This window comes from Varroa jacobsoni, unplaced genomic scaffold (assembly GCF_002532875.2).
Source record: "Varroa jacobsoni isolate VJ856 unplaced genomic scaffold, vjacob_1.0 contig02040, whole genome shotgun sequence".
NCBI classification, from domain to species: domain Eukaryota; kingdom Metazoa; phylum Arthropoda; class Arachnida; order Mesostigmata; family Varroidae; genus Varroa; species Varroa jacobsoni.
In genome coordinates, this window is record NW_019214743.1 from 1 (window position 1) to 64,022 (window position 64,022).

At 40.9% G+C, this 64,022-nt stretch overlaps 3 protein-coding genes across 7 annotated transcripts; 2 read left to right on the forward strand and 1 right to left on the reverse strand.

Moving 5' to 3' along the window:
• Window positions 1-91: 91 nt before the first annotated feature.
• Window positions 92-9,336, forward strand: tank (EI24 domain-containing protein tank). Of its 5 annotated transcripts, none has more exons than XM_022853732.2 (6): window positions 92-476; window positions 1,830-2,025; window positions 4,055-4,240; window positions 4,455-4,661; window positions 4,817-4,992; window positions 5,559-9,336. In XM_022853732.2, exons 2-6 carry the CDS (start codon window positions 1,891-1,893, stop codon window positions 5,965-5,967), a joined length of 1,113 nt encoding a protein of 370 aa, XP_022709467.1. In that variant the 5' UTR covers window positions 92-476; window positions 1,830-1,890; the 3' UTR covers window positions 5,968-9,336. The 5 variants fall into 5 exon arrangements, with proteins under 5 accessions (XP_022709467.1, XP_022709470.1, XP_022709468.1 ...); XM_022853735.2 differs by having other exon boundaries at window positions 1,838-2,025; XM_022853733.2 differs by lacking the exon at window positions 92-476 and adding an exon at window positions 488-1,321.
• Window positions 9,337-15,742: 6,406 nt separating this feature from the next.
• On the reverse strand, window positions 15,743-26,612 carry LOC111272332 (protein HID1). Its single transcript, XM_022853737.2, has 13 exons — window positions 26,277-26,612; window positions 25,168-25,263; window positions 24,770-24,893; window positions 24,295-24,515; window positions 23,691-23,971; window positions 23,119-23,297; window positions 22,470-22,615; window positions 21,991-22,138; window positions 20,052-20,282; window positions 19,673-19,837; window positions 18,914-19,339; window positions 18,359-18,719; window positions 15,743-18,101 (listed from the first exon to the last, which is right to left on the reverse strand). The coding sequence occupies exons 1-13, from the start codon at window positions 26,340-26,342 to the stop codon at window positions 17,879-17,881; spliced, it is 2,667 nt and encodes an 888-aa protein (XP_022709472.1). The 5' UTR covers window positions 26,343-26,612; the 3' UTR covers window positions 15,743-17,878.
• A 12,491-nt stretch (window positions 26,613-39,103) lies between these two features.
• On the forward strand, window positions 39,104-63,721 carry Pkc98E (Protein kinase C). Its single transcript, XM_022853729.2, has 6 exons — window positions 39,104-43,143; window positions 57,728-57,926; window positions 60,468-61,219; window positions 61,460-61,850; window positions 62,105-62,517; window positions 62,830-63,721. The coding sequence occupies exons 1-6, from the start codon at window positions 42,940-42,942 to the stop codon at window positions 63,001-63,003; spliced, it is 2,133 nt and encodes a 710-aa protein (XP_022709464.1). The 5' UTR covers window positions 39,104-42,939; the 3' UTR covers window positions 63,004-63,721.
• The last annotated feature ends 301 nt before the right edge of the window (window positions 63,722-64,022 follow it).

Here is a 64,022-nt window from a genome sequence, read left to right on the forward strand (position 1 = left end):
TTACTCCTTGTACTTTCTAAATCAGCGCGCCACAGTCGGCCAGGAACTACTACCGCAGCGCCCTCTTTCATTGTTAGACAAACACCACTTGATAACAATAAACAACAACTGAATAGCTAGCTGTTCCCGTTCCAGTTATATGTTCCAATTATACTCGATCATACGGACGTCGGTGTATTGAGATTATTTTGATTAAGAAATACGACATCAAACGATCACCACGATCGATACTTGCATTGCTTGCCGGACATTGATCGATGAATGCCGCTGATTGTGTAGATTATATGCACATTATTGAAGTTGACAGGGTGATAATTGTGTGGAATGAACATCAAGTATCTGGTGAACCTTTAAGCTACTGAAGAAATACTACACTAAATATTAGTGAAGGGTCGGGTGATAAGCAGCTGTGGTCAGATATGTTAACGCTGTATTCCATGCGAGTGTCTGATCCAACTGTACGAGGAAGAAGCGAGGTACGCTTATAACAAATCTATTTTTTTCACACAGTAAATACGTACCAAAAGCTGCCGTTGACCTCGTTGCGTTATTTCATGTCATGAAGTGTTCGAATTGTATCAAATAGCCGCTTAATGTCGATGTAGCGTGAATGTGTTTTTGTGTTTTCCTGTCTGTCCTGTGTCTTCAATTGGGAATTTGTGCCACTATCGGCGTTTGAAGAACGACACGACAGAGCCTGCATCGCCACCGTCTGATGTCGCTGTGATACGCATTGGCAGCAGAGGCAATAGCAGCACCAAAACAAACGAACAGACACAAAAGGGCAACGCGTATAAGCAATAACGATAACAGCTGTACGACTAGGAACGCCGAAGTAAAATTAACATAGGTGTTTTTCGATTTTCTGCCGCTTGGTCAGGGCGTCGGTCACCGGATAGGTCTGTCTATGTGTTCACGTATCACATCTTCCTTCAAATATCTTTTGGAACATTCACTTTCTCTACGTTTCCGTCTCCCAGCGTTGCACAACATTGTGGAAATAGTGCTGTTATGCAGTATAGTGCAATTGTGCGTATCTACCTACCCTTGAAATTCGTCGGTAACTTCATCGTAAAATTGATTTTTTAAAACAAAAACCCCTCCTATGAAAGTGGTGTACTCTGCATTAATAGCAGTAGCAGCAGCACAAGCAGTAAATCATTGCTAACCGCCCGGTCAGTTTTCACGGGTGCATGAAGCTGACCTGCATAGAAGCAGGGGATCGTCGAACAACCTTTAAAACACCTTCGAATAGATTAAAAAAGCCTGTTCGATCCCGGTTAGCATTAGTTACGAGACCGCTGAACGGAACTTGCCCAAGGTAACTGGTGAAAGCGATGTATGTCAGCCTGTTGAAACAGTTCAAAAGTCTTCATATCATACTATTGGCATCCAATGAAAGCGTGACGTCTTGACGAAACTTCCGTTGTTGTCTCCCTAGCCTGGTAACATAGAGTGCTGCTCAAAATTGACCGTGAAGCTTCACCCACAAGTGAAGTTGCTCACTCATATCGAGGCCTAATTCGCCGACATATTGCCGAAATCACTGGTCGACGTGGATGTAAAGCTAAACGGTTTCAAAAGCTCGTATGAACTTCAGGAAAATATGGAATCGATCATTTTAATAGAATTGATGTTAGAAACGGCCAGAACTGAGTAGTGACCTGAGTAGTGACTGCGCATCAGCAGCTGATCAGAGAGAGGAACACAGAACAGCAAACTTGGCAGAAAGTTTTCCGGAAATGCTTAAAGGCAACCCTCTACTACCATTATTCGTATATCTCTATTCTATTCTATTCTATTGTTTTATTGTCAAACTATTTGATTAGTGTTGCAGGGCGTGTTGCTTGATGTTCGCATCCTGACGCGTCTAGTTGGGTTAACTTCGAAATGACAACTATGGCTTCAATGGTTACTGTGCGGGAGATCGTCAGGCTTTTCATACACGGTATGAACGACCTGTTCGTTGGGGTAGCTAGCATCGTCAGGCTCGATTCCTATCGGACTGCTGAAGTTTCCCAAATGGTAAGTGTTTGTTTTACAGGTAATGAGAATATTTCATTGTGTCAATAGCTCTAATATCGATTTTCACGTTCACTGCGTACAGATAAAAAGTCATTTTACTTGTATTCTTCAATGCAATTATTACATTTAATATTAAGTGGCAATTAAATGTAGTGGACGTTTTTTTAGTCAGAAATGGCCGCCAATTACAATGATACTCAATTATTTTATGAGTATTTAATTTGCAAACTACTTTATATATCTACATGGTGTTTGGGGTTTTCGCTAACAACAACATGATACGAATGTCTCAAATATGGCATGAGACAAGAAAAAGCTGAACAAGTTGTTTCTGCATATGACGCTTCTCTTAGATAATTGACATAATTCAATTATAATGAAACCACAACATAGGAATTGTAAACGGTGCAAAAGTAAGATATTGTAACCGTATTCTGTCTGTTAACTTGTCGTTCTTCGATTTTGTCCATAAATTTGATACACTTGACTCGTTGTAAAATTATTTGCTATTGTTTAAACTGCCTAAATTTTACCATAGATAAGATACAGGGAAGAACAGATATGAACGCAGAAGTGGGTGTCCTTCACTTCGGGGAGTCAATATAGTTGTGCCATCACTACCGGCCCATTTGTTTGTAATTCTGACACGCCTTCTTGTGATCTTTGTCTCGTGAAAGACAAGCGGATCCGTACGTGTTAATTCATAGCGATTGAATTTAATCGCATGCACGCAAACGAATTCTGCCGAAACGTCGAAATTAACTATTAATTAAAATATCTCTCCTATCGCCCTGTAATATTAGAACATTTTAGTTGCAATTTACCTAAACTGGAATGTAACAATCGTAGTTGATAGTATTTTGTACACTGTGTATGAACTATGAAGAAATTAGAGCATGAATATCTATTATCGAAATACAGATGATGAAACCATTACATTAAGAGAGCCTTATTAGAGGATGTGCTCATGATTACTTGCGATTGTTCCCGCATTTATAGTGCATTTATATTAACACAAGAAAATAGCAAATTATTGTGCCGTTTCTAGCAAAATGAACCAGGTTTCGCAGGGCCGATAGGAAATGGCTGTTCATTTACGGCAGACAGATTCTTGTTGGCTCATTTTTTATTTTTATTTCTTGCAAACGCTGACTGTATTTTGAACTGGTGTTGAACTGAAGATTTAGTACAGTTTTTTTTTCTATTATTTATATACATATATATATATATATATTACAGTTTCTATAGTATACAATACAATTATAATGTTTATTTAGTCGCGAAGATGGGAATTAGGATCATACGGAAACACCACTAGACACCACACGAGCCGTAGCAGTTTTACTCATAAAAATGTTTGATCATTTTTCGGTGTCACTTCAAAAATATTTTTTAACACGACTGAACCGTGCTTATGCTTATCAGTTTCCTGTTATTATTCTAACTCGATAAAGCAGTCGTACTTGATTGATTTTGTTATTATAGAACATTGCCCTATAAGCTTTTGTAGTAAAACGTTTTCATCAGAATATATGCGTTCAACTTTTAACGTTCATTGGCAACTGTATGGATCGAGGGTAACGTTGTAGTTTTCCATGAATTTTAATACAACACACTGATGGTATCAGCTTGGAATTGCTTATCCTTTTTCCAGTTGCGCCTGTATATAGTATATCGAGTGAATATTTTTAACAACTATGGATTAAATAGAAGTTGCAGCGATTAGTCAGGGAATCTGCCATCTGAATTGCAAACAATCCGCCGTCACGAACACAATAGTCCATTATCAGAGAAAACATTAAGCCAGATATCTTTCTTAATAAAGCGTGGCCTTTCAATTAACTGTTCTACATAGTAGTCGTGCTCTATAATGAACATGCGCGTTATGGAACCTGTTTATAAACCATACCTTTAGAATCAGATGCTATTCTACAAATATTAAAACTCTATAACTAAAAATATTGTTATCATTATATTATTAATTCGTAAAACATGTTCCATCTTCTGTATCATCGTAATTTTTCGGTAGGTCGTAAATGACATCCAAAATTTTACCGTTCTTGCTTTACGCCGAGAGAAGCAGCGGCAAGCCAAAAAGAAAGCGTCCGCAGAGGCGAGCAGCAGTAGTGGAAATCGGCCGAAGATAGTTCAGCGTCTTATTCAGTGTGTCCTACTCAACGGAGGCGTTTGCCTCCTATCGTTGCTTCTCTTCCAGGTGAGAAAATTTCACAAAAAGTTAATGATTTTTTTCAAATTCTACATGGCACATAAGCTACTCATGCTAATCAGTTTCGACAGTTACGTAGGATGCAAATTATAACTGACTCTTTTTAAGCAATGTTGGTCTGGTAGGTTCCTGTTTTATTGATTTTTTTGTTACAGCTTTAATAATCAAAGAGCTAATGGATTGATTATAACGCCTGTTACAGCACGTCTTACTGCCAGGTTTACAATGGGCACTTTCTTTGGTGTTTGCGGACCATGCGCGGTCTATTTGGGCTTGGCTACAGCCGCTTCTTCACTATACTTTTGGCCTTTTCTGGGTCATGCCATTGCTGCTACTGTCCAGAGTTGTCAACTGTTTTTGGTTTCAAGACATCGCTGACCAAGCGTTTCGGCTTCTCGGACTAAAACCGGTAATGAAATGCTCTCCTGAATAAATCTACTTGTTCAGTTTGTTTCAGTCATTCTGCATTGATAATCGAAAAATGTTTTTTAACAGTGGCTTGTGACAAGGCTCGTCTAATATCAATCGGCAATCAATTTGTTCCAATCTCGGTTATCTTTCTAGGCACAATCAATGTTCAGCAATGTCCTGGGAGACATAATTTTCTCTACGATAGTTCAGACCATTTTTCTGGTTCAGTCGCAAGCGATTTTTAAATTACCGATCTACCCGCTCGGCGACATTTTAGGATTGCTTCACCTGTCGCTGCTCAACAGTTATTATACGTTCGAATACAAATGGTAAAGTTTTAGCTTATTATGTAACTCCAGTTAGCTTAATATACTGGTTTTGTCTTTTGATTATCAGTCCGGCACGGCATTCGTGGCAAAGCATTTATGTTTAGTTTAATGTAAAGACATATAGGTTTCTTTATAACTGACTATCGTTTCTTGTCTCAGATATTATTCATACTATACTCAGATATTTTATGAACTAAAAATAAATTTTCATTGAATACAAATGTGTTTTGTTATGTGAATACAAATGTTGCATTGCCTTTAATGGAAACGTTTATATAAGGAGTTACAGGCAATTTATTTCGATATACGAAAAATATGCTTCGATTAGCAGAAAAGGCCTAAATCATACAAAGATTATCCCTTCTTGATTACAATATTATTCAAGTTTTTATTTAAAATATTCAACTTTTTTAACGTCTCTGCTAATATAATCAAAATCTCAATTTTTCTCATTACGAATTTTAACAAGCTGTTTTTTTATTAGCAAGATTTTTCGTGTTCAATGCAACATTTTTCGCAGCAACTAAAGAAGTACCTTATTTGTATACACTTTTTTTTCTGAGCAGGTATAGCATGGGATACTCCCTCTATAAAAGGCTGGACTGGTCGGAATTTAATTGGGCGTACCACGCTGGTTTCGGATTGCCTCTGGCTGTTATCACATGGCTTCCCGAGTCGCGTCTGGTTGGCGGCTGTTTGTTCGCTATCTTGTTTCCCTTGGTCATTGTTGCTGGTCATGTTGCGAATCCGCCAACGGCCAGAACAACCTATCGGATACCCTTCTTTCGGCCGTCCGTGTATATCGCGAACACGATCTTTCTTCGATTCCTCAGTCGGCTTGTTAACTCTAATCATCAGCCCCACGAGCAACAACAGAAGCAACAACAACAACATCAGCAGAAAAGACACGCCACGACGGTAAACAAAAGTGTTAGCGAACGATCCCAAAGGAAAGATATAATAAAGAGCTGGTAAGATTAATTAGTTGGATTTAATTGAGCGGCGTTTGAGGAGCTCGATTTTTAAAATGGTCGCAAAGGATCAGTGCGGGGGCTGGGTAAATTCCTTCGACTTGTTTCGAAAAAATCGTTTGGTGCCATTTGGCAGAAAATCAGCTTTTTATTTGAACGCCAATTGCACTGTTCTTTAGAGCTGACTGTTAGGCTACGGTATGGGATCAGTTACACTAAAAAAATTTCAGCTTTATGGAATTAGAGAACTGCCTATAAATTTCAATAACTTCAGCTATGTCGACACGTAGCAGCAAGGTGAACTTCGTCCTGTCCCATTTTCAATAATTTGATTACCACTCATGTACCTAATATTTACAGAGCAAGCTTTAAATGGCACTGCTGCTGAGGAAGTCCGCTAACAGTTACAAAGAGTACACATTAGCAGTTGTCAGCCTATATTTTTCGCAGCGGTCTAGCGATTTCAAAAGTGATTTGTACATACAAGATAATGAAGGGCTGTCCCCCAAATAGTGAGCTTAAATTAATTCATGTATAACCGAAATGCACATTAATAAAAATTTTGACAACATCTGCGTTGAGGACAAGCTAGGTAGTTAGATTTTCCCATCAAGCTCAGAGATAGCACGCTGTTAAGATTACAACTTGGTTAAAAGTAGTCCATGTATTATCCTGTCGGTACTTCGCATGGATTGGCTTAAATTTAGTCTGTATCGTCTACGTTCTCAAAATGAAACCGACATTTGAATAATCTTACTGAGAAAAGCATCCCTCTTAATATTTTTATGAGGGCCTGAAGTAGACGTGACACTTAATGTAATATATATATATATATATATGTTTAAAGTGCGCGAAAAAAAAGACCTTTGGGAAGCGAAACAACGTGGAGCCATCAATGAAGTAGGGTTAAGTTTTCTCTCTTTGTATATACATATTTAGTCTGAGCCACAGACAAAGCTTTTATATCGTCACTTCGTGTTACACTAATGGCGTCCTCAGACAGTTGTAACTCAGTGCAGCCGACCTTTACAGGAATAATGTTGCAAAGTTGACTAGTCAAATACGGTTGAAGGGCGTAGCATAGTGTCGTCTTTAGATGATCCTCATCAGCTGATTGCCATTATTACGATGACGGTAATTGCATTCATTTACGTTATGGTAGTCAATTTGAGTCTATTCTTTGTATTAACGTTTAAAAAGCTTAACAGCTTTTGTCATACATGTGTCAATTCGAGTGTATTTTGTATCGTGCCGACTGTTCAGCGTCAAAGAATGATTCAACGTAAAAAAATTAGGCAAATGGTAACAGAATTTATATGAACCTTTGTTTAACCTGACCATCTGGTATAACTGCCCACGTTTACGGCCGTTAGTTCATAATTGTAATAAATTTTTTTTTCAATTTTTTTCTCAAACCTTAGCTATATCTAAATAATTGAACCCCAACAAAAGACCAAGGATGCTATTAATTAAACTGACGTTATTGAAATGGACTTCAGCGACAAGGTCTTTAAGGTTGTTGAGTGGAAATGGGAATGGAATGAAAAGGGAGAACCCCTCGATGTTGTTTTGCCAGCTACATATATCAAAAGTTCGTATGTATGTATGTCAAAATAGGGGTTGCGTGTGTGAGTACCAGCGACAGGTGACATTATACAGTGTGGTCATCTAGAATGTTAGTTATGTACCAGCGTGTCCTGTCACGTCGTTTAAAAAAGTTCAGATGATACTATGCACAAATTCTGTCTTGAACTGATTTGAATAAGGAACCAGATGGAATCATTGTCGATGCGTATATTCATTAATGAAATGAAATCACCTCGGTATGCCTTGGTGCTTACCAGGCTGCTGAATTTTCTGCTTGTCATATTGTAAAAACTGTCTATATTTAAGACCGATGTATGCTAGGAGATCTGTGTTGTCTGTTAAACTGATCCACAGAGAAGCTAGATTTCAAGTTTTAATTGCCAGGTAAAAGCTGTCTTAGGACAACAATAATAATACGAGGTCAATCCTATAGCTGGAATCTACATCTACAGCTTTAAGTTTCGCTGAGATAATTCAAATTTTGCTATATCAGAAAAGCTTTATATCTATATAATAATAATAATAATAATAATGGTAATCGAATTAATGCTGTAATTAGTGATTTGATTGTTTTCGTGCTCAACTCAAGAGGCGCACAAAGGATCCAGCTGGCTTGTGACGTCATGTAGCTACTCAAGTGCTATTTGTATAGATATTCCATCGTATAATTTTATGCTATTGTAAAAGGTAATTTCTTCATAATGGCAGCTTCCTACATAAAGTGGAATCGTTTCAATTTTGTCAAAGAATCACTTTTACCAATCAATTTACTTTTTAAAAAAAAAATTTATAGGAGATTAGTTAGCTAGTAAAAGCAGCTTTTGTTCAGGTAAGTAATCGATCTGTCTTGGAGCCTGTGAAAAAGCTAAGACGAAATAATTATTTCAGTGAAGACTTTAAATTATAGTAGCTTCTATTTAATCTAAGCTAAATCGGCAAGCTAAATCTGTTAGCGAAATGAATTATGTCTATTGTATATATTCGTGTACATGCAACGATGCACAGTATATATATATATATATATCCAGTACAGGATAAATAAATTGTCGTGGAGGATCGATTCTTAGTCGGCTTGAAATGGGGCGCTAAAAACGCTTTCTGACTATAGCTAGCTGTCAGTGAAATACCAGTTAATGCAATTGTTGATAGTGAACTAAAAAAGTTTGTTTTCAAAATGACATCAAATGAAGGCGGTGCTGATATATGCGTAGGCGTGCTGAACCGATTTATATGACATCAGAACGTTTGAAGTTCGTTCTAGTACTGGTGCCACCTGAAATTGTTACAAGTTAGTGCCATACGAGGGGACAGCGAGAAGTCACGTATGTCTCATAAGCGGAAACTACAAGATAGGAGCCCATGTTAGGACCAGATGATTTGGTAAGCCTGTAATGCAAACGTGGCTTTGCGCAGGGTCGTTCCACTTTAAATTGTGGTGAATGTAGTCTTTCTATAGAGTATAGAGAGCCGCAGACGAATGAGTAAAATGTTTGATGCAGCAGTATGAATACTGTCTACCCACCTTTCGAAAAATTTAGTGAATGATGTGCTCGGATACGTAAGCGGTGATTAAGGCATAAAGAATTAAATAGCGATGATAGCATGCGAGCAACGTTTACTTTTTTCCAAAATAAAATATAGTAGAGATGTTGGGTTAGTAAAATATTTATTATAAGGAACAGAAATATAAGACATCTTTGTATTGTGAAACACGCATAACGCGCGATTTGTATAGCAAATAAAGTGACTAAATAAATCCTGCAATAACTTTCACAAATTTATATAATATGTGCATTTACTCTTCAATCATATAAGCTTTTTCTTAACCGATTCCTGACTTGTTAGTATGATTGTAACACCGGAGTAAATCTGTTTAAAAAAAAAAGTTAAAAAATGTGCGCACTTACGTATACAATGATTTCGTTTGACAATAAACCCGCTTGTTTTTGTTTGTTTGTTTGTTTGTCGTGCATTTTACATATCGTTTTTACGCAAAGCAAACTATTTATCTATGTGTTACCTGCCACCTATTCGACCAATTCTACCTATATTACACGAACATATACATTATAATTGAGATAATAGCGCTCAATATCATGTCAAAATGCGCAGAATGTTGCAAAATGCGAGTGGCCTAACAAAAAAAAGATATCTAAAATGGCTGGAAGTTTCATAAGAATTTGCTTATGTACCTTTATTTTCGTTTCTAGTTAATTCCACGTAGATGAAATGGACGTAGAGAAATGGAAATGATCGTTTACCTCTCGAACTTGAGAACTTATAAATGGTTTTCCTTGGAGCAGATGCTTTGCTGCCACCCTTTAATTATTGTACTATATTTGACAACGATATAAAAATATCGAAACGTAAATCCTGAGAAGCATATTACACTACGGAGATGCTTTTGGTACCTAGCTAGATTGCTACCAAATTTCTTTTAAGTTTTCCAAAATTTAATCAAAAAAGCATTTTTTTGCTCCATTGTAAACTGTAACCCTGATATGTACGATTATCCTGGAATTTCTGACCAATTACATACTGCAATCTTTGCTTCGTCTAGAATAAAATAAATGTTACAGTCGATAATAACGAGTGCTCTGTCTTGCTGTATTTAGAGCTTGGGTGGCAATAGGGATATGTTGCAGGAAAGAATTGAAGATGATATTGCGACTTACAGGTGTTTATCTTGTATCACAAAAACAAATATATAATCCATGTCTTCTTTTGTTGTGGTTGAAAATGATGGGAATTAACGACAACCTTGAGCGGGATATCACGAAATGAAATACCTCAGAATCTGATCTTGGCTTTGATTATATTAGAGAGATGACATACTGTGTTTCTGCTAGACTTTTTCGAGCAAACCCGACTTCAGAATTTGAAAGTTAACAAAACATCCTTCACTTGTAAAAGCACCCTATACCATAAGAAGAAATACACACCTAGGCATTTTTCAAACGGCCGAGTGTGGTTCCAGATTTATATTGACTCTAAGTATGTGTTCGACTAAATCGAAATTAATAATCGCCAAAACCATATAAGAATACAACACTCTAATATTTTTATTCTAGTTTTGTTACACGGTTGAGAATAGAGTTAAATCAGAACTGGAGAACAAGACAAATCGTGTAGGTGAAGTTTGGATGGTACTGAAGTGTAACCTTACGAAAGAGGTGCTCTGCACTCCGCTGAACAAAAAGTCCGAAGATTAAATCCGAGAATGTCAACACTGCTATAAACATATCATCAATTCTTCAAAAGGCTTCAACTGAAACAATTTCAATACCTTGAAATGGCTAAGATTAGATATATTATACGAGGGATCGATAGTCGGGAAATTTCACCAAATGTTGTAGAATAATTAGATTAGCTAAATACTTTTAGTTTTGGTGATCGACCAACTAAAGCCATACCCCTTTTATCATTGCACTGACCAAAACTACCACCTATTAGGACACTCTGCCATTGTATTCATTGTCATTTTTACATCTGTTGTCTAATGACGATGAGTTGTACCCGCTAATTTAGCATTAAAGATATACGATTAGAACTAATTGTGAATGTTTACCACTTGAGGGATAATGCAGTGGCCGACTTGTATGCGTGCTAACAAACTTGAAAGCAATTTTGCGAAATAAAGTTAAAGGTGGCTTTATGTGATTTTATCTTCTTCCAGTTATTAAAATTGGAAGTTCACATCATCATGAAAATATTTGCTATTGTTAGTACAAACGGTAGCAATTTTGGCTTTACCATTAATTTTGAGGCAGAGATAAAACGATTTTCCTTTTTAGTGTCCAAAATCAGTAGCATTGTGGCAGGATCTGGACGTTCAATTACCCCTGTAGGTTTTGTTAGGTTCTCCAAGATATTAAAAGTATTCGCATGGCATAATAGATGTAAAAATAACAAGAAAAGAACATTAACATGCTTTTTATTGAAGTAAACTCTATGCAAATGGTTAATGTTAGCGCACCCATCGTCACTACACGTTAAGAAGAAATGTGAATTAGGTTGAGAGAGTCGGGCGGATTAGCCAGCAAACAATTGTTTGCCTCTATGGCAAACAACTATTGAAGTATACGCGATTAAGTTATAGATAACATATCGTGCCAAGAAGCTCTCAAAATGCAAGCTACTGAGAACTTTAGAGGTACATTAATGGTGGTATAATATACACGCATTTGATATTTGGACAGGCAATAATTAAATTTAAAAAACAGAATCTACGAAACTGAAACGAGCCCAGCGTACGTTGGTCTTCCCGTAAGGAAATCGCGCATGCCCAGTTTTGTAGGCCAAGTATGACGTCTGGAGAGCCAAACTCATTAGAACCTTCAAATACCATATAGCTTTCTCCACCACAACGTCGAGAGGGCCAAACTCGTTCAGGCTTTCAGGTACTAGATGGCTTTCTTCTTTGCTACAACGACTGAAGGGCCAAACTCGTAAGGAGTTCCAAGCACCAGATGGCGGTTTTCTCTGCCATAATAGCCAGGCGGCCAAACTCGTTGAGGCAAATACCAGATGAATCTCACTTCTTCCACACACCCCTTCTGAGATCACAAGTTCGTGACATAACTTAATTACGTATGTTATATTATGCCATTGACAAATATAGAGGCTTTTCGAGTTTCGACATCATTTGTTATGCTTAGTATTGCAAGTCTATCAAGCACAAATGTTAACGTATATGGATTGTTATAGTCATCGAATACGGCGGCACAGTCGTTTTCCATGTAAAACACCTACTATGTTTCATTATTATTATACTTTAGTTGATTCCTTACAGTTGGCGCCATAGCCGCGATGCAGTCTGGAATGCCGCCAGGTAGGACATTTCTGATTGAAGTCGCATGACGAAGCGTAACGTGCGGCTTTGTGACCGTGTGTCATCATATCCAAGAAAACAACATATACAATATAGTAATCACGGAAATTAATGTGATCATACGTATCAAACAATCAACGTAACAATTTAAATCACCAGTAGCATATATATTGGTGAGATAGAGACGGAGATTCTGTACATGAGTTATCAGTAGCTAAAATTGTTAGAGCCAATTTACAATGAGGCATCAGCAGCAAAACGCGAAGTAAAAAATACTACGCCAGAGCACCATATAATTATTGATAATCACGTTAACAATAATCAACAATTATCACTTATATAAAACGCTATTTGACAGAAATTAAACAGTGAACCATGAAGCATGGGCCGTATGGTTCGTCAAGGTGTAAAAAACGTATGAGATGCTCGCCGTCGTTGTAATCGATTTACATTATCAGTTTGCAGAGAATTTATCCTTAGATTTTGTTGCCGTCTTTACTGCACAACATTTACCCAATTTCTTATAATAAGGGCGCCATTAGTCACGTAATGATACCGATTTATAGTTTAGTGTAATAATAATAGTGGTGATTTACACCGAGTGGATATACCTTGTTTCAATAAAAGGAAGTTAATGGACGTCTTTTAAAACAAAGTTTGAACGAAGATTCGAACACCGGAATGACACGCAGATGCTGAATTCTCTTATTATTTATAGCCCGTATTTTTTAAGCTTTTACTGAGAATGGTTTCTACACCAGCTACCTGGAAGGTGCGCTTTAGCTAACACAATGGCGACACAATTTTAAACCTATGGCAACATAGACAATACACAAATGTCTAAAATTGAGCCATGTGTATTATTAAAATTTATTTACACATGTTTTTGAAACATAATATTAAAATTAAAATAGTTACGGCCTGTTATATATTTTTAACAAGCGTGCAACTACATAAAGAAAGAGTGTTATGTATACAAAAATTACAAAACAAGTGCCTGTTAAAAAAAACTAAAAAAGTTACTATACTAAAATGATGCAGATGTTCGTATATGCTCTCTTATATATATATCAACTTTGTTGTCACTTTCCTTGGGTGATTACCTTAAACGTCAACTTTGCCGTTAAATGATGACGGTAATTTCCGATCCCATTGAGGACAGACATTCAATTATTAATATTTCTACTTTGTTCAGCATTGTCTTCCGCATTCTTTCTTAAAGACATCATCTTTTGAACATGATACTTACGTACATTGCTAAAAATGACGGTTTGCAAAATAGCGAATAGGGAAGCCGTAGATGAGCTTTTGTTTGAATAGTGACCTGCAGTGAAGAGGCAGACACTCTTAAAGCCAACTATATGGATTTTCCTTTGAAACGCTTTAAGTACTTCACCAGCAATATTTTTCAAATATTGATTATAATAAACACTAACTGATCAAACCCTTGATTTTACGATTAGAAGACTCCAATTTTTTTAGCCATCGCCATAGTCAAAATTGCCAAGTATCACATTTTACAGCAGATACAGACTCTCTTCAAGAGACAAGCCCAATGATCGTATACCTCATCTATTATATATTTACAATAATTGAACGACGTAAAATGAGATATGTAGACACCAGCATATATATATGAACATACGGACTGCAAAGTCCGCTAACTGACTTTGTTGTCAGGACTGATATTATGCATTCAGCATGTAGCCAACCTCATCGTCTAACACCGTGTACGAAAAAAATTATGATCTTTAAGTTCGTAGCCAAAGTCACCGCTTGGCATCGGTCACAACGAGGATCGGCTTTGATATATTTTCAAAATTAACTACCTGACAACTCTCTTATTACATTGCAAGGTTTTTTTTAATTATGTGGTACCATTAATGTCGTCACGAATACGACCCGACACGGAGCAATTTCGTAGCATAGCAAATCATATACCACCAGATTGATGAAAATAAATAAACAAGTAATGACATACACCATAGATAACACTGTGCTAAGCTCCCTTAGTAAGTGTAAACTGGTTGATAATCAAGACTCATTTGCGGCAATGTCTAAAGTGACCTTACCAAAAAGAAATCCAGTGGCTTCCAAAAAGTGGCAAGTCAAACGTAACTCTCGTATTTGGTGCCTGTTTGTCTATTCGTGAAGGCAAAGCAATGATGGTCGTTTGAGAGACCTGTAGAAGTTTATAAATAAAGTGGGTGATTTTTAAACAAAATTGGCCACCGGTAGTGTTTAAGATAGCAGCATATCTGATGACATTTGCATGAAGCCCAATCACGCATAGTGTGCCGTCATCTTGAAACATGCATAACTGAAGCTATTATATACACATTTTTGCCTGAAAATTAAGTCTTATTTTTGAAACTTTTCTAGTTGTAAGAACATATTTTTTTATGCACCACACGATGAAACCTAGATTTCTTGAAAAAACCTGAAATATCGCTCTTTGATGACCTTTTATTGCCCTGAAAATCTGAGGCTACTGGAGAAACCGTGCCCTAGTGTATTAGAAGAAAACGAAACCGCATTTCTTAACTCTTTATTTTAACTTGACCTATATACATATTTCCACCTGGCCGAATTTTATTCTAAAGCTTCTTATATATATATATACTTGCCTTGATTCCACGTGCGAGTCTAATACGACATGAATTAGTAATAGAAAATTCGTTTACATAAGTTACGATAATTGGTGCTTTGAATAAATACACAACAAAACGGAGGGCTAAAAATAAATCCTGGCTCACACCATAGAGCCACGTAAAGATGTTTCCTAAAAATTACTTGCTCTCACCAAGCATTTTCTAATGCTTGTATGATGATCCCCTTCTCTAGCCAAAAGATAGGATGCCAATGTTCGAGTTTTTAAGTTTTCTACTAACATACAATAACTAGCCATGTCAAACGAAACTAAAGTAGATACCGTTCGTTCCATTTTTATTATTATTATTTATTTAGACCCAGTTCCTGATATTATATGAGAACGATGAAATGTAGAGTATAATAAAACATAAGATAACCTCCCCATGATAACGCTAATTTTTCGTTTATGCTCTGAGGCCCTCACTATAATCCCACCGACAAACCCAGTCAATATGGAATCCACATATTTATATTTTATTTGGTCAATTTGCTCCCTATTTGTGAAACTTTATTCGATCACTTCCCCAAAATATGACCCCAATGCATTTATATAGGTGCTTTTAATGTTGGGTTTCACACTTGATTATTATCGCGGTGTTTGGTATAAATTGAAATATAATATTTAATATAAGAGTTCCAATTGATTCATCAAATAAAAGTTGCAGAGTATAGTAGCAAAAAAAAATAAAAAAAAAGAACGACGATTGGGTGAATAATAGAAAAGTGTTCCCAAAAAGGCATCGTGTTTATTAGTGTACATAAATCCATTGAAGGAAATAGAAGCCAATAAGTAGGCTTACGGTACAATAATATTTATTCATTATCATATAATATATTATATAATAATATAAATTATTGTATATATTTTTCTTTAAAACGACAAAACCACCGCACATTATGTTACACACAACTTAAATTATTCTTCCTTAAATAAATAATACATTCAAAGGTGTTTGTAGTCTGTTTACGTAACAAAAAGCAAAAATAAGTGTTATAGACTACAATCCCACCTCAGTTTTTAGTTTGTGATAGCCAGCCGCCGGCTGTCAGGGTAAGTATAATATACGAAATGCTAGTGTTTTATGTCCAAAAATTTGACGACTATTTTCGATTCTCGTCTATCAGTTCACCCGTAATTTAGAACCTTACGTAATATATACTATTTTACAATATGTGATACACAATAATTACAGGAATTAATAGTTAGTAGTATTTTTCCATTCTAGACGTTTGACAGAATAGCAAGGCGGAGTGGCAATGGAATGGAAACTTTTGAACATATGAACTTTTGCTCCTACGTAACAAAGGCTGATTTTCAGCTTGATTATAGGACATCTTTGAATCGAATATGCTTCTGAGGTTGACTAGACTTTTAGCCAACAAGAATTCAATGCTTCTTAAAACTTGCAAAGGAACTGCACGCTTGACTCATATTGATTCAATGTCTTTTAGAGATCAGAAATAAATAATCACTAATTCCTTTTGTCTATATATTTGACCTTGAACGTAGATTACTCAAAAAAATGAACATTCGGGATAACTAACCCTAACTTATCTTCCTAACTAGAAATCTGTATCAAAAGTTTAGTTGATAAAACTTTGCATTGTAATTGCAAAGCCTCTAGCTCGTATCAGAAGTCGGCTTTTTGGTATTCAAATGGAGTCAAAAGAAGCGGCTGCAGTACCTATAACTGTACGTTGATACAGTCAATTTATGTCAGTCCGCTTCAACACAACAAAATGTCCTTTACAATCACCTATTTACGTATGTTTGGATTCCGAAATTTACGTGTGATACTGCTCCCTTAGATATTTAATCTTGTAAAACGTACTCTGTCTCTCTTCTTATCTCTGTTTATTTTCAGTGCAAATCTTTCGTCAAAACCTAGGTCGCTGCCACAATCCAGGCATCAAACTAAAGCGTTGAGCGATAACATTGTCAATACGAAGTTGCATAAAATACAAGATTATAATCGGCATAGACGGTCTGCACCCGTATAAATTAGCAGAATATATATAAGATCACTGATCTTTAATGCAGGTCAGATTCATATGAGATAAATGCAAAAAGCACGTTTCCTACATACACCGTGTTACTTTACTTCTAACGAAAAAATTAAATCATGCACTGCTTCTTACATGCAGTGCACTTAGCCAATAGCACTAGGTATATGACATGGGTTGCTTTACCGACGTACATTCAAATCGAGACCTAAAATAGAGATTCCATCAAGTATCAGCATATCATTCAATCCTGTGCTTCTTGGCGAAATGTACTGGTTATTACGGCCTCAAGTCCGGTCCGTTTTCTAAGGTGGGCTTTATTGACCCAAAGCCTCAACTCACTGCTTCTACTGGTCTAATATCATATCAAATTCTGTAGATAAGCGATCCACAAATAGGCTCCACAGCTATAGGTACATCGTCAATGATTATTAAATTGTTTTTTAAAGCCAATTAACATACTACTGTTCAGCTATACATACTTACTGATTAAGCGTCACTTCTTTATATGTGTTTTCTGTTATTCCAAATGAAGACTGTACCTGATAAATTCACAACGATATTTCTAGCTCGTATTGTTTGATATGGCTGAAAATTATCAGTACATATAATATATATATATATATGTGTGTGGGCGCGTGTGTGTGTGGCATCGGGCACAAACTTTAAATATAGCAGTGAAAAGCTTAATTGAAGGCTTTCGAGCGTTCTGAACCGGACACGTTCTCAAAAGGATCAGTTCGCTGCTGATGCGGTTATGAACAGCCATCGGACAGACGGAAAGTGTTTGCTTCTATACACGTGGTCTTCCTCATTGGTGCGGTCTTCTTTTACAGTATTCTTATAATGTATGGATTTGGAACAACTGGACGTGCGTATCATACCAGATTGGTGGGTCGGTGTTACGCAGGTAGATTACTCCCCACATGTACGTCTTAAACCAAAGGGCGGTACCTGCATTTGCCTGATACTTGCGAATTAGTATGGGATGAGGTACCGGCAGTAAACCGACCAGCGTTCCATGTTGGAGAAACTTCAAGATCTCGGACTCGTCGGTCAAACCCCTGTAAATGTACACGAGAAACGAAAACAAAAAGCTCTTTATCTAATATTAGGTACGAGGATTTTTGTTGCAGCAGTCATAGCATAAGGTGTAACACAGGGTGTGTGGAGGTATTTTCGAAAGAAAAAAGTACGCACATTTACTAGATACGTCTATCACTGCTATGACTGATGCTTTTGTCCAAAAGATAACTTTAATAAAGAAATAAAATAAGTAAAATGCCCTGAGGAGTTTCAGTTTGAAATGCAAACTACTTACTTATCAATGCAGATTTTTTCCACCTGTGGTACTAATACTTGCAACAGCCGCATAATTGTTTGCAGCGGAAGCTTAGCTTTCCAACTGATAACCCACTCGGATGTGGCCGTCCAATCGCTCTCTCGGCTTGCCTGACTAGACGAAAGCGATGGTAGCGAGCCCTGCTTACGTAGAAGCATCTTGTCATGACAAGCGTGCTGTTCACCGGAAATCTCAGAACCTTCCCGTCCATCGGCGGTACCTGCTGCGTCCATTCGACTCGTGCGCGACGTCTCCAATGGCGAAGGAGGTGTCGGAAGGCCATCGAGATCAAGATTGGTCATTTTGTGCGCCTCCTCTTTTTCTGTCATTTTCTCAATTCCTGTATCAAATAAATAATGGGCATTTAAAAAATGTGGCCTATTATTTCTATTGTTAGAAACGCTATTTCTTTTTTATTATCCACCGGCTTAGATACCTATATCTAATGAACATTTTCTTGACGAACACGGTGTTCAAATCCAGAACATCTAAAACTAAAGTATGCCTTTGGAGATTTATACATTGGTAACTAACTTGGTGTTGCGGCGAGTGTAGCCACTTGCTTGCAGTCGTGATCGTGTTGGCTCTCTTCTGAAGATGATTTGATAGCGTTTCCGGCGCTAGCCGCCGAGGAACCTCCCTCAGGACCATCTGAGTCTGTTGGGGAGTTGACGGTACCGCAAGGTACCGTCAGGTCCCCAACAGACTTAGCTTCCGTAGAATTCGCCCGTTTGCTCGGCGGATCCATTGTAGATCTTTGTTGTTGGTGGTACCGTGCCTGCTTTTCCGATGGCTGCTGGTGCTGCTGAAAGTCACGATGTCCTCCTGAAAGTTGATGCGGTAAACGCATCCCGCCACCTGCTACACTTCTTTGTATGGTCGCCCTGTCCGTTGGTAGGTTTCCCAATATATGGAAAATGTTCCTTTTTCGAATGATGGTGTAAACCAAGTTCGAATTGCCTAAAAAACATTACGAGTAAGTATCCTCTAAAACGGACCAATAGCAAAAATGTGTAGAACGAAGCAGATACTTGCCTACCTATCACTCTTTTGTAAGTAATTAACCGAAGCTCTAGTGTATCTAGCCAAAAGTTTAAATAAACAGATTTTAAGAATATTTCAAGCAGTATCACTTAATCAAATTGTATCGCTCAATCAATCGTATATGTTCGGCTATTTTGAAATACACAAGCAATAAAAACATATATGGACAGGCTTCGTTTTATATTATAGATAAATAAATAAATCCAATTACGACAATATTTGTACCTAAAGCGAAAAAAAAAAACTAACCATCAAACTGATATTGTATGATGTTGTTGAACACTTCAAGTAAAAAAAATACAAGATGATGATTGTTGGGATTTGAGTAGAGGAACCATGGGGTTGAAAATGCCTCGAGCAGATGGAGCAGTTTACTCGCTGCCACCATCGATAAGGACTTCAGGTACGGCGATACTGCAAAATGTATCGAACAATACTGGTCAATGCATCGTGAACCGAGCTTTTACACTTCTATTGGTCATCAAAAAGTTCGAAGAAGCTTATAGCGCGATAGTAATCGGCAGCTTGTACGACTAAAGGCGTTCTTGCTATACTATGGATATTAATAGACATATTTAAGTATTAGGAAAATATCAATTCGTTGCACTGCAGCCAGTGTTTATCGTACCATTAACGATGATCGTAAGCAGACAATCGAAGAGTGGCTGTAGCTTTGAATGGCCTGTCGTAATCATACGATGAAATACAAGAATTAGCAGGTCTGCATGAGTCCCACTAAACAAGGGGACATCCATTGACACGGAGGCCGTATATGGTTTGTTAAGGCGCACGCCGAAGTTTCGCTCACCCGACAAAAGTAGTAGGATAAACACACCAATATGGACTAGACCTACGCGCGCTGAAAACATTAAAAATAATGAAGATTATATTCTTATGGGGTTCCAAAGACCCCACTAATTCTGTTACTTTACAAAACGTCAACACACGTACACTGGCTCCCAGTACGCTATTTTATGGCCATGGCATTTTTTGCATTACAAAATTTCTCCACAGTCTCTATCAAATACAACATCAATTTATACCAAGACTAAGAAGCCGCGCCACGTCCATCTTCTCCGAACAAACTTGTGCCATTCGCTCTCAGTTTCCTTTTAATCAAAGTCTTTGAAAAAAACTATACTTATCGCGCATAATCGTCAAAGCTTTGTGTTGCTTATGTTGACTTACGAAAGCCCCACGACTAGTAGAGGCTCATGCGCCCCACTGTCGACGCAGTAAATTGTCTGTAGTTTATATGATCGCGTGATTCGGCTCTTTTCTGAAGATAAAGTCCTTTAACTGAAGAGGGTGCTAAAGCTCACGTCTTGGCATTTGACGCACACTCTGTCTTGACTAAGGTACAGATCAATCATTTTTTTTTCTTCAAAGAGAGGTCGAGGAACATTACATTTTTCACAATGGCCTTGCGCTCCACTTTATTTCAATCAGCTTTGGATTCTTTTATATGCTGGCTCGTTGGTTTGTATGTCTATATGATAAAGATTTTCTATCTTATTCTGTTCTGTACACGAGATAGCCGAGCTTCTGTTTTGTCAATAAGGCCTTAGCTGGAAGGCTACTTAAAGACGGCCACCTTCCTCACTTAATGGCTGAGCTTGTGGTAGCAAGATGTGCACGCTAATCAACCATCTGACTTCTACTGTTGATTGCTTCGCACTGTGAAAAACACCTTTCTAGTTAACATCGGACTTTATGGACCGAAACCGGACCGTACGGATCCTCTCTGACTGAAGAAATCGTGTTAAGGACCTCTGCTTGCATGCATAACAAAACCCCTCTAATAATTAAATTCTGTTGTCTGCCCGCTCTTATGTGCTGAATTCTAGAAAATGATTTCCATCATAAAATAATACAATTATTTTATAAGTATATCTTTCCTTTACTTTTGATCTCCTTGGAAGTCATCCTTCTGTTGACCAAAACTAGACACAACTCGCTTAGCACTGGGCTCACGTTAGATCAAATGAACCTCCTTGGTTGTCAGAAAAACGTGATTCATTCATCGGATGCCGAAGCACGAAGAGTCGTTGCAGAAGGTTTGTATTGATCATTGCTTTGCTTGAAGGGTTCAATCTTTGAAAAAACAAATAGATGAAGTCGACAGAAGAACCACCCTCAAACAAAGCCCTAGGGGCGCGATGACGTAGGCCACAAGCACTTGGTGCAAAGAGCAACATGCAGGTCACTGCGCCGAGGGCTGGTGTAAGCAGGCGGCATGAACGAATTTCATGGCGCTCTCGTAAGTCTGTTTGAACTATATACGGCCTTAAACATCACAACTGTAGCCGGTAGGTACCGTATTTTCAGAAGCTGCAAACAAGGCACAGTTCGAAGTGTCACCGCAAAAGAGGATTACGTAGCAAAAGGAGATTATTTAAAAGACGATCGTGACATTTACGTTTTTCAGTGGTGAAAGCATTAGTGCTGTACTTCAGGAACATGTTGGTTGTCACTTCAAAAGTATTGAAATTTGCGATTATAGCCTCAAAGGTAACTAAATTTATAAATACGACTTATTTTCAGTGCATAAAATCTCTTTTTCTTACACTGGTCGGCGCGTGCCTCGTTCAAATGGTAAAGTGTGGGCACGAGGATATTAAGTACAGCTGAACTCTTTAGGACGAAGAAAAGAAACTTGCGATTGTGATCACACGCCTTCCAGAACAGTACTAACAGCTCCTGATGAAACTGGATCTGTCAAAGAAAAACGTTCAGTATTAGTATTTGTTTGTTTGTAAAATTTAGTGTGTGGAGTTATTCGCAACGGCGACACTTAGTTCAGCGTTTTCGAGAAATTAATGACCTTTTGAACTTGCGAAGGTTTAAGGTGTTAAGGTTTAAGTAAGGTTTTTTTATTTTGGTTGAACGAGCGCTACGCCCACTTAGCCAGATCGCATAAAAAAAAAATACATACACACAACTACGCGAAGTATTCTAAATATCACAGGAAAATGGTTGTTGTAACTTTTGTGAGCGTCTAATTGAGAACTTCGAAGAAAATACAAACGGTAATGATCATATATACTTTTTTTGTGGGTAGATAAGACGACTGCAGGGGGTTGTTGAGGAGCCGTGTGAAACCGCTAAGTATAAGTTCAAGATCGTGATCACGATGTACCCGAGACAGGTAGTTGACGAAAAGGTTATCCCCGCTGTCATGGTCGAGGGTCACTATTTATTTACCATAAAAGCAAATAAGATAACTTTAGATAAAAACAAAGAAAATTCAATGCAGAATGACTTTTTGTTGTACAGAGCTGAAATATATCGGCATTAATATAATCTCGAAAAGCCTTTTGTCCTTGATATGGTAGCGACAGGTTTGATTCTATTACGGGGTAGGAAGGTTATGGTATTTGCAATCGTAAAAAACCGTAGAGAACTGCTAGTAAGAAACTAAGTAACTTGAAAAATCATTAAACTTCACCCCTATTTGGGATTAGGTAGCTAAAGATAAAAAAAAAAAACTGTTCACGAAATAGACTTAAATAAGCAAACGTATTTGGTAAGAGGAAGATTTGCGAATGAGTAGGTTTCAAATATCGACATTAGGAATGGTATCATCGTGATTGTTAGACTACTAGCAAAAGATCGAAAGCAAAAGCAGTAGAAAAGGCGCCAAACTAGTTTTTCTAAATTGAAAAAATTGTGATCAATGCTAAAATAAATTTTACCAATGAGTAGTTGAAGCGCAACTTCGACGAGAGGTTCCCTGGAATCTTCGAACAGGAGATGATTAAGAGGCACCAAAGATGAATACGGATCATATCCGCAGATTGTATTAAGCAACGATGTAAACAATGGTAAAGCGTGGCGATTCTCCGTAGATGTAAATACATCCAGCCAGCGGTTTCTGTAAAACAGTGTATCGGTTATGAATGTTTGGGTGGGCCAAAATATCATCCACTTTGTCGGGATTTGCGCTGTGCACCGACAATGTCATATTCTATCAGACTCGTTTAGCAACATACTACATTGTCCGAAGCTATTTAGCGGGTCGAAGAATTTGAATGTTCCTCGAACTGCGTAAGGTAAAAGGAGGATGTTTTAATATGCCTTAGATGGCCTTTTTCTTGTTTATACATTGACGTCAGAACCTCTTTAGCTATCCTAGACCTAGACATGTATCATGACTATACCCACTAATGTGACACTATATTCAAATCAACGAATGCATGCATGCATGCATGGCTAATATGTATTGAACAGGAAGTTTTTAATCAACTCGGAATTTAGATGCGCATACGCCGAACGCTGCTCGAAAGATCCAGAACTCGATGAAGGAGCAAGTGGTTGGTACATTGTGTCGGAGAATAGCGTGAGTAAGAGTTTGAGTATCTCTGTTCGAGCGGCATCATGACGCGCAGATCGCGGGGGAGCATGCGCACAACCAACACCAGGCTCCCATATGAGTTCGCATGAATCGGTGACCTCTTCGGGTCCATCGGGACCCTTGAAAATACCGCCGCCCGACATTCCGGAAGCTCGTGCAGAGTGTACCGTGAAATCCGGACAGAACAAAAGATCCTGAAAAAACACGCATAAGACCAGTTTTCACTGCTTAAACTACTAGGAACAGTGTTTATCAACAGAAATTAACTGTTTTCTGTAAAAACGGCGCACCTCGAAGGAACGATGAAGGGGCGGGCTTTATTCAATGTATAGTGCGTAAGCAATAAGCTTGTCAACAATTACATATTACTGCGGTTGTCTCAACAGGAGCCTTTGCTGTCGCTGTTATTATTGAAGATGTGCTACAACTGTTCGGACCAATAAAAATTAAATTGACAAATCCAATAGGCAACGGATTTTCCCTGAAAATATTTCCGATAAACGCGAAAAAATCTTACACAGAGCGATATGAGTAGTGTATGCCCAAGAGTGCCATAATTTGCTGAAGGGATCCTTAGTCCTTCTCCATCTTGACTGGCTCTTGACTGGTTTGGGCCGGTACCTAGACTTGACGTCTGAGCTCCAGACCCGGGGAGACAAGTCCAAAAAAATCCCCTCCAGTCGGGATCCTCGAAGATGTAAGGCACCAGTCGGGTGAGCAGTCGGACACAATTTAACACTTTTTAAAATTAGAATCCATCAAATGGTAGAAACATGTTAATGGATGCTTCGTAGCTATCGATCAAGTTACGATCATTTTAAGTTTGTCAGAAGCTGTGCTCGTCTCAGAAATACTAAATGCATTCAATTGTATCGTTTCATGCTGTTTTATTTTGTGTCGTTCGTACGCAAATGTATGTGATGCCTATTCATCCTTTACAAGTGCTAAAGGAAACAATAATGGGTTATTTTTTTAATGGGTTAAGCACGTACCGATTTGTTGTTCACGGGAACTGTCGACCTGTAGAAGCGTATCAGCAGCCGTGGCCAGCTTTTCTACGGCTTTATAGCATAATGTGGCTAGATTTGAAGGGGCTTCATCGCGAAGGCTACGAACCTGTTTGAGATGTAGACCAAGGAATGAGTACGGACGCAATATGTTTATTGTGACAATTCGTTTTACTCTATTAAAACATGGGCCGGCACCAACGATCACAAAATTTTTTCCCAAAACTAATATCGAAATATAAAAGTAAATGATACGGTAGTTCCCTACGGCTTTCATTTGCATTGTTTTTTTCTACTGCTCTATACGCCAAGGCGTTATCAAGGAAGAAGACAAAAAATGACCAAATTATCCAATTATGCAGGTCTATCCACCCTCATATTACCTCAGCCGCCGGCATCAACGTGAAGATGTCTTGTACACAATCGAGGCTTTCTGTCCACAACTGCTCCCAAAAAAGTTCGTCTTTCGTGTCGATTGGCTGAAATAATCTAAATTATGTATTAAGCTCTACAAAACTATTACAATCGTCAATATCTCTAGAGTAAGAAAGGGAACTCGAATGTTCCATAAGCTCTCTTCGCTTCCTTTTTATGGGAGAAAACCAGTAAGTCATATGCATCCCTTACAAATCAAGCTTTTTATTAGGACCACCTTTTAAATCGCTTTCATGTAAGCAAACATTGCAGTGTAAAACCTCTGAGGCTTTCCAGCTTTTAGTCCTCATTCGGTCATTTTACCGACCACTCACTCTGCTGTCATCGTACGCCAGCGTCTAGAAGCTTCATCGCTTGTGCTAGCTTCATTTCACTTCAGTTAACAATGTTAACAGTAATCTTGACATGAAATATCTACTTCGTGCAAATGCTCCGTATCTGTGTGCTTGATATAATCACAAAATGGTTACGTCGATAGTGGTTTAAGCGTAATGATTTCATTGGATTAATGGTACCAGTTGGTACCAATGGTACAACGTTTCGAAAAAGCTGATGATATTTAATTTTTTTTTTTTCTATCTAACAGCTCCCTGTTAAGGCCAACGGTTGTTCTCAAAGATGAGCCTAATTCGCTGCTTTATTTATAGTCAATGTGGCCCCCAACTAACTTGCCTCACCTGTTATCGTAAAACCATCCGCTGTCTTAATGGTATTCGTTTTAATTTATCATTATCATTATCATAGTTATGCCTTCATACGAATTCAAGTCGCATTCCTGTCTTTCACGGACAATCTTGCACACGTCTAATAAAATACGGTTGAATGAAGATAAATGACGGATATGCCTAGCGCATAGATACAGGTAGACGTCCTAAATGGCAGAGTGAGGTAGAAATCACAAGAATTCGACTTTTGTCGCCTTGTCTAATACGACAGTTTTAGACTTCAAAGGCGCTCCGTCGATACGTGTTCAGTCGATAGAATCGTATAATTTATTTGCCAACCTGTGTAACGTCCGAAGACACGAATGCGAGTTGCGCATGTGTTGACTTCTCACCTGGTTCCGTGTGGTCAACTGCACAACGGCTTTTCGGAAGTTCAACTTCGAATCCGAGTTTCCCATTGTGTTGCAAAAAGCTATTCAGTTCTCTGCGCTGCAGCGTCCTACCATTTGGTACAGCGAGGGTTTCTCTCTAGTTACCGTGGCCTACTGCTCAACGATCGCACAACGAAACGTAGCCAGGATTAACAATCAGGTAAATGCCAGGGCGAGTTGGTCCGGCTCTCGCACTGCCAGCTGCTGTCACTTGTTCCAGTGCACTGCAGCCTGCTGCTTGATATAGGGCCACTGCTCACGTATACAATAAAACTGATGGCCTATAGGCGGTTTTGGTCGCCTCGCTCTATTCAGCTGCCATTTCCCTCTCCATATTAGGTTTGTGCCTGATAGCCCTCTCCCTTGCTGATTCCGACCTGACGCAGTAATCGCTCCGATGAAGCAGCGGCGGCCCAAGCGGCTGCAACCGCCACCGCCGTAGCAGCAAGGATCAGCATCGCCTACGATTTCGGTGCTCCATGCTGACGTTCGTTAAGCTCATGAATGGTGCCGGACATTTAAGAAGCACACTTGTTAGGGTCGATCTTAGGATCAAATTAAGCAGCAGTAAGAAATAGAATTATCAGAGATCATTGATTCCTTCATTAGCACGCCCAAAGGACTTGTTTGTGGCTCTGATACGGTAACGATTAGGCCCAAAAACGTGTGACAAAGACGTGGACTTGAGGGCAAATACATATGCGTCTAAATGTTCTTGACTTGTAACGAGACCAATTACTAAAGCTTTTACATAGTAGATTTATGTCGGTATAGATCGCGATGACTTCTCAAACGCTTCCGAGAAGCTCGCACGGCGATTATGATCCAATATCGAGCGAATACGAATCACACTGACTTCTTCGAGTGGACATTGTACTGACTATCACAGCATACTCAAAAACGATGAAATCTTTAGTCTAAGAGTACTCAAATCGTGAAGAAACAAATTCTTCATTATTCTTGTTGCAAAAAAGCGGCGCATTTTCTCGCGACCTTTCTCCATTCACAGAAACTAAAGCCCTCAATTCGAGTATCCTTGGTAAGGGCTTATTATGTTTGATGTGCTCGAGATACATATGATTGTGTTACATGTAAAAAGTGTATATGTGTATTGAGTGTGAGACAAAGGTGCAGAGTAAATTCGAAATGACCAAAGAGTTTGAGACCCCGCACTTGTACACATTTTGCCACCAAATCAATCAACGTGCTTAAAAGTAATTTTTTTGCTAGCAAATTTATCGTATAGTTTGCTTTAGAAATATAAAGAAAAAGCTACATTTCTTCTCAAGCTACATTTCGATCATTGAAAAAAAAATATATATATGTCAATAAAAAAATTTTTGGAATTCGAGTTACTAGGCGACCCGAATGAACGTTGAACGTATGAAAGACAAATTCTGAGGATCTTTTCGATAAATATAATTAATTTGACATACATACTTTTCAATCCTGAACAAGATTTCTGCAATTGCTCCAATGAGATAAACAGTGGCCAACATTTATTGTAGCAAAGATACTTATGTTATTAAACAAAATCCACACCAACAAATATTAATAGTCCATCAATAAGCTAAACATGTGTTGCTAAATATAAAATAAATGCTTAAATAGCTTTTGAGTAGTTTTTGAGTGTTCGGATCAGCCCTCGGATGACAACAGTAGCTGAGTCGTCATCATCTTATATCGCTATTTGCTTTTAATAAACATAGGCATCATTTTAGTTTAATAGGTTAAACAAATTATTAACGGAGTCATAAAAACTAATGAGGAATATTAGATGTTCATTAAATGTTCATGAGCCTATGAGTATTAAGTTTCTGCTTGTAGTTTGTTATATTAAAAAAAAAAATAGAAACCTTTCCAGAAGACGAATATAAGATCTGGCAGAATTTTATAAAATGTGTAAAGTGCAATTTCCAAAATTATACGACACAAGACTCCTAAGTTGATCCTCAAAAGTCTTAGTTATGCCTATTATGACACTTAAGTTCTTTGGTCTTAAGCAGTAGTAATTTTTTTCGATTTGCGTTATAAATACGAATAGTTTTTTTTTGCATTTAGAGAAATGCTAGAATTTTTAATTTTTGGATCGATGTGGCCGATCAGAGGGGTTGCTCCTTGACCGCACTGCAGCTTACTCCTCAATGTAATACATACAATATGCCTCAGGTACTCCGCGTAGTACCTGAGGCACATTGTATTACATATTATACAGATATACATAGCCCACTCTCCCACAGGTCATTTGATGAACCCCATATACTGCAAAACGCGTATCTATGTGCCGGTTCATTTAGCCCGGTCTGTTTCAAGCTTCATTAGTCATAGCTCGTGTATTATAAAAAACAGGATCAAGCTTCACCATTTTTTGTCAATGCGTTGACGAACTTGCAATAGACTGATGTGACGAAAGCCTTTTCAGCTGTTTCAATGAGAAGCAATCTCAGATAATTTAAATTGCTTAGCAAGTAATAAGAACCGTTTTTATTTTGAACAAGGCCAGCGCCATGCGCAGGGAAAGGCTCGAAAGCGTACGTGTTGTCACGTTCACAACCATCGCTTGCCACACCTTGCCCGTGATCTGCTTCCCAAAAGTTGGCACATTCGTATGCAAGCTCACCCCCATATTTTTGAAGTTATTAGCGCACCTCAAAATTGTTCTCCCTGTTTGGAGCGCGCAGAAAGCAGCATGGCGGCCTGTAGCTGAACTTCATGTCCTCTGTCTCGCCCAAATTGATCAACAGTCCGGCTTCGCCTGATCTTGAATACGGAATGGCAGATCATTGAGGAGTAAAGCGAATAGCAGACAATTCAGGTTATGGGGTTATGTATCGACTAACGACTCTTCGTCATTTACGCTCACACGGTCTCTCTGTATACAACATGCTTTGTGGGATTCTGCATTCTGCAGGCTTTATGAATATGTTGTCTTCAGGAGCCATATCACACACCGACTTAAAATCCACGAAAACAACGCCTGTTTTGATCTGAGACCGGCGCGATGTAATATTACCTGAAGCAATATCATATGCCGCATAGATGTCCCATACGAACTTCATATTGTTCAGTCGGAATACACTCCTGGAACCTCGTTAGCTTCAAATGTTATAAAATGGGCCAAAAGCTTGTAGCAACAATCGCCCTCCATGGGCCAAACAGGTTGCCTTTTCTCTTCAGTATGACAACCAGTAGGGCTTTACTACAGCTTGTCGGTAGGTGTTTACGTCGTAAGCAAACATTGAATAGACTTCTTCAGGAAGGCAACATGTCATCCGCATTATTCTTCCATCACAAATCCGATCCGGTCCAGCCGCCTTATCCTGTCGGAAAGCGCGATGCCTCGAACACAAGGAGCTCAGCTCCTAGCTTCTCATGGATCATAAATGTCTGTCTCATGCGTCAGCGCAGAAAGGCTTATTCGTAGGATGGTGTTCGTCACCGTGAACACACTTGTGAGGTGCTCCATTAGAATTTAGAGACCATAGCCTTGATCTTCTTTCCGTATCCATTTGTGTGGTTTCCTTCCCGCTTGTGTCACTAACCTGTCCCACAGTGGAGCAAGGTTCCGCTGACGAGCAGGCTTAAGTAATCGTTGACACGAGCCTTTTAGGAAATCGTAGAGCACCCTTCGTTGACACTTGGTTAATTTCGCGCGGTTCGATAGCGCATAGTTTATAACTTGAGCTAATGCACGGGCATTGTCGGTGCGGCTTTGGGTAAATTTCGGACGATTTTAGCTTTTTGGTCAAGATCTCGGCTTAGAGGTCGATGTTTAGATCGCGCGGTACAAAAACAAAGCTGCCAATTTGGGACTTAGGTAACTCAGCGTTTTTTTTCTTTGCGGAATTGTCCTTTGCTCAGTGATTGATGTTTTATGACATGCTTGTTCTATTCATTATGTGAGTTGTCTCTAGTTGCGGTAGCGGTAGGGTTATCATCAACGAAACGCATCGTTTTAATGCCAGCTGAAAATTAATGGAGATCATAAATATAGTTTAGACCAGTGGGCCCTTGAGCGAAGCTGCTCCGTACTTAGACTAGAGATAGTCATGTTCGAGCCTTTTGCCACTCAAGTCACACTAGTTAGCTATCAATCACCCAGTTGCCTGGCTGTATCACCTAAATTCAAAGAATTGGGTGCTTTCTAGTAACACAATAAAAATCTACCTTGAAGTCAAGAATTATAGCTACGTTTCTGTTCTGCATGACGTACCCAGCGCACTCCCAGACGTTTCTGGCAATTCCATTCTCCACATAGGTGCTTCTTATGCAGTTTGTAATCAAATTATAATAGAATTATGGATGCAATGATGAATTTCATGCTCCATTATCTATGCCTGTTTGAAACCGTTGCGAACCCGACCATATACTAAGCAACCGAGATAATATATTATTTGTTTTTGGGAGTATACTAAATGACGCTGAGAGTCATTGCTGCTTGAAATATATGTATTATTTATTACTGCTGTTCAGGTCGCCTAGTAATTCGACATTAACATAAAAGATTCACAACTCGGGCTTCCTAACAGATATCATTATAGGATTCAGTAAAAGCTAAATTTTGATATTCAAGGTCGAGATACCAGGCTTCGATGGCTAACATCGCAGTCTCCCCTAACGAGCAGTTAGGGGTCGTTCGTGAGTCCAGCAGTAATCTTTGATCCAACTCATAATCAATATCTATTTTCTAATTTGACAGGATCGAAACTGTTAGCTTTGGATCAGCTTTTTTTTCTCGGAAAAAACACTGATAATTGCCCTTATTCGATGCTGTTGGTAGCGTTTCGCTGGATTTTTTTTTTCGTTGAAAATACAATTTAAATGTCGAGCCCAAACTATGATAATTGCGCTTGCCATTGAAGTTGTATTTATTAATGTATTACTATATTTATAATTAGTTATATTATTATGTATAACATTGAAGTTGTATGTTTATGCGTGTAATCTGATGAGTTTTCTGCAATCTAAACATTTTGATGCACTTCAAAGTACCATAATTATACGAAAATATATATTAACAGTTCAGTGCCCTTTGCGAATGTTGGACACTGCTTGAGGTATTCCCTAGAATTTTGTCTACTGGACCGTTTACAACAATATTACACGAGCTAAACTTCCATTAAGACTGCGTGTCATGTTTTAAAGATACTATAGAAAAACATAGAGTAAACTGAACCACGCTTCACACTGTCAAATTACCTGGAGTCTCTGTTGATAAGAGTGATGACCCAGACATAAATAGATTGGACTCTTGGAACATCGACAACAACGAGGTTACAAGAGGACAGCTCTCCATAGAATACATGGAACACTTCCAAGATAACAATGTTCAAAGTATAGCTTAGAATGATGGATAAAATCGGTAGCCAGCCGTATTGTTACCTTCGCACATCGACTTCACGACCGACTTGCTACCTCGAAAGAATTAGATGAGCGAATGAAAATCCTATGCGAGTCAAGAAAGGTTCCAATGCCATCAGAACGCTCGCTTGGTGAAAGCAAAAAGAATCAAACGAAGCTCAATGAAGACAATCAAAGACAGTTTATAAAAAAGGGCGACTTAGAGGAACCGGCACGCAAAGACGAAACTGAGATAAAAGGGCAGACAGAAGTTCTATGCGAATGTGCGATTTAAATCATCATGTTCCACAAGCATTTATTAGTCTTCTCTTGTCCGTATCAGTTCCAAAAGGTATATCCCAAAGAAGATGTATAGTTCCAAAAGTATGAGTTTTGGTAGCGGGCGCGGAAAACGTAACCGAAAAACGCCTGAACCTTGAAAGTTCCTTGTCAGCTTTGTTGAGAAACCATGATCGAGTTAGCTAATAATACTCTGGGCACCATTCACCTAAAATCTCTTACTATTTCTCACCGCACCATGCTCAATATATGCCAAAAGGAGTTCAGTTCCTCATCAGTACCTGAAAACCGGGCCGAACAACAAAATAACACACGCAAAATTATTGTTGGGTTAAGTAAAGTACGTGAAAAAATTATCCCAAGGCAAATGCTAGGAAGTGCTTAAGCGAGGAGATTAAAATTTGCCTATAGGAAGGAAAATAAGTAGTACCGTAGACCATTGTTTAGTTTTGTACAAACCGACCCGTGACTAAATTTTTCTAGACACATGTAGATTGCGTACTTTTTTCTTTTTTTTTTTTCTAAATGTGTAAAAACAGTGCTTAATAATATGCTTCGTGCTAAATATTAAAGAAACTAGTGGGGAACGTTTTCAGTGGATATCGAACTTTTTGGAGGATGAATCTTTAGAATTAGAACGTTCTCTGGGAGAGAAACTGAACAAACCGATCTCCTTTACGGTACGGTCCTAAAAAGCCTCTTATTTGCGTTGTTTATTGATGACAAAATAAAACATGGTGGATTGAGCTTTATGAAACTGCATGACACACGCCGTTGTGTTATTAATACGTATCATCTTACTACCATCCTTATGCATCTAACAGCGGAGGTCAGCTCGGAGGAGCTCCAAGAGGACCTAACCTGTATAAACCGATTTAGGGCTAGTGGCCTACAAGGGTGGGTTACGCCACTTAGACTTAAAGACTTGTATAAGAATTTGCACTATTGAAAATAAGTTCTTAAGCAAGCTGAATGCAATGAAATATATAAAATCTGTCGAACGAAACAAATATAGCTAGCTGTGGTTTACTAGTATGCCCACAGATATTGAGAGCTTAATGTGTAAGTAATGTTAATACATTTTTTCAACTGTTCAAGTCCCATGTAATTTCACTAATGGTGTATACTAGTGAGTAATTTTATAGGAGATATATACTAAATAATTAGATTAAGGAACAGGGTCTTAATAATAAAGAAGGTCTACCAGCGGGAATAACACAATAGCATATTGGTCCTACAAGTAATGTGCTTAATTAGACAATGATAAAAAATGAGGAAAGAAGGGTCACTGAAATAACGCTATCTCATTCAAAGAAAAAGGTTCATTTCAGTGTATTTAACAAAGAAAATTTAATGAGAGTAGTCAAGGTAGTACAATATTATATAGTTAAATATTATAAAAAGATTATAAAGAAAAATAGGTAAGCGGATGAGTCAGTTATAGAGTTGACACACTAAGCAACTTTGCCCCCATCGAAAACATAGTCTTACCTACGAGAAATATTTTTACCTAATGTAAGTCAGTCGTGATGACGTTAATGGTAGACCGATGTAGTGTATCTTAGAGATATATTAAAAATTGTTTCATTTGGAAACAATACGCGACAAGGTCTCATATTAAATTCAAAATCCATGGCATGTTCATAACGCTTTTTGAACTTAACTAACACTAATAATAAACTCTCCGTAAGCTTTACCTGCATAAATATGGACATTTATTACAAAAATATCAGCCGTTCAGCAAAGCTAAAAAAGCGTATATTCCCACAGATTCGTGGACATCTACAGTGGACTCCCGGTATATGAATACATTTCAAACGCCAAGAACGTTCACGTTTTGCTACAAAGTGAGAACTAAACGCTACACTTAATTTTAATGATAAAACACGTTCGCATTATAATGGCAACAAGGATATCCATCTTTATCTCATTCTTTCATCTTATATATAGCAACTATGCCATATAGATCTGTCTAATCTAGCCCTACGCTTAGTTTCTGAGACAACACTTATCCAATAGTATAGAGGAACTTCTATGAAATCGGTGCAGAAAAAAATACCCTTCAAAGGTTAAAGGTAAGATCCTTAGGGACACTTTTGTCTAGTATATGTTAAATGTTAAAATAATCTTCTAGATAAATTCTAGTAGTGACAAATTATTCTATGATTTTATCTGCCAACCTGATGTTCTAGTTATCAATTTCTGCACAAATAGCTAAACGTAAATTTTACGTTAAAGCTCTTCTTTTCTGTGCATTTAACATCATGGTATATTACAAGTAATGATGTGGGTTTAGTGTCTTGGTGAGACAGGCAACTATTGTTGTTACTCTAAGTTCCGTTGTCTCTTCTGTCGGCACAGATCATACTGCATCCGTCAAAAGAATCGGTTTGTAATATAGCGCTGCTATAGACAGGCCTCTCGAGTTGCAGTACACTTAGTTGCACGTATCAGTTAAGTTCATTGCATGCAGGACAGAAGAGACATTAGAATACAATTGCGGGTTTTTCATTAACGAACGATATTTACCTATAGCCAGTCCATACCCAAATGCCGTTAATTAAAAATTCTACAGGCCTGTTTAACCATGACATTCTAATATATCTATGACAGATATAAAGCAAGCTGTCATGTAAACCGTCGCAATTACTATGAGCTGACAAGTCATTCCTCATCCGACGTTAAGCGCTCGTCAGCCTGCTTCGAGCGTACCCGCGTCCTGTTTGACAGCGTAGGTTTCTGACACGTGCCAATAGATGGCGCTTGAATCTGGCCCATTTTATCTTCTCACTATTGGCGGGCTGTCGCTGTCCGCTACGGCTCTTTTGACGGTGATAGGTGGCAAACGGTAACGGGTAGGAAGACAGGCAGAAAGACTGGTTAATCAACACATTTGTTAACTGGCATTATTCATACTGATACAGTTACCGTCCGTCCATGTTTCCGTCTGTGTATTTAGCCGCGTATACATCGTGGACTGTGCGGATTGTTAGCGCCGCCGCAGGCACCACTGCGGTCGTCGTTGTCGGTGCTGCAGAAAAGAGAAAAAGCTGCCCAATGCTGTGCGTATCAAATAAAACCGGGCTGCTAGTAGCACCATCGCCAACCGCAGCGGTATGGTGACCGCACACTCTTGCCCTGCGACAAAGGGCAGCGATGGTTTGGTGTCGTCCACTGCCGGCACCGCTAGCCGATGGGCGGTGGGGGGAGGGGGGGGGGGATGGATATGCGACCGAGCGACCGACCGGCCGGCCCGCCGACTGGCAAATACCCATAGAACGCTGACCGAACGATCACCACCACAATCAATACCGCTGCTCTTGTAGCGAACTGGTCGGTGAGCCGTTCAGTCGTTAGTAGCACACTCACTTAGCGAATAATTGAATGACTCGGTCAACATTCCCCACCCTTCTAAGCGACTGCCGGTGTTTTGTCGCCGTTTTTGTCGTCAGCGCCATTGTTGGCCTAGCAACTGCCTCCACGACCACTGCTCCCATAGCGGCTGCTGCAGCCGCCGCCGCCGCCGCCGCCGCCGCCGCTGCCGCCGTCGCCGTCGCCGCCGCTGTCGCTAAAGGCAAATAACAAAAGGAAGAATAACATTCGCCATTGAACATCATTACCGTCCTGACCGCCATGATCGTGATAAACAACAATAGCTAGTTGTCGGTGTCGACGGCGAGGTTCGCAGGGGCTGCCGCTGGTCGTAGCGCTTCCGTAGAACTACAGGGAGTAGAGGAGCGGCGGTAGCGACTCTCGCCGCGGAGAGCTTCTGCTCACTGTCTCCGTTTGCCAGGTGCTCCCGGTTCTGCTATTACTACGGCTGCGGCGGCGGCAGCAGCAGCAAGAGTTGCGCGGTGCCTGTTTGTTAATGTTTCGATGTTTTTGCCGCTACTGGAAATTCGAACACGCCGGCGCCCACTTGTCGGCGTTGGCATTTTCGTTTTCTTTGTGGAAAATTTTTGTAAACAACAACAACAACAACAACAACAATAACAACAACAAGAACAACTTCTCTATTTACATTAGATACTAGCAGTATAAGTTATAGCTGCGTCGTATACATAACACGGCCTATGCACAGAACGAAGATATAGAGCACAACAACGATACAGTACTGCAGGAAAGTTAACGTGTTTTGCGTATTGCCATTCGTTACGTGCGGCAGAAAGCGTGAGAGAGGTTGGTAGCTGTGTAAATATGGAAAAAAGTTATTATCGTGGTAGCTGGTGTTGGCGGAAGTACATGCAGATCACACAACACACGCACACTTGAGCATTTCAATAACATGGCAAGGTGCGTTGGCTACCTTGACTGTACCATAATATCACTGCTGAAATCAAATGCCGGATGGTGACCGGTAAACGAAACCCCGATACGTCTGTGTATAGGTGTTTGGAAGATATAGGGGCGAAAAGTATTGTGAAGGCTGTCATTGTCGGGTGCGCACCAAACACGGTACATATGTTGCACGCTGCTGCGAAGGCATCGCTATATGACGCCTAGCAGATGTGGGCGAATCCGAATTCGCCCGTGCGGTCGCGAGTCTTACGAAAATTGCCGACAACAACCGAGTGCAACAGATAAGATGGGCAGTGAATTGCTTACTCGTTTTACTATAGTTACAGTCGGCGGGTCTGATTATACCTCGCATATCCGGTGTGCACGATCATTCCGTGTCTCAAGACTGCTTCTAACACCTACCTGTTCCATTCGCGTTTACACCTAAGCTCCCAGCTTGAGTTGCTACCCAAGGAACGGAACGTTCATTGCTCCCTGTTTTGTTTGCGTATAGGCCTGTGGCGTACATATGGCAGGCAAGCTAGTCGAATAATAATATTAAATATAAATGAAACCCAAAAGGTATCTCAACAGAACATTTCATCGACACTTTAGTAGTCTCAAAGTAAATTGTATTTTTATAGAATTCCTAAGCGCAGCGGTCGTTTGTTCCTCAACACATTGTTTCGGATCAATCCAAAAGTACTCAGAAAGCTTTTAGGATATCAAAGCGATTCAGGAGTAGACGTAGATCACTCTGTCTCATTTAGCTAATCAGCGTCATTGCTGCTCCAAATTTAGCTTCGTCTTTGAGCCATATATGTAGCTAGTTTGTTTGTCACGTAAACAACCCATTTGCTCATGGTCGCTGGGACTGGCCTCCACCATTCCGCTTGTTGAGAGAATGGGGTAGCAGAACTTTTCTTCAAGAGTTACCTCCACAGTTTTTGTGGAACAGCCACTTGAGTAACGTGCAAAGTTACAGGTACTGAAGAGTGAACGCCGAACTGACATATAACCAATTCTAGCATGGATGTTGGACACCCAAATAGATAGAGTTACTGCTGCTCTGTACCCAAGAGGATTTAGACAACGCAAACTAGACTATGCAAAATTCGCTTGCTTGTATCCCTTTCGGAATTTGCGAACAATCTTAACCCAGTACAGCAGAGGCCTTCTTCATTAAGCTGTTTCGCGCGGGATTGGGACGCAGTTTTTTCTAATCGCTTTCAATCTGTATTGGAATCAGGGAACCCAATATAGAAATCGGGAATGGCCACTAGAGGGCGCCGAAAACGATGACCAAGTCGTCCTTTTTTCCCACTAAATATTTTCGCATCCGCTGCTGTATTCGCAGATGATTAGTGTACATATTTTCAAGTTTCCAAATGATCTCCCTACTAAATAAGGTAAATTTTCCCACAGCACGGTAGCGAACGCTCACTTGACACGTTTCTTAATTCGACTATAGAATAGCATGACTCTCGTCCTGCCGAATACCTACGACGTTCTCATGCTCATGCTCATACTCATGAAATTATCAAGGGCTTCTTTAGACCCAGTTCAGTCAGGCTGCATAGCTTTTAATTATTTTATGCGTTTGTTTTCGAATAAGACTAACGGGTACATTTTAGAACAAAGTACAACTTTCATGGTCAAATGTCCTAAAGGTAGAACTAGCAAGTTCTCATTAATGTGAGTAAGGCGCGGACGAAACGACAACCCAAGGCATAGATAAGGCGGAGCAGTTGGGCTGTTGCCCTTTGATGTACTATCATTTAGTCCAAAATCGTAACGCGCTCATATCAGGTAAGATGAACTGTCGCAAACTGTTTACAGCGTTCTGGTTGTTTTGCTGATTGCGTTTGACAACTATATGTTTCAGTATTAGCTTCTTCCGTTGAAAGACTCAACTATGAAGCGACATCTTTTACGCCTTGTCTACATATATCGCTTGTGCGCCTTTTTTTTAATCACAACGATAATTACGAACGAATTACAATGAATTTATTTTTGCTCTCTGGTGTTATTCCTATATACTCGTGTGAAGTTTATATTGTTAAACAGCTTTCGTGCGCTTTGTCCACTTGAACCTGGCCTACAAAGCAACTTGGCAAGCTGGACTCGACCGAGCTCATTTCTTTAACTTTCAGAGTTTATTTTGTTCTTTACCAATGTTACTTTTGCAAAAATAGCCAGGTTATTGATACTGTTAGTACGATAACTGTTGCTACTACTACGCAGCCGCCGTTGTTGTGAATCGGCTTTGCCGGCTGCGCCTCACGCTGCTTCCGCGGCAACTGACACGACATGAACCTACGAGATCCAGGTATCCGAGAAGTTTGTCAATCGCTCAACAGTCGTTGCATCAGTAATCCGTCGTTGAACCCCCCGCCCCCTTCGATGATGGGTTATTAATTCGTTGACGTGGTTGTTGTTGTTGTTGTTGGACAATAAGTGAGTCGTCGAGAGTGAGCGAGGCCGTGCGCGGAAGGAACGAGATAACAAGCGAAGGCGCCTCCGCCAGAAGGGCGCGAGGGCGGTCGGGCGTCAGAACAGACAGGCCAACAGGCGGTCGGACAGACAGATGGAGATGCACGAACCCAACGGCGAACGAACGATTGAGGGAACGAACAATTGGCTGGTCGGCTACTCAATCTACGGTGGGGCTGTGCAAAAAGCGCTACTGCCTCTATTTTGTCTGCTGCGCGAAGTGCTATGCCCTACTAGGCTTGCTTGCTTGCCCGCTGCTGCCGCCGTTGCCGCCGTTGCCGCCGCCGCTGCTGAACAGACGGAGACAGACCTAAAAAAGAAGTCGGTGACAAAAGAGGGAAAGAGAGTAGGCAGGACAGGACTGAAGGAAAAGGAAAGCAGCAGCGGAAGCCCCGTTCGCCCGGCGCTAGCTCCTTGCTCCTCTCTCTTTGTCGGTGATCGCTGATTGGGACCGTGTTGGGATCTGCTGCTCGGAGGTGGACGGACTGACCTAGTTGCTGTGCTCTGCTGCTGTCTGAGTGCGTGCCCTCGTTCGCCGTCGTGGTATGTGCGCACCTTCGTTTTATACGTATGTGATGTGTGAATCTGCTGCTGCTACTGCCGCCGCCGCTGCCGCCGCCGTCGCTGTAGGTGTTTGCTGGGATGAGAGCAGGACGCTATAGGGCGGCACCAGGAGGGAGATTGCTGCGAGAGACCAGCCGCCGGTCGCTAAACGCGCCGCCAGCTCCCCCTGGTGGGTTCCTAACCAACTGCGCCCACTCCAAGAGGTTCTCAAGTTGGCTGTGCTCTACCACTGAGCGAGACGTGTTGTGAAGTGAGCCCGCGAGAGCGCGAGTGCTATTGCTGTGCTGTGAGTGTTTTGTTCTGTCCTGCTCTTCTCTTCTTCTCTGCTGTGGCTACGAGAGAGTGGTGGCGTTGCTGCTGCTGCTGCTGCTGCTGCTGCTCGTGGTGGTGTCTACGCGAGCGACTAAATGCTGCTGCTGCTGCTGCCGCTGCTACTACCAGTCGAAACTCCGACACCGAGAGAGCAGTGGCGACGGTGATCGAGCTCAAAATCAACGCCACAATCAACGTGTAATCAAGCAAACTAGATAGCTAGCATCAGCGAACGACGGCAGCTGGTGGCAGTAGTAGTGCTGGCGGCAGGTGATTTCAGTCCGAGCGCACAATGATGTTCCAATGTCCTGTTCAGCTTCAGCCATGACCACTGCTGGCGGAAATGACTTGCCGTTTAACGTGAGCCGCCGCAGACATAGCAGTAGCAGCCATCGCCGACGAGGCTCTACGAGAAGAGAACCAGCGACGATCTCCCCCGGCTGTCCCCCCTCTGCAGCAGCAGCAGCAGCAGCAGCAGCAGTAGCAGCAGCAGCAGCAGCAGCAGCAGGAAGCCACTGCGGGCCACCGACCTACCGCCTACTCCACAGGCAGCAGCAGCAGCAGCAGCAACAACAGTCCCACAACGAACGGTGCCACGGTCCTGCCGAGTCCGAGTGTCTACTGACCCTGATCAGAATAAAAAGAACTCAATTTCAGAGCTGAACAACCACTCGTGCTGCTAATAGCTTCTAATATCTACGACGTACCAAGTGAGAGTGTAGTAGGAAACACTAACCGTGGCGTGCGAGTGTGCCAGCTCCTCAGTATGTCTGATTGGTCTGCCTGTGCTGGTGCCTGAGACGACCGTCTGACCTAACCTGCTGCGCTAGTAGCCTCCGATTGCCGCTATCGCATTGCTGCTGCTGCTGCTGGTAAACGAGCGAGCGAGTGACCATGTTTTGCTGGCTGATTGCAGTTAGTCAGTCAATCAGTTAGTTAATAAATGAGTCAGTGAATGTTCTCGCCAGTGTTCGTGTTCATCAACAGACCCCGTCTTCTCCGTCATCATTATTATTCGCCAATCAAAAAATCTATCGGCTTATCGAATTTTGATGTTGTCGAAATTGCCGTGCTGATGGTATTGTGGATCGAAACTAGACATCGAATCGGATCAGACGCCAACCGCGCAGCAGACCGCTCTGATTGATCAGTCGTGCGCCACAACCAGCCGTCCACATACGCGCGGCGCGAGGCTCTGCATTATCGTCAACGCTGCTTCTACCATCATTGCCACGAGCGCAGCCGCTTCTACCGCCGACAATTGGCAAACTTTTTCCCGCCTGCGGCTGCCAGCAGTCGGCCATCAAAGCGACTGTAATAGCATCAGGCGTAGCACGAGCTCAGAGACTACCTTAATTCATAGATACAGGTGGCGACGTCGACGTCGTTGTAGTCATCGTCATTGAGACGCTATCCAAAAAGCAACGAGAAGAAGACGGTGTGGAAGATAAACAGAGGAAATAGAAAGCAACGGTGTGTTAGAGAGAGAACAAGAGGGGGAAAGCTAAAATCAGGAACAGATAGTTCTTTTCTCGCAATCTCAAGCCATTGGAAGCCAGCGGTCGATCTTCCTTTTTATGTCAGCCACATACTGGGCCACCTGTACCTATTGTATCTCGTAGTAAATTATCACGAGCGTTTATCTAGTATTGCTCGAAGGAACGCAACAAGTCAAGCAAACAATCAACTTTATTGTGGGAGTGGGATTAGCTTCGACGCGGTGAGGAAGGCCTGTGGATTTTTACTAGGCAAGGAGACTGGAGATCTGCAACAAAGCTCGCGCTACCATCAGAAGTATCCATAAAATGAATGATAATTCGCCGAAAATGATCTCGTACTTAACTCATTGTGTCCTGTACTAGGTATCATTAAATTCGCTATCGAAGGCCCAATTCAGTTATCGAACACTCATCGAATCGCCTATAAACGTTCGAATAGCTATTGCCTGATATTCAAAGGGCAGATGAGTCTTCTGTGCGTTACGATACGGTGCATCTCTGTGGGTGGGCGGGTGTGTAACTAGCTCGAAAGTCGCACGAAATTCAACGCTTAGCACAAACCTTAGGAAAACTGTTTCGGATTCCTTTGCTTCTACACATCGTTGATACTTTCAAGCATACCTCAGCCGCATTAGGCCGTATGCGGACTAAGCTATTGATTTTGAGTAGTATTCAAATCTCTCAAAATGATCGTCCTTTGCCTTATTTTCGTCATCATTTTGAGTATGCTGGCACTCCAAGTATAGCCACCAAAGCAAGCAACGCCATCACCATTATTCATAGAAGAGATTTAATGGGCAACTGAAACGGTGCATCGCAGGGAAGAGTCCAAGAAAGCCACTCTGTTCAATTGTCTAGTAAAGCTATTACGGAAACAAGGTGCATAGCCGATTCCTCATTCGGTGTCCTGACAGCGGACAAGAAATAGTAAAAAGCGGAAGGAAATTTATTTGTGTTGTGCCACTTCGTGTGCGTGTGTCGGTTAATCGATCTGGCTCGTCCTCTATCTAGTTCATTATCAGGATCTGGCCTTGTGCAGAAGGTACCGATCAAGACATGCCTGACTCGGGCTCGTGACAGGCCGCGCAGAAGGGCTGGACGCGAGACAGACAGGCAAGCACAGGGGAGGAGAAAGGCAAGGACAACGGTAGAAGTAGCGAACACACGGCCTCTCGGCGTTAAATCACCGAAGCCACAAGTGAGTGACCCGATCGCCAGTGGCACGGTGCCTCGCTGACTACCCCTCGGCGGTGGGGTTGTTCTCTGCAAAGCCTGCGTTCCCCTGTTAGATCTGATCAGCGACGTGTTACGACAGCGTGGAAACGCTGTTAGCGCGTGCTTGTCCACCACAGTGCGTGCATGCTAATAAGTGTTAGACAGAGTGTGCTAAGAGAGTTGTGTTATTTTTATTCGCGACGCTCCGAAGCGAGTAAATCCTTCTAGTTATAAGAGTGAAGTATCGCTTTTTGAAGTAGCGTAAGGAATATCATGAGTGATATCGGCCCAAGCATAGAGGATAATCCTGATAACAATAAATTTTAATAAACACAATATTACAACTACTACTACAACAACAACCACAACAACAAGGGCAATAAGCACAACTAGACAATAAAAACGAAAAAAAGGATACCCCAGCTGGCACCACTACCACTACAATTGCAAGTTGTTTAACCTGGGAAGGACTAGTCAACGTACGGCAAGACGTCGGTCGCTTCTTCATACTACAGCGTGTTAACCACTAGCGCCACCGCTACAGGGGGTCGCGTTTATTCGGCCGACGCTCGACTTGGCCAGTTTGTTGGTGTCGATTGGAAAGCCGGCCCATCTCATTCATAATGCCGTTCAGCGGAATTATCAAGGTGAAATTGGTTGAAGCTGTCGACCTGAAGCCGACAGATCTGACCACGCGCCACCCGGCGGCGCTGGCGCTCGGCAAAAGCCAAAGCACCATCGATCCGTACGTGACGATCAATATCGATGATGAGCTCGTCTGCAAATCTACGACGAAACAGCGGACCTTAAAACCCGTTTGGAATGAGGTACGTACGAAAGCCGTATTTGGGTCACATATGCAAAAGTAGCTTCATAGATCGTATGTTCTTACTCTCATAACTTTGTTGAAGCATTAGCATATATTACTATCATCGCTCTGCATAAAACTGCATATAACCGTGCGCCTTTTACCAATTATATTGTGTCTCGTAACCTCGTCGTCTGCGAATTATGTACGAGCACAAGTTGTTAGAAATGAGAAAACATTCAAAGGCAATGCTGGACCCACGTTTCACTAATTAAGTCGATATTAATCAATCCAATCTCTTACTAGCTTATTCATTGATAAGATTTTCGGAGAATATCACGCTTCAGTTTGCCAATGCATTGTACGTATTCCGTCACTGTTGGACAACAAGCTTTTGAGATCCCTATGAGAGCATATTCAAACTTAATACCATACATCAGCTCATACGATTGCCGACCGTCCATTGAAAAAAGCATATACACATATATAATAAAATTTTTCACTATGCATAAATTATTTTCCGCTCATCCGAATTAGGTCTAAGTGGAAAGAAGGCACGGAAACCAAAACCGTTGCGGTCGTTCCAAGCCCCAATGAGAGAAGCTATATTCTATTGACGAAACAAAAACAAGCATACATCAACATGGTCAAACCATTCAAGTGCGGTCTACCGATCGGGAAGTCGTTTGCAATTTAGATATTGTGCTTCGTCTGCTGTTATTAGACCGAGAGAAAAATGTCTCTCTTTCTAATTTATACAACTCATATTAAGCGTCAGAGCTTCAGGTTAGAATATATATATATATATATATGTATTCTAACCTGAACAGCGTCAAATAGAATAATTCAGAGCAGTTTTGCTTGAGAAAAGCTATTTTGGCGATTTAAAAAAAGCGTTATTATAGCTACAGTCGAAAGAGATCGATGCCAGCCCTTTTTAGTAACTTTCCTCTATATTTACTTGCTCGCTGCGTAAATATAATAAACAACAGGCCTTTCTTTGTTTATTTTACCCAAATGTATTAAATTTTAAAGGCTGTTATCTTCCAGAAATCTGTAAAATAAGATCCGCTTTGGGCCATAACGGGTCCATATATTACAAACAATATTGTTTCGTCAAGCCAGAGAAAATTATGATGCCAACTGACTATTATCTTCATGGATCTTTCACTTGAAAAAAACAAATCAATCGCGAGTTTTTATTGTTGTCATAACACTGAAGTATAGCCTTTTTTGATGTGTATGACAAAAATAGCCACGAACGAGTACTTACTGTAGGAGAGTCCTTGAAAGCCGTCCTTCCAATTTCATATTACTAAGCGATGATCACATTTATTTCATAGCTCCGTCATTCGGACTCGGTGACGTGTTCGCGAACTTATAGCTACCTATCTACCTACCTACCTACCTACCTACCTTGTTTCTTTAAGGCTAGGTTATAGAACTTGAGCGATGTTAATAGTTCGATTTTTCGTTCAATTTGCCCGCGAGACGACTACCTTAAAGTAACAATAATTATTTCGAAATCTCTCACGCACGCAGGGTTGCTGCTTGTTCCCTGTACTACCTTTGATCTAATCGATTCAAAAATGCGACTGAAACAGATCTTATCTAACAGTGAAGAATTGTTGTACTTTGAAGAAGGAATGTTGCGGATTATTGCGTCAGCATTTTAGCCTAGTGCTGATCGTTCACTGACATAAATGGCTAATCATTGGGATTATTCGCTGATAGCTTTGAATCATAAGCAGTGTTGTCAAATGCGGAGTTTTATCTTCAATCGTCTCTCTAATTTTCATTGTACTAAAAAAAAAATAATCTTCCTCAGTATCCGTAAATAGAAGTTGCGGCTTTCACGCTTATCAGACTGTGCTATAGTGAAATTGAACCTGAGGAAATCTGCACCGATAAAAACCATGCTTCTGTATACATTGCAGTATTACTTGCTTCATTTTTAGCTGTGCTAAATAAAAATGATTCTTTTTTATGTGACTCAGAACATAAGAGAAACTTGCCGTTTGAGTCCTGAAATCATGTTGCCGAGGCTAAAATTTCGTCTATAATATTGGATAACGAATAATTTCTTTAAATAACTTTTGTGATCAGGTTAGCTTATTATTTTTTTTAAGGAAAGATTGCATTGAATGTACGTAAAGAGCTCCGCTTACGTAAATATGTAAAAACATGAAAATACTTATTGACAATTTCCCTGTTTAGCTAATAATTGTTTAGGGAATGCAGAGTTGAATGATGAGGACGCCTTTTGACAGAAGTTTGCTTTTGCCTGTGCAGAAACTGAAGACCGCATTAGGGTACACGACATGATTAGTATTTGGTTGATCTACTAACTAGAATACGGACTATATGACCAACGCGGTATCGAGGTTGAGTTTTTTTTAACAAGAAAATCTTGAGACTTACGTTCTGATATTGAAACGTAGCATCGGCTTTGGGCTAGCTCTGGGCTTTGCCTGTGTTTCAATCACCTGCATTCTATTTTGTTTTTCTCTCTTTCAATATAAACACATCGCAATAACAAGAAGAACAGTGCCCAGCAGCAGTAGCAGCACCAACAAATGATGATTATGTTGATGGTGAAGCAGTATATGATAAACAACATTGCGTTCGTGAAAGCTCTGGCCCTCAGAACCAACGTAGGGAAGTTAGCAGCGGGTTCAATACAAGCAGATACGAAGAACAGTCGGTGAAATGGTTCTACTACGTAGGAGGTCATCTAAAAGGCTGGAGATCCTTAATGATAGCAGTAGCAATAGGGGGCATTTGTGACTTGCGCTGTCTTCAAAACGTTTCTTTTGCCCATCCTTTCACAAAGCCAGAGCAAAGACCTGCTCCTTCGATGATGATACATAGATGCTTGCGACGATCATTATACAGAGATCAAAATATCCACAAAATCGACCACCATGTCGGGGCCAAATTAAATGGCCGCCTATAATACGAGCACTACTGATACAGGTACAATGGCCGAAGCGAATGCTTTTTGGATTTACTTGAACTATATGACAACACTATAGGACGTATGTGCATTGACTATCAAAGCAGATCTGAGTTGTCCAATAGAACCGGAATAGGACTGGATAATAAGAACAGCAATAATATTAAATACTTACCTACAAGCAGCAGTGCGTAAAAACAACATTGAATGGGGTTGCCGGTTAATGGGGTCGTGCATACTGACACGGTCAAATGCTTAAATCATTTCAAGCCACCGGGCTCATTAGATAATTGTGCAAACAACAACTTAATTGATCAGTTGTTGCCAAAGTATAATAGCTAATGGCAAGCGGCGAGAGGCATCGTATTTTTTCTACCGAAGGTCCCGCCTAATGGGTCGTGGAAATATTCCATTTCCTTGGTAGCGCACGTGTCTATGTCTGTTCGTACATTTGTATATGTGTACGCATAGATGAACTTCGATTCCAAATTCCTGAGACTGCTCAAAGATGCGGAACCCCACTATTGAGGAGGCATTGCATTTTTGTTCTAATTCTTTTGAGAAATCCTCCATTGCGAGAACAAACATATCCTGTGACAATGGCGAGACACTTATTCCAATCGATAATATGAACATGATTTGAGGACATCGTAGACTTCGCGTTTCGTTGTGAAGCTGGAGGTTGTCGGAACGTCCGACACGAGTCGCTGACCGCGTCGCTTCGTGTGGCACTCAGTCTGTTTATTTTCGTCAATAGTCGCATTACCACTGGGACGTACGTAGCTGAATAAACCAGACAGTTTCAAAAGCGTTTATGAACCACCGATGTGTAATTTATGCCGTTAACTTGTATTGCTAATCACAGGTTCAAATATTACCACTGACACTTTTTTTAGGTAAAACAGATAATAATAATAAAATGCACCGACGTCATTGAGATAGGTATAATTATCTCGTGACGCGCCTTAGAGTATAGTATGCACGCTTACTACTGTTTACTTGTCAAGTAATATTGTTGTCGGTTTTTTACCTTAGCTAACCATTGCGTAATTGTGTAATTCTGTATCACTGACCTAAGTTAATCCATTGGGCACACAATCGAACTCATAACCAACCCCCATCAAGCCGCCCTCCCCCACTTTACACTAAACCCCCACTCGAGTTAGTTAAGGCCAGCTCCGCCGCGTTGATGAGCCAAATTGTCGATTACCTTAAAAGGAGAAGCCTTAGTGTTGTTCTGATTGGAACGCACCGGGCTTTGTCCAAGTCTGGCTGACCCCAAAGCTAATACCTGAATATCTATTTTGGATATGCCTCCGTACCGCATGAAGCTAGACCGATGCGTCATAGCGATATACTGAACCAAATTAGATAGAATTGATTATTGGCTGTAAACGAGGTGCAATAGATAAAGGCAAAAACACCGGTCAGGAAAGCGCATATACATTAAACACAACTAGGAGTATCCGAGATTCCCTGCTGTCAGGCGGCCTCGAAACATTGAAAAAAGCTTTTCAACAGGAATGAAGTCGATTGCATGTTGCAACTTACGAGCAATAAGCAAAATGTGGCTTTCTGCAACATCTCTTTCTTCTTCTTTGATTATGTCTAAAAGCAGCGCATCGCTAAGTATATGGCAACCGTTTAAGTCAGTTCAGACTATTTGTTTGTAATATCTTCCTAGAATGAATAATATTATTTGTTCCTTTTTTCGCTTTGTTTATTTTAGCTACTCAGAGCGTCCTTTCATTACGATGATGATTAAAGTGAGGACGGTCTTAGCCAGGATATGATAACTGGTAAATTATCAGCAGCGACACAATAACAAAAACAAACGAGTAGAACAATTAGTTCGCACATTTTGAGTTGACTATTATTATTATTATTATTATATAACGTTATTACGGCAACAGTATAAATGGCTTCAGGTTCGCATTGGGAATCCATTCGGTTGGCATCGTCTTTTGATGCAATGGTAAACTATCTGTGTAGCAAACTAACAACAGTAAGCCATTTTTATGATGTGGCAGAAGATGTAGCAGCTTGTCGTAGCTAAACAAAAAAAAATGATATAATTTTTCGGCATAGTAATATTCGGAACAAAATTATAACGTTGCCTGACCGGAAGGTTATGCCGTTTACGAATAGGATCATACTAAAAGTGTCTTCACATATCTTCCCAATTTAATTCAATTACGGTCGCTTTAACGAGAGTAGTATCATGTAATCTTACATGATTCAGTGACCCAAACATGTTCACTACATACTGAAATAGGCTTTTCGCTTTGTGATACAGGCCACGAAGATAGCACATCTATATTGGCTACGTTTTTACAGTAAGCACCTTCGAGGGATGACCATCGACGAGAAGCTGGAATGAAAACCTTTAATATGAGACCCCATTTAGTATATTGGGCCCTCTATGTTTTCTTCCTTATGGAAGCTAAAGCTCAAGTTGAAACTGTGTGTACTGAAAACAACCGCGAAAGAGATCGGTCAGATAGTGCACTGCTACCGTCGACGTGCTTAGCCTTCAGCGTGATGACAATGTTTGCCAGAAAGTCGGCCGGTCGCGACGCAAGAAAATAGGTTTACTAGCACATAATGCCTGTGTCTCTGGACGGCGACACTGCTAATTGTAGCTCCCGTAGACGACGAAGCCATGAGGGGGCGTATCCTAAAGGCTTATTACGGGTCGTGGCTTATTGCGAATTCAAATTTCCCAGTACCTCTACTTGGAATCGGTGCACCATATGTAAATTTCCATTAACACAAAGTAATACCTAATCATTCATTAAAACTGCTTATTTTTTCGTAGACAATGATTTTTTCAATGATGAAGCCTACAGCGTTTGCAACTTTGAGGACGTTATGAAACGTCAACATATATTGGTATCAATGGTGACTTAGTCAAATCACTTCTTTGTAAGGGTGCGACGGCATATTGCTCAGCGATACCCACGACTCATACACACACTTGAACTTGAACCTGAACTCTACCTTAAAAATAGCATACTTTGATACGTCTTTAAACATGGAGTTTAGACTCGAATTTAGGTGAACGTGTTAGACATACCGGTGAACCTATGCGTAATTCGAGTTCCATTCATTTTGCAGGCCCCTCCGACACCCACAATAGCTCCTAGCCGCAATGGTATTTTTCTTCTGATGATGGAGGTGCATATGCATCTGATTATATGTATTCGACCGTTCACAATGAGTCCAAAGATTCTAGCCAAAGTAGATGTAGACACTTCTCTGCATTCTAAAGGAAGAAGAGGGGAGAGGCTGATCAGTAATGATAAGTGTGCAGATTCTTCAAATCTGTCTTAATCGTAGCCTTTAAAATTATAGCTTATGAATATTTCCATTCATTTACTCGTACTTGACCGTGTAATATGCTTCCATTTGCATAATAAATAATAATGGTGATAATAAATTTGTTATTCGAACATACGTTTTGCTCGAGTATTATAGCTGATCTTTTACGAAGTACAGTAGAGAAACTAATCCGAGTGAGGGTCCCCTTAACTTAAATCTAAGCAATAAGTAACGCTGCCGTTTTCGGGTCAGTTAAAGTTGAGCGATGGAAAACTTTACTTGAAACTACCTATTCTGTGAAAACTCCCCCAGGCTTATGTGGATTAACCATTTCCGCTCGGCCACTTTTTTCTCTTTCAGTTACATTACCTAGTTTCTCTTTTAACCATACTAACCTTAACTTCTTCACATTGTTTGAAATACCTTCTAATATCCATGATACAATGGAAACGGTTTTTTTACGGCTGGGAGTGACATCATTGTTACTGAGCTATTGCCGCTACTGAGCTAAACTATTCATGACTTGGAAACAAAAAATTGTAAGATCCACAGGGGGTCCATCAGAATACATCTATATATATGAGATGATGCGTTTAAGATGAGGAAAGCTTGGAGGGGCTACTTATCGCACGGGCATCCCTGGATTCGCTACAATTAGAAACAGACAAAAGCCAATTCTTTTTAAAACCCAGCAACAAGCTCGTTGTCTCGCTTGTAGAACTTAAACGAAGATCAGCTATAATCCAGTCTTTTCACACTGAACAAATCTTCATCAAAGCTGAAAACTTCATTTTTTTTTTCTTGAAAATAGCGATTTACGTTACTGCCCGTTATCGTGAGGGTTCAGAAAATTCCGAGGACGATTTTTCCAAGAAGAACATGAAGACTCCTCAGTAAGGTCAAAATTTAAAAAGCTAGAAAATTCATCAACATGGCTTAAAAGCCATTGTTGATACATTTGTCTTCTTGATACAGAAATTAACGGCTGTCTTGGAAAGAAGACTATCAATTGACAATTATGAGCTGCAACACCTTATCCTCAAACGATTTTTTGCACCTCTTAAATTTTTTGGCCGATTCGATCTTTTGTATGTATTTTAGAATACATGGCCTGCTATTAGCTCAAGGTTCAATACCGCTAGAATTTGTTTTGTGTGAGGTGTATCCTAACGACCATTCAACGAGTGTATCTTCACCAACATCGTTAGATGCATAGTTAATATTAAAAGACGTTTGCGGCATAACGAAAAAATGCCTTCGTGAGTGGTTTAAGTTCAGAATCGAAACTGCAATCGCAATAGATACTGGTTATATTAAATAAGCATGGCCGCCAATAATGCCATTTCTAGTATTTGCAAAAAAATCGAAGAAATATTTCACGGAACAGATGCCAGCGTTGTATCGTACCGACTGATTCTCTACGGGTCCTCGGTGCTGCGAAAAGTCGCGCCATTAAAGCGCCACGGTGCCGCGGTGTCAAAACACGATACTATAATCGACGGGGTGTGACTGACAGCCGTCATATGTTGGTGCTTCAATACATCGGCTGTAAAGACATAATTTATCTCATCCACGAATAGGTATTCACTTATTATAACAGCCATATTTTTTTTTGAGGATATTTGCAAGCATGCGTTCGTTCTGCGAACATCGTCTCGCTTATCTGATCACACGCTTTCTGTCCTGATCCAATTGTTGATTATGACGGGCCGACGTTGACGATAATGGCAACGAAGACGAGGACAACGACGATGACGGCATTTGCTTGTTACGGTAATGGATAGCTGTCATTTCGGATGTTCTGGATGTTGTTTATGATATAAGTCAATTTAGTAACTCTAGTCTGATCTTATTTTATTCTAGCATTCTAACCATTTCGCTCAGTTCGAACGAAAGCTTCAGTGAGGACTACCACGTCCCGATTAGGATTTCTTCTAGTTAGCACTATCGTTGTTGGTATAAATGTTCGTATCTTTCCTTAGCAAATGATCTTCAAAGGTTACCGTTTAGGTGCGTCTGTGTATTTGTCAACAATCTTTCATCTGTCAAGCAATTCCAGTGACAGAATCTGTTAGCGTTACTAAAGCGACAGGTAGATACGAGCACGCAATGTTCTCATACAAATTAAGGCACAGCCAACACTATCAGGATCTAATTTGGGCTACTGTAAATGTTGTGGTTATAAACGTATATGATTTCAAGTCGAGCGATTGAAGGTAAGTTTTGTACACTATTAGTTAGTTGGTCGTAAATTGTGTACGTTACCCATAATATCGATTTTCCTAGATCGCGATGATTAGAAGTCCCGGTTCCATCGTTCAACGTTCTCGCGTGCAATATGTGGAACGACGCGAAATTCAAGCATACATACTTTAACTCAACGTACATCTGCTGCGGAGTATTTATTATTTGTTATAAACCGTAGCTAGTTTATTGAAAAACAGTAAATGAAGCTATACAGGATACGATATTTTTGGTTATCGAAATAAATATCGGATCGCGTGATCTACTGCCAATCAACAAGTGTATCATAAACGGAAAGCCTAAACGGGAGCGTCAGTACGTATGCATGTAGCTGCTATACTCGTATATTGCTGCAAATTGGAGAAGCCTTCGTGGGGAAAAATGTCACGGTTTCTTTGTCATTACACTGACTTTAGCCTGCTTCTGTTCCAATCGTTGTCGTATTGTCACTGCGCTGCTGTCTCTAAACTAGAATACAGTTAATCGAAGGTGGCCAAAAGGCCTGATATTTCCTGTATTACTCTGCTGACTTAGACCCGTCTGAGTTGGGTAACAACCCATTGACCAATGGTGTTCACGGCGGTCCATTGAAGCCGGCGTCGATCTACTCTCAGCAGCAGCGCGGTGCCTGTCGCCTTCCGTCTCGGGAAGCGAGCGACTCATCGAGCAGCAAGACACATCCATCGCTGATGGTATCGAGAACAGACAAAGATATAGGAAGAAGGAGAGAAGGCGCGCGACAGACAAACTATACCATTTATCGTGGCGGGGTACTGTACCCTGCATGCATTAGTCATTGCGTCTCTAATAGTATAGAGATTGTGTGTGTCGAGAGTGAGCGAAGCCAATGAACGACATCAACTATTTAGCGGTGACTGTCGGCGAACGCAACCAGCGCAATAGGAACAACAGGCAGCTACAGTAGCAGCAGTAGCGCTAGCCAAAATGGACCATCGGTCCATGCTTCTGCGATTGCGAAGGGTTAGCGATCACCGGCAAGAACCAGCCGAAAAGTGGCGCTCTTGATCGTTTCCTTCCCCACGCTGCTTTGCTGTTTTGCCTCGATGCACTCAATTGTATGTATATTAGCGACAGTGGTGCTACCCTGCGGTTGTGCCAGTTCTATAGGCTATTTGTCCATACAATAGAATTTTCTAGCACGCATATGTCCATGCGCATGGACAGGTGCATACAAACATACATCTGCCGAGCTACTGCCGTTGTCCTCTTTTTTATGCGCACACACATTTCCATTGTGTCCATTTTAATACAAGATAGCGCGGATGTGTGCATGTATGCGTGCGTACGTACGTACGGACGGACTGTTTGCTTTTGGATCTTGGGTGCCGCGATTTTAGGTGTTTTAAGCTGAACATGACATTGGCACTACCAATACGTTCACCAACGGCAACATCAATAACTGGGAATTCGTCGTGTCTGGCTATCGCTTGTGATCGGCGGGAGCTGGTTATTGCGCTATCGGTCGTCGTTACGCCTTCTGCCGCCTCCGCCGCCATTGTCGCTACTGCTACTGCCAATAATGGTGACGTTAACAGCACCAATAGCGTGTAGTAATAATAATGTGGTTTAGAATGCCATAGTCTACAGCTTTCCGGCATAGGCGAGTGGATCGGTGGCGCTTTTGCTACCCACCAGTATTCACTACTCTTGCAGGTAGTAGTAGTAGTAGTAGTAGTAGAAATCGCAAGTATGATCGACAGTGTCAGGACAGGAGTGCGGCGTTCCGTCCTCGGTGTCCGTGTAGGTTCCGGCAATTCTGGTAATTCGTACGCTCATACAACGGCCACGGTAGTGTTAGTGGTGAATCGACAGGCCGTTACTGCATTCATAGTGTGACCATAAAAATAGGTTGATATGTAAGTTGTTAGGGCGATAGATGGTTAACCTGAGCCCGAGATGCCCGCCTTCGCCGCTTCTTTTTCTTCTTTCGACCGCTCTCTAGCAAGGCCTGCTTCCCTGACAGCCGCCTAGCAGAGGTTGGCTCGACTGGACGCCGTAGGCCGGACGGCTCGCGGGCCTAAAGCCACGGAGCAGCGACCCATCAAGCCATCCTGTCACACGGCCATAGCCCTAACAACAGCATCGATTGCCGCCAAGCAGCCACCAACTATAGATTCTTGCGCGCTTGATCTTGTCTTTGAGCATGTCTCGTTCATATGTGCGCCCTTGTTGTTTGTGCATGGCCGTAGTATATGGATGTGTGTACGATAGAAGGAGAGGCTGTGGGACAGAAAGACCGCACATCTGTAGAAGCGCATCTGAATAAGAAGAGGTTTAGCCACTGCACGGAAACACCAGGGCGACAAACCACTGCTAGGGGGGCAATAATGGTTAATTATAAAGATGGGTAGCAGAGAGGAGGATATATGGAGTGTTAGTAGTGGCGACAGGCCCTAGAAAGCTGACACTATGGCAATAGAAACAGGTACACAGGTGGGCATAGATACTACAGGAAAAGGCAGACGGGTAGCCAGTCATGCAGGATAGGCAAGGCTACAATGGGGCTGAGGCGAAAGCAATGAAAGGCGCAGTAAAAAAAAAAAACTCTCAAACATGACCTCGGCTTTGGGGGGTTTGTTGTGACCCCTTTTTTGATACCCGCTCATCAAAGTGTTGGGACAAACACGAGGACAATGCCAGCGGGTTCTCGCACAGTCTGTTTCTTGTTCCCATCCTCCATTTACCTCATCTTTGCCCCGCCATGGATTCGCCTTAAGGTTCTTGCAGCTTCCCGTTGTCCTGAAAACCAGTGGTAGCGACTGCAGCAATAGCACCACAACGTGCAGTTGTTTAATTAGCTGTGGCTATTGCTATTATCCTGACAATGGATGTAGCCTCCTGGGATAGAAGCCAAAGGAACCGAACGCTCGCTGTTGCCTCTGGCGCCCAGTCGAACCAATGGCAGCAGCTGCTCCAGTGATCATGATGATGTAGTGGTCCAGGCCGAGGACCGAGGAGTTCGAGTGCAAATGATGCCTACTCTACTGTACCTTTCACTACCTGCTAACAGTGCTTCTGCATGCATGCCGCACAGACACAGCCTGCCGCCCCGGTCGGTCGTTTGTCTGCTAGCAGGCCCGCTTGCTCTCTAGGTCCCGTTCTGTTGGCTAGCATTACTACCGCCATCATCTCTGCCGCTGCTGCCGGCATTACAACAACAATCACGAAAACCAAGACTAGGTCCTGATTCGTTGACGGTGGCTGGGCACGCAGTAATAGCCACATGGCGCAGGGATCATACGTATTATAGTGCTCGCAGCAGGCTAGTGGTCACGACTATCGGGAGACTATGTATATATATCTAACCATAAGGTGTCTTGACTATGATGACAAATGGTTCGTAATTCGATTTATAATGTATCTGATTTGCGTTGGCATTCCATGCTAAAGACAGACAAGGTAGTGCCATTGCGTAAACGATAATAATGAATGTAGGAAGAAAACTCATTGTTTCGTTGAATCATCGCCGCAGCTTTAAACACTTTAAGAACAGCGAGATTTTTTACAGATATCCTAACCGATCACCACATATTGAGGCTTGATCAACAGCGCTATAGATCATTTACATTTGCTGTCTTCCAATATTTTGCCAGCATCCCCGCTAGAAGGGCTGTGCTTTAGCCAAGAGAGAGTCTTCATGTAATTTTCCGCGGGCGCATGAACTATACAAATGTTCTATATATAACCTACCTATACTTTAAAATCTGCTAAATGCACTCCAGCCACTAGGAGACCTAGGTCCATTCTTATTCTCCATGCTGCTGAAGGGTCTCTCTGATCAAATAAGAGGGCAGAGGAAATAAGTCGAAGTCATCTTGTATGCAAGCAACTTTTTGATATACCGGTCAAATAAGGTTCAAGTGCAGCGAGGCTTAACCCGGCCCCGGGTGGCCATCACAGATTTATCCAAAAAGAAGACGATGCAATTAACGAAGGCAGGCACAACAGTAACCGCAAGCACCTAATATATCACCCCTTGCCTAGGTGAATCGTACCTGGGGTTGCTCTTTCCCACAAAAGGCACAGGTTTCACTGCGCACGTATTGAAAGGAAGTGTTAGACACTTAAGTGATCAAATCGACTCATCGCTCGTCCAGCACAATCGTCTTAACTTGTTCAGTCAATCGCCGGGAGGAAGATCTTACAGTGGAGAACCTTGTACAATTGGGTGGTGTCCTCCCTCAAAAGAGCTCTGGGACGAAATCGCGTTCGTATATCCTATCCGACTCGCTGCTGCTGCCCGAAGACCGGCATCGTCGGCTGCTTTGAGCTCGTAGCAACAACAGCCTTTAAGACCAATCCTAGGAACTCGAAGAAAAAAATTCGTAGAGAGCAATGAGGAATAACGACTGGAAAGGGAAGAGCCAGTCGAACAGACGTGTTGTCATTTGCTTTGCTGAGCATGGCTTCCACCATAGACTCTGCAGGAAGCCAGATCCCCATGGACCTGATGACACATGCCGGTGTTCCAGCTGCGGTAGACGCTGTGACAGACGTTTTGTCGCTTGGTGACCCTTGCGACCATGTTTAGCACATTTAGGAAATCTTACAATCCACATGACGTAGTGGTTCGGGATGTTGTGTTGTTGACTTGCGTACATAAAATTTTTGGTTACTATGAGCAAATGAAACTTAATCGAGTAACCATCGACCAAAATTGATAACGATCTTTTTGCAATAAAGCACAGGATCAAAGTCAAGCGGATAGAGTAGCATATTGTCATATTGTTTACACAATAATGTCTTTTTCAATGGATTTTAAATACACCTAGCAATAAAGAGATGCGTCTGCTAATACGATCTTCAGAATCAACGTATGCATGTGGATTAAGTAAAGGCAATAGCTGCGCTTCAGACTACTTAGAATGATATCGTGTTAATTTTTCAGTACCAGATACTAACAATATAGAGGCAAGTAAAGCCGGATAGACCGCATGAAGCTTTTAAATAGAAGCCCAAAACAATTTACCCAATTTATCATCAAGCGGGATGGTAGACGGGCACCATGTGGGAAATTTTCATTTCCTATGGTAAGTCCCCGATCAGCGTTAAAAACGTATCTGTGGCAAGGCTTACTATGGGGCCCTCTTATCTCCGCGTACAGGTGTATGAATTCAGACTATTTCATACGTGAACTTTCATAGAAGCTCTGCAAAAAGGCATCCACCTTGGATTGCAATTACTCATAATTAGGGAGTAATAGTTGCCGGAGAGACTGCTCCGTCAAGAAGCTAAAACGCGATATTTGAAGAGTTGCCGGTCACAGAGAGCACGCGATCTCTAAGTCTACGTGTTCCCTCCGCATGACATGAATTAACATTACGTCAAGCCCGAGCGGAGAAAAATGTTGTGGGATCGTACGAGGCAAGAATACACCAACTGACCTCGAAGCACGGACAACTGCTTCACTTACTTAACTCGTTTTGCGCTCCGGTTCCTCCGCTTGCCTTATCGTGAAAATAAATCACCTCTATATCAAAACAATTAGGTGGTGCCCAAGGTACCGTGCCAGGCGCGCAAAGGCTGCCATTTATAAATCTACAGTTACTAATTGTTACTGATGGTTATGCTTGTATTTGTTTTCATATTCGAAGGCCTTACACGCCTGTCTCCTTAAACAGTAATGTACTTAAACGCAACGTACTCCCTCGACGCCACCGTTATTTTTGCCAATCGTTCCTCGCTCTATATATATGACCATTGTACGTGTGTTTGAATGATGGCCTGCGGGATGCTTGTAATCAACAGTACATTAGAGCTTTACAACTACTACCCAATGAACTGCTGCTAGTACTACTATTATTCCCATTAGAAAGTTATTCAGCAACATATATATATGTGTTAACATAGCTTTTTTTTTATGTTAATCTAATTGGATGGATCCATCAAGCCAATGCCGAATTACCAATGTGTTTAGACAGTAGACCAAAATTTAACACTGTCGATGTGTAAAATTATAGATTATTATTATTATAGATGATAGTTGTATTGATAATAAAAGTAAACGTTATATGTGGTAGCTTGACTTACGCGCGTTATCTATTCGGTACCGTTTTACCAGGTGTTCACAACGGAAGTGCACGAGGCCGGTTCATTAGGCCTAACGGTGTTCCATGCCGCCCTGCCCTCCGATGACTTTGTCGCAAATTGTTCTCTCACCTTCGATGAATTTCTAAAAAAGGAAGAGATGCACGAAAATGATATCTGGATTAATCTCGAGCCAGGAGGAAAAATACACGTCGTCATTTCCCTCGAAGCATGTGAGTATCAGTCAGGCCGAGTGTGCGTGTGTAGCTAGTTTTCCCTTCTGAGTGGTTGATGCTTCCATTTAGACTAGTATTAATGCAATCAGTATGCAACGATCTGGCTAACCTGAGGCAAATGTGCTCCATAGTTAGTAAAACTCGAATCAATGACTTCTTTGGTTCGAGCCACATCTATTGAAAGTCGTCGTCTCGGATAACCCTCTTTTGTGCATGTGAGCAAAATAACGGAAAAAAATGGTCATAGTAAAGGGTCGAGTATGGATATCCATGCAAATGATCTTTTGTACGATGTGACGACAATTTTAGATGAACAAACAGTCATTGTACTGTAGTAATAACAAATACACTCCAGAGACTCTAATGCTTTCGTGCAATCCGTCGCAGCTGGCAGAAGTTCCTCGAATTATGCCCTTTGTTGTGTCTCATTCAGTTTATGCAAATGGTCAAATTAATTAGTTACCCAAACAGCTACTCTTGAAATACTACGTTATACGTTTGTTTGTCGCCAGGTTAGAGGAAGTTGAGCGTTAAGTTTACTGCGCTCGAGTAAAGCGTACGCATGTGGCTAGAAATGAAGGTCTACGTGTACATTAGTTCAATGCGCATTTGGACAACGAGTCCAAATATGAACCGGCGGCCGGTACTAACTTATATGCGGCAAAAAGTATGGCTTGATCTCTAATTGCCTGTTTCTGTCACTTACAGTAGATAAAGGGGTAACGTCTTTTTCTCTCTTATGGTGTTTCTACTTTAGCACAGTTAGAAGTTAACGATACGTAATACAGTATTTGGTAGTTGTCCTATTTACATCTGAATGGCTACCTGTGAACCGTGGACTTAGGTTTATCTTGTCTAATTAGTAGACGCAATGCTATTGACGTTAAAAGTTTGATCAAGTTTCGGAAGTTACACGAAACAACAATTCCACCAACCTGTAAAGGTGAGTGTTGTTTATTCGTGTCCGATCCAATGAACGAACTAATAAAATCAAAATTTTTTTGCTTGGAGAAGTGATTCATGGAGAGAGATACATATCTAACTGATATTATGCAGTCACGATTACAAACAAAAGCAAAATACCAAACGGGTTTTATCTGGGAAGCCCTGTTCGATGTCTGGCATTTTATCAAGCCGTCAGGGTGTCATGCTGAAAACGTACTTGCTAAAATAGTCGTAGTTAGATGGTCACGAGCAAGCATTTTTCTGTTTTGCAGGTGCAAGGTACTCTATGATACTCTACTGCTGTGCCACACTTTAGGCCATAGCTCTCATTAATGTACGAATGGTGACTCCTAAAAGACGACACTTTGCACCCATCCCCATGTGTTTCAATCTATATACGTATAATGAGTTTGGCGGATGTAATATAGTTGAAACACTGCTATCTTGCCATAACCTTTCCGTCGTCTGATGCAGTCGATGTGACTAGACTGAAGCCACTCAGTAACACTTCTGTACATGTGCATACACGCACATCAGTAGCGAAGCACAACGAGTTTGTGATTTTTGAGCACAGTCGATTAGGCGCGTTCTCGGTGAAATCGGGCAGCAAAGCTCGGTGCCTGGGCTATTCTACGTGGCGTTGTGCGCACCCCCTGTCCATGTATGATGCTATTATAGTTCGTTTGATCAATCGTATTTCGTTCTGTGGAAAATGCACGGACCACTGGTTACTGCCACCCCCCGCGTTCTACTGACTCTTTCATTTTCACCTGATCTAGCCCAAGAAAAAACACCAGCCTGTCACTAGCGATAATGTTTAGGGAAAGTGAAATCTCTGTGATAAGGCTGGAAGTAACATTGCCTTAAACGACTACGCTAGCATGTAGGAAATTGCGTGGCAATTTCTAATAGTCCTCTCTTTCACTTGCTACGTATTATTTTGCATTTAATTTGGTAATATATATATATATATATATATATATATATATATATATATTGTGTCTAAAATGAAACCCTTCCGCATATGGATCCATAGGGTTGGCAATATCAAAATGTTTAAAAAATAAAAAAAAATAACAAATAAAAATTTTTGACAAAATAAAAAAATTTGACCTAAACCAGTTTTTGGACACACGTCTTTATCGCACTATAGGAATATTACAGGTTACAGAATCGTATGACCTTTGTGAACAATAATAGAGGGAATGCATGCACGATGTGCTCGTATCATTGACTGTATTATAGAGATGACGGCGATGCACGTTTATTCAAACGTGCATGTTATTACCAATAAAGCATTTAGAAAGTTATTGTGCTTGAAAGTTTGAGCGAAAATTACTTTGCATCTCGTAGCTGTGTTTGCCCAATTGCTGCGTCATTTTTGTACAACTATCGGCAACAACTTAAATAACTCTGAGCAATAGTATACCTGTCCAATAGTCGTACGTTACGTACTTCTACCTGACTTTCAACCATTCGGCCAGTGGCCATTTTTTTCCTTCACGAAATTCGCTTGTGTGCCATCACTAATTGCTAGTAATTAATAATAATAACCTCCTAATGTTTTCGCTTTCGATTTGCCGTATTGACCAGGTGCTGCGTCGGAAAAGCCTCGCGAGTTCAAGGCCCGCGCCGCCGGCCTCAACCGGCGGCGTGGTGCCATGCGGCGACGCGTGCATCAGGTTAATGGGCACAAATTTATGGCAACCATTCTTCGCCAGCCGACGTTCTGCTCGCATTGTCGTGAATTTATATGGGGCATTGGCAAACAGGGGTATCAATGTCAGGTGTGTACGTGTGTTGTGCACAAGCGCTGTCACGAAATGGTGGTGACGAAGTGTCCGGGCATGAAGAGCGACCAGCAGGAAGATGCGCCTGCTGAAGGTTCAGGCTTCACGATCAATATACCGCACCGGTTCGTCGTGCACAACTTCAAGCGGCCCACCTTTTGCGATCACTGTGGCTCAATGCTGTACGGCTTGTTTCGACAGGGACTGCAGTGCGAGGCGTGCTCCATGAACGTACACAAACGATGTCAGAAAAATGTCGCTAACAATTGCGGTATCAACCCTAAGCAGATGGCCGAAATCCTACAAGCTATGGGCATCTCGGGGGATAAGCTGCTTACGAAGCGAAAGAAAAAGACTTCGATCGGGGAGAATTTACCAGAGAACACGACCCAGGCATCGGCGGAGGGCAGTGACGCTAGGAGCGATTACAGCCCAGCGGATAATTCAGCCGAAAAGCTTGACAAATTTAGTTCACTTGCTCTCGACAAAGAGAAGAAGTACTCGCTCAACGACTTCAATTTCATCAAGGTTCTTGGCAAAGGCTCATTTGGAAAGGTATTGTAATCTGAGAGTATCACTGAACATTAAAGACTACCGCTAAAACGGCTTCAATTATATATCTGGTCAAATTCCGGAAAATGGTATTAAACATTTGAATAATGGTAAAATTATAACTGAAAAGGACGTGTATAAAGAATGTAAGTTTAGAGAGCGACTAGTAACAAATAAATATGAAGAAGTCTCGTAGCTGTGTTAAGCTTCATTCTACCATTTGTGCGATGGCTGTGCTTACAGGTGATGTTGGGTGAACGTAAAGGCACGGAAGAAGTTTATGCAATCAAGGTACTCAAGAAGGACGTCATCCTTCAGGACGATGACGTCGAGTGCACCCTAACGGAAAAGCGCATCCTAAGTTTGAGCGCTAGACATCCCTTCCTGACGGCGCTGTTTTGTTGCTTTCAGACAGAAGATCGTCTGTTTTTTGTGATGGAGTATGTGAATGGTGGTGATCTTATGTTCCAGATTCAGAAATCAAGAAAATTTGATGAGCCGCGAGCGCGCTTCTATGCAGCTGAGGTGACGCTAGCATTGATGTTTCTCCATGAAAATGGGGTTATCTACCGAGATTTAAAACTCGACAATATTCTTCTTGATGCCGATGGCCATTGTAAAATTGCCGACTTTGGTGAGCGCATCCTTTTCGACAGCTTTTGACGAGTTTTTCCACGAACAGCGTATCTGATATAACACGTCTAGACAGTTATTTACGAAGGTAGCGATTTGTGTCTATACATAGGTTATTATAGATGGTCCTTTAGGTCTACTGCGAATTTTACTATCAAATCAAGATGGTTTTTTCTTTCACCCAGAGAGTCTAGCACGTAACAAACGTATCCGTTTTGTGTTTCTCTTGTTATTCTATTACCGCCTACTATTTAGGTATGTGTAAAGAAGGCATTAAGGATGGGGTTACAACAACGACGTTCTGCGGCACTCCGGACTACATCGCGCCGGAGATTTTGCAAGAACTTGAATACGGCGCCTCGGTAGACTGGTGGGCGTTGGGGGTGCTCATGTATGAAATGTTAGCTGGTCAACCACCCTTCGAAGCCGACAATGAAGATGACCTGTTTGAATCAATTCTACATGACGATGTTCTATATCCGGTATGGCTAAGCAAAGAGGCTGTAGCTATTCTTAAAGGCTTCATGACCAAAAATCCAGCTAAACGATTAGGCTGTGTCACTGGTCAAGGTGGCGAACAAGCGATCTTAAATCATGCTTTCTTCCGTGACATAGACTGGGATGCATTGGAAGCTCGCAAAGTCAAGCCGCCCTTTAAGCCAAAAATTGTAAGCGATTTTCTGTTATGTTTCAACGTTGCCCTAAGATTATAATTATTTCATCTGTATAAATACGTATATCTTATTTCATTGGTATAGGACATTGTGTAGTGCTTGTCCGATTCACTCCGCAGTACACAAACCACTCTAGTATCGAAATCAATCCTGCAACCCTTTTTTTAACTAGGTATCTCCACGGAGTTGATATTGTGCCAATCGAAGGTCACCGCACCATAACTACCTTCATTGATACGATTCATTGTTAGCTTGAGAAATACTCCCGGAAATTAAATTGATTTTATGTTTTTGTTTGAATTTCAGAAAACTAAGCGTGACGTAAACAATTTCGACGCAGATTTTACCAAGGAAGAGCCAATTCTGACACCAATATCCGTCGAAATTCTACGCAATATAAATCAAGATGAATTCAAGGGCTTTTCATTCGTCAACGATGATTTTAATCCGCAGCGTTTTGACAGTGGAGCGCCCCCCTAGGATTTTACAATTTTTTTTGTTTGTCTGTTAGTCCTGCGAAACCTCTGCACCGATAATAACAACCGGAACAGTATGAGCGAGATGAATTACAGTTGTTTGTATGGCAGTTCGGATCGATTCAATATACACAGAGTTGACCGCAATACGATGACAGAAGCGAAAGAAGAATGATTATGCTAGGAACAATAACAATAGCTAATAAAGACGGCAGGTGGCATCAACAGGTGGAAAAATTCATAATGATGATCGAAAAACGGCCAGCCTGTCCTAAAAGCTTTCGTCTTGGCTCGACCAAAAGAAGATCCATATACAAATTTATATGCATACGCTATATCCATAAGATATATCTGTGTATATATATATAGCTATACAGATACATAGTGACCGATAACTCCGTTGGCCACAATACCGCCGTCGATATTATTCCAATATCATTATAATATATATGCGAAATAAGCAAGCCATTCAGATGAACCGAAGTGGGCCGCATAAAGTTGTGCGCTAACGAAGTAACAGCCGGAGTAAAGACGGAGTTTTACGTTAAGAAAGCTTACTTGTACGTGTGCAACCGGGTATATATATACGAGCGTATATTAAGATCATCGTACCTTCATAAACCATATGTGAAGGCAAAAAAGATAAAAAAAGAAACTAAATTGAGGTGATGAATCACGCGTTGAAAAGCCGAGGTCAGCATAGCACTTCTTCTCAAAATAAATATTCAGGGTGAAAACAGGAGGTAAACACTATAGACAATTAACACCAACCAACACATGTGGGTTACTGCTATGATATTATATCATGTTATTATTATAATAACAACATATGTATACGGCAAACATCATCATCGTTGCAGCATTGATGTGAACTGAGCTCTGGATGGCGGCATTATTTATAGACAATAAAACATATATATATATATATATATATATAACTTTAGATCTGGGGCTTCATCTCATTGATTGATTGATTGAATGTGTGTGTTCCGTGCGAACCCCGAATCGGACAGCGAATTGAAG

Coding starts and splice junctions, on each gene's coding strand:
- tank (XM_022853732.2), top strand. CDS start 1,891: ATGACAACTATGGCTTCAATGGTTACTGTGCGGGAGATCGTCAGGCTT. Junction 4,241..4,454: donor TATCGTTGCTTCTCTTCCAG/GTGAGAAAATTT, acceptor CGCCTGTTACAG/CACGTCTTACTGCCAGGTTT. Junction 4,993..5,558: donor TATACGTTCGAATACAAATG/GTAAAGTTTTAG, acceptor TTTTCTGAGCAG/GTATAGCATGGGATACTCCC.
- LOC111272332 (XM_022853737.2), bottom strand. CDS start 26,342: ATGGGAAACTCGGATTCGAAGTTGAACTTCCGAAAAGCCGTTGTGCAG. Junction 23,972..24,294: donor CACTACTCATATCGCTCTGT/GTAAGATTTTTT, acceptor GTGTTTTTTCAG/GATCTTTTGTTCTGTCCGGA. Junction 22,139..22,469: donor CTTATCTACCCACAAAAAAA/GTATATATGATC, acceptor TTTCTTTGACAG/ATCCAGTTTCATCAGGAGCT.
- Pkc98E (XM_022853729.2), top strand. CDS start 42,940: ATGCCGTTCAGCGGAATTATCAAGGTGAAATTGGTTGAAGCTGTCGAC. Junction 43,144..57,727: donor TAAAACCCGTTTGGAATGAG/GTACGTACGAAA, acceptor CCGTTTTACCAG/GTGTTCACAACGGAAGTGCA. Junction 62,518..62,829: donor CGCCCTTTAAGCCAAAAATT/GTAAGCGATTTT, acceptor TTTGAATTTCAG/AAAACTAAGCGTGACGTAAA.